Source organism: Rhagoletis zephyria, unplaced genomic scaffold (genome assembly GCF_001687245.7).
Source record: "Rhagoletis zephyria isolate East Lansing unplaced genomic scaffold, Rhagoletis_zephyria_1.1 Rzeph_scaffold_01673, whole genome shotgun sequence".
NCBI lineage: Eukaryota > Metazoa > Arthropoda > Insecta > Diptera > Tephritidae > Rhagoletis > Rhagoletis zephyria.
In genome coordinates this window covers 58,224-112,745 of record NW_016158757.1, presented here as the reverse complement: position 1 = coordinate 112,745, position 54,522 = coordinate 58,224, and the positions used below count along the sequence as shown (strand labels likewise).

At 36.8% G+C, this 54,522-nt stretch overlaps 5 protein-coding genes and 1 long non-coding RNA gene across 11 annotated transcripts; 3 read left to right on the top strand and 3 right to left on the bottom strand.

Moving 5' to 3' along the window:
- Window positions 1-4,637: 4,637 nt before the first annotated feature.
- On the bottom strand, window positions 4,638-6,458 carry LOC108364799 (uncharacterized). 2 transcript variants are annotated; one of them, XR_001847821.1, is made up of 2 exons: window positions 6,004-6,458; window positions 4,638-5,918 (listed from the first exon to the last, which is right to left on the bottom strand). It is a non-coding gene; the product is annotated as an uncharacterized LOC108364799 (long non-coding RNA). The 2 variants fall into 2 exon arrangements; XR_001847822.1 differs by having other exon boundaries at window positions 4,638-5,599.
- Window positions 6,459-21,293: 14,835 nt separating this feature from the next.
- On the top strand, window positions 21,294-22,360 carry mRpL50 (mitochondrial ribosomal protein L50). The gene is made up of 4 exons (XM_017618644.1): window positions 21,294-21,422; window positions 21,648-21,742; window positions 21,798-22,000; window positions 22,056-22,360. The coding sequence occupies exons 1-4, from the start codon at window positions 21,381-21,383 to the stop codon at window positions 22,289-22,291; spliced, it is 576 nt and encodes a 191-aa protein (XP_017474133.1). The 5' UTR covers window positions 21,294-21,380; the 3' UTR covers window positions 22,292-22,360.
- Neos (nuclear receptor coactivator protein neosin) lies at window positions 22,289-23,644 on the bottom strand. The gene is made up of 2 exons (XM_017618643.1): window positions 23,151-23,644; window positions 22,289-23,087 (listed from the first exon to the last, which is right to left on the bottom strand). Exons 1-2 carry the CDS (start codon window positions 23,585-23,587, stop codon window positions 22,355-22,357), a joined length of 1,170 nt encoding a protein of 389 aa, XP_017474132.1. The 5' UTR covers window positions 23,588-23,644; the 3' UTR covers window positions 22,289-22,354.
- Window positions 23,645-31,847: 8,203 nt separating this feature from the next.
- LOC108364793 (uncharacterized) lies at window positions 31,848-34,978 on the top strand. The gene is made up of 2 exons (XM_017618640.1): window positions 31,848-32,258; window positions 33,084-34,978. Exons 1-2 carry the CDS (start codon window positions 31,945-31,947, stop codon window positions 33,814-33,816), a joined length of 1,047 nt encoding a protein of 348 aa, XP_017474129.1. The 5' UTR covers window positions 31,848-31,944; the 3' UTR covers window positions 33,817-34,978.
- Window positions 34,979-38,420: 3,442 nt separating this feature from the next.
- Cdc27 (cell division cycle protein 27) lies at window positions 38,421-42,485 on the bottom strand. 3 transcript variants are annotated; one of them, XM_017618637.1, is made up of 6 exons: window positions 42,316-42,485; window positions 41,863-42,066; window positions 41,710-41,798; window positions 41,564-41,639; window positions 40,315-41,502; window positions 38,421-40,254 (listed from the first exon to the last, which is right to left on the bottom strand). In XM_017618637.1, exons 3-6 carry the CDS (start codon window positions 41,731-41,733, stop codon window positions 38,774-38,776), a joined length of 2,769 nt encoding a protein of 922 aa, XP_017474126.1. In that variant the 5' UTR covers window positions 41,734-41,798; window positions 41,863-42,066; window positions 42,316-42,485; the 3' UTR covers window positions 38,421-38,773. The 3 variants fall into 3 exon arrangements, with proteins under 3 accessions (XP_017474126.1, XP_017474127.1, XP_017474128.1); XM_017618638.1 differs by having other exon boundaries at window positions 41,863-42,022; XM_017618639.1 differs by having other exon boundaries at window positions 41,863-42,022; window positions 42,403-42,478.
- Window positions 42,486-46,498: 4,013 nt separating this feature from the next.
- On the top strand, window positions 46,499-51,808 carry Polr1B (RNA polymerase I subunit Rpl135). 3 transcript variants are annotated; one of them, XM_017618634.1, is made up of 6 exons: window positions 46,499-46,671; window positions 46,725-47,766; window positions 47,997-48,454; window positions 49,879-50,336; window positions 50,406-50,813; window positions 50,867-51,808. In XM_017618634.1, the coding sequence occupies exons 1-6, from the start codon at window positions 46,603-46,605 to the stop codon at window positions 51,798-51,800; spliced, it is 3,369 nt and encodes a 1,122-aa protein (XP_017474123.1). In that variant the 5' UTR covers window positions 46,499-46,602; the 3' UTR covers window positions 51,801-51,808. The 3 variants fall into 3 exon arrangements, with proteins under 3 accessions (XP_017474123.1, XP_017474125.1, XP_017474124.1); XM_017618636.1 differs by having other exon boundaries at window positions 46,565-46,671; window positions 46,741-47,766; XM_017618635.1 differs by having other exon boundaries at window positions 46,570-46,671; window positions 46,732-47,766.
- Window positions 51,809-54,522: the final 2,714 nt, after the last annotated feature.

Here is a 54,522-nt window from a genome sequence, read left to right as displayed (position 1 = left end):
AAATATCCCTCAAATAGGGAAATTACCCACAATCTGGCATCACTGAAATGGAGTGCGAATTACGAATGAGAGAGCGAATTACGTAATTGGGGTGCCGTGGGAAAGCCGTATAATTTTTACGAAGAACCTACGTTTTGCAACAATTTTGCAGCGAAGAAAAACAAAACCAAAACACAGACATATAACTGTCGTATCAAATGGGTGGGCTTTAGTAGTCAGCCGCACCTTGTGTTTTAAGAAAACCACCTGGAATTAACAAATGAAACTTGGTCAGGATGATAAGGGTGGAATCCTCTAAAACATGTATACCTAAAAAATATAAACAATATCATTGTTTAAAAGTTATTTGTTGTTAAAATTTCTCAAGTCGTTCCACTTGATTTCCTTAACAAAAAGTGCATTTGTCACATACTTTCATATATATTAATGCACATAACACTGTACTTAATACTTTACACACTTTTATTTTATTTTATCTTGTATATAAATCAAGTTCAACTTTTATTGACTTCTAAATTACATTAGGGGTATTCTCCGAGTCTTGCAAGGTCCTTGCATGGTGCATAGATTGCACGGATTGCACGGTAAAAACCGGTTTTCGTATGGGACAGCTTTGCAAACCGTGCAATCCGTGCACCGTGCAATCCGTGCACCGTGCAAGGGCTTTGCAAGACTCAGAGAATACCCCTATTGAATTGCACCCATAACACATCGTTGCAAACTGACACATAACATGTGTTGCCATATTATACAAAACAGTACATACAAAGAAGGCAATGCTTAATACGTACATTTCTCTGATTGGAAAAATTTATATTGGGATCGATAGGGGTCTTAGTCCTGATCATAACCATAATAGACATCACTGGTGCGGCAGCCCTAGGTTTACCACACAGAAAGGGAATTCTAGTTACCTTATCATTTTCCAGGACTACATCACTGGGGCGATAGACCCAGTTAGTGCACACCAAAAGGAGAATTCTTTTTGGTAAGGGTTATAATTCTAAAGCTGATGCCAGATAAAATTTTGTAGTTTTGCGTGACATTTATAACTTTGCCAGCAAAGCGCCAGACGCAAAAGGTATGCCAAAATGAACGGCAAGAAAACAATTTTGTACTGCTTTTTTACTCGTCAAAATTGCTGTAGATTTTATATATTTTGCTTTAAAATTATTAGCAATGTAAATAAGTTTTATGTTTCTGCATGAAAACTCTAATTTGGGGAAACAAAAAAAATATTAAACCGGCTGATTGTCAAAGCGCGCAAAAAGATGGGAGTTAACCATCTTTTCGCTTCGCGCTGCAGCTTCAACGATTTATGTGGCATGCTTTGTGCATTTTCACACAATTCATCTTATCTGTCAAAGCGAATCTGTCACGTAAAGCGAAGCAAAAGTTTTGTGGCATCAGCTTAAAGCGCGGCCGAAGACCGCCTACCCAGAAAGTAAGAATGTTCGATATTTAAGAAAGTATCGATATCATGAACCGATTTAATTCAGTGCATGTAAAATCGATATGGTGATATATCGGGCTGAACAATATCGATATCGGAAAAATCGGTGTTGAGAATCCTACTCCCAATTGAATAGAATATTAGACCTGGTTATGAACTCAACAAATTGTGTTATTTCCATCTTGTATATTTACTGAGGATTAAAACGGCATGCTGGTCGACTCAAGCGGTTTGTCAAATCTAACAGCTAAATAAATCACACAAGCTGTTGATTAAATCTACTTTAGTATTTTCCCACACTTTTTTGTAGATCAAAAATAAATTTCAACTTAAATATCGATATTGCGGGTAAAGTATCGATGTCTTCATTATATCGTCATTGAAATAACGCTTCAAAAAATCGATTATCGTGCCATGAAATATCGATATTCAGCAAAATCGATAGGATATCGAGCATTCCTAGCAGAAGGGAGAATTCTACTAAGTGAAAATTCCGAATTAAAAATCCGCTTTTATTATTCAAAATTCCAGTCTGGCAGCACCAAGTTTAATGTTATTTTGCTAACTTATTCATCGTTTATACCAAAACTTTAACAACAAATTATATAAGAACCATAGGGTTTCTAGAAAAAAAGGGGGGTATTTTTGAAATCAGGGGGTCCTATTCTACCCCCCTCATCCCCCCCTTTTTCTAGAAATTGCCGTCCGTCTACTAAAATTTTCCCAATCAAATTAAGAATGCGCCCGTGGGAATGGGGTAATTCGCGATCGTAATTGGGGGAGCGAACAAAGTAATTCTGGATGTCGTGGGAAAATGGTATAAGGCTGTTAATTTCTTGAATTTGGCATCGATATTTGGAATATCGAGCCTTTCTATCGCGATATTAATGGGTACCCGATACTTGTACGGCGATATTTCAAATGAGTACTATATCGATACTTTCGGTTGGATATCGCCTTATTCGCAACGGAAATTTAACGAGTGAGGCCGTATGAAAAAAAATGGAAGAAAATCAAATCAAAACGATTACAGATCACGCAATCCGCCATCGTTGTATTTGTAATCGAATTTCATAAAAAAGTTTTCGTAGCGTTTTTTGTTTTTCCCTTTTGTTTACATCGTCTTCTATGGCTTCGGAATGCAATATCAGCAATTTTCATTTTAATTTTGATTTATTATAAATTTATGATATGAAATGAAGTGCTTTGTGATTGGAACAAGTTTGTGCGTTTGTTTGGTCTGGCAAAAGGCCCAAATTTTCGTGAAAAGTGGGTGCACGTTTGTGGCCAGAACGTTGGCATTGAAAAATCGACCCGTGGTAATGATGAGTTGCGTTTGTAAAATCCATCATGAAAACCATATTTTAAGAACTTTTTTTGCTAATTGTCATCAAGTTTCACTTCGTATATTTTACAATAAATACCAATTTAATCGCACTCAATCACCGCGCCTTTTTCGTTTTCTTTGCTTGTTTTCATNAATGTTATTTTGCTAACTTATTCATCGTTTATACCAAAACTTTAACAACAAATTATATAAGAACCATAGGGTTTCTAGAAAAAAAGGGGGGTATTTTTGAAATCAGGGGGTCCTATTCTACCCCCCTCATCCCCCCCTTTTTCTAGAAATTGCCGTCCGTCTACTAAAATTTTCCCAATCAAATTAAGAATGCGCCCGTGGGAATGGGGTAATTCGCGATCGTAATTGGGGGAGCGAACAAAGTAATTCTGGATGTCGTGGGAAAATGGTATAAGGCTGTTAATTTCTTGAATTTGGCATCGATATTTGGAATATCGAGCCTTTCTATCGCGATATTAATGGGTACCCGATACTTGTACGGCGATATTTCAAATGAGTACTATATCGATACTTTCGGTTGGATATCGCCTTATTCGCAACGGAAATTTAACGAGTGAGGCCGTATGAAAAAAAATGGAAGAAAATCAAATCAAAACGATTACAGATCACGCAATCCGCCATCGTTGTATTTGTAATCGAATTTCATAAAAAAGTTTTCGTAGCGTTTTTTGTTTTTCCCTTTTGTTTACATCGTCTTCTATGGCTTCGGAATGCAATATCAGCAATTTTCATTTTAATTTTGATTTATTATAAATTTATGATATGAAATGAAGTGCTTTGTGATTGGAACAAGTTTGTGCGTTTGTTTGGTCTGGCAAAAGGCCCAAATTTTCGTGAAAAGTGGGTGCACGTTTGTGGCCAGAACGTTGGCATTGAAAAATCGACCCGTGGTAATGATGAGTTGCGTTTGTAAAATCCATCATGAAAACCATATTTTAAGAACTTTTTTTGCTAATTGTCATCAAGTTTCACTTCGTATATTTTACAATAAATACCAATTTAATCGCACTCAATCACCGCGCCTTTTTCGTTTTCTTTGCTTGTTTTCATTCTTAGGCACACGTCAAAAACGCTCAGAAATTTACTTTTTTCATTCTTTTCCGATTGCGTGATCTTGTTAGTTCGTTCATGATGCTTGTGTAGTGTATGGCGATATGGGAAAAGCAGGTTTGCAGTACATATGTTTGGCAAGCCGCTTGTGTGGTATTTCGCTTTTTAGTAACAGATCGATATGTTCAGTGGACCTATTAATTTAATCTATAGTCAAACACAAAGTACTACTTACCAGGGCAAAGAAATTTGTGTGGCAATCCTCCAAACTAGCGCCGTTAGTCTGATGATTTTGATGCGTCATAGTTCATATATTTTTTTTGCACAACAGCTCCTCATTTTCACAATAACGATTTTAAATAAACAAGTTGCGTCTCAAGCAATATTTTGCAATTGGTCACTACAACGCACCAGTCACGACGAGGAAGGCTAAGCTTCGCGATTTTATTTTTTAATTGTTTTTTTCTGCGGCTACGTCATTGACCGCTTCTGTTATTGTTAAATATAACGCGATATTATGTCGTACATACATATATACCTTTCGGTTTTGCTTTAATCTGTTGCCGTGAATGGCATGAAAAGCGAAGGTTCAAAAAACAATATACACATAGCTGACGCACAAGTAAAACTGAGGAAATCCCCTGATACTGCCGATTATGTTTTTATCACTACAGCCTTTTCTCTTTACGCTTATACGTATGTATTTTCACTAGCCAAATTATGTGCATACATACATATGTTCCTATATAAAAATAGGTGGTTATTTACTCATTGTTTCCCATTATTATCTGTTTTTCGTTAAACATCTTTGGTTTTTTATTCATTTATTTCACTTCTGCTCATTCATCTTTATTCACAATTGCATTATACTGAGTAGCATTCCGATTCGAATTAACATTCGAATTCAAGTAAATCAATTTCGAAATTACCTACCAACCTCAGTTTAACCAACACCAGTGCATTTAGTGCATTGACAGCACTAACAATTCTGACTGCGATCGACTACTGCGGCTACGATTTCTCACCAACACATACATATGTACATACATACGGCAAACACCGACAATGAAATTTTTGCTCTTCGCAGTTTTTGCACGAGTTTTGCCACTGCCGAAGACGACTCATGCAGCAACACCACCGACACCGATAAACACCACTACGGAGCGGAATACTGACTGCACGCGTGCGAACGAGCTAACAGCCCGCAAGCGAGAAGACCGAACGGTGCGAGTACCGCTGGCGTTGCGATAGATAGAAAGAACAGCGGCGAGCACTAGTATGAACACAATTTTATAAGTATATAATTGTTTCTGTTTTCCTTTTCGCTGCTGGTGAAGGGTAGCACTAACACCACTGCTTTCGACACGGCAGTCACTGCTAATACCGATACCCCTCAGATTTGTGTTGCTTTGTTGCGTCGCAACATATTGAGAGGAGAGCGAATCGCGATGAAAGTCGATGGTCGATGGCTGAATGACTGGTTGCTTTGCTTGTGGTTCACCGTTTTCTGCTGGCTTTTCGTTAATCGTTGGTATTGATATAGACAAAGTATAAAATAATACATAGGTAGGTTGGTATGTACCACGGGTTGTATGTGGTTTACTAAATTTTCCACTGCTTGCTCATATTTTTTACGTATACGTTTTTCATCAATTACATTGCACTCAATTCGATGAATTTTATTTAAATTTAAATTTTTCTTTTTGAATTTTTTGATATATTTCCTCTAATAAGACCTAGTAAATAAACAGCATTGATTAAAATACATATTTTCATGACACTCTTCATTCACATAATACTTTCACTAAATTACAAAAATATTTGCAATTCTTTATATTGTTAATGCATCTAATGAACAGATGTGCACTTTTGTTTCCCCCCTTTTGTAGTAATGAATAAGTGCGTATACACATGTTCATACATACAAGGCTTGTGAATAGGAACGTGGAATCTATACATATGTACACACAAACATACATATTTCTCCAGAGTTGCTGAAGACTTGAAACTTTTTCGTATAACGAAATCGTATACTATAATACGGAAGTACCTAAACTGATATTTAGCAAACGAAAAATCAAAATAATGTTATTATAATTTGAAATATGTACATATGTAAATAATGTAACTATTTTTTTACCAATATTTTAAAAATCTGTTAGCGCACGCACTAAAATTATATGATAGATGTACATATATGTGTGTATTATTATATACATATTTCAAAAAATTTTCACTAGCTCACAGAAATTATTTAACCGAAATTTCTTTCTCACTAAAATGATTATAGACCACTGCGACAACGAACCAGAAAAAATGTTAACCAACGAATGAACGACATACAAGTGCGGCAAAGCCGTCGTCTACACACAATGGAAATTTTGCATTTTTTGCTTTTGCTTCTATTTCTACATCGGAATGGAAATGAACCGAATCGAAGATGAGAGAGACAACAACAAAAATTACAGGGTTGCAATTTTTCTCATTAAACTAAATATCAATTTTGGTTATTTTTTATGATATTCCACCTACAACAGTACTGAATTAGCTAAAACCGACTAATTTTTTTATGTTGCCTCGAAAAATACATAGTTGTCTGTCGTACCTGATACTTATCGAAGAATATTGGATTCTTTGAAATATGTATAGGTGCATTCGTAAGAAAAAAATGAAAAATTGCAATTGTCTGTACGAAGCAACGATGGAGAGAAGTTGACTCTGCTATGACTGTTGTCTCTTTTATGCGCAAGTAATACAAAAAAACGCCATACAGCGGCCGACCTCCACTAATTTTGAGAGCCGACTGGGAGCCTACATTCTAGTATCCCATCGAACGGTAGTAGAGATTATTTGACAGAAGAATAGCCTCAATAAGAACACGTAAATGAAGTCTAATAGCCGAGTTATGCATACTTAACTTTGCATGAGAGTTGTCACATAAGAATCTATTACCCAACGCATAGCACTTAACATGTAAAGTTCTGTTGGGTTTTGATTTTTACGTAAAAATGGTATATCAGCGCAAGTATGCACAGCTGGGCTCTTATATGTAGCTATAATATATTTTTAAGATGGGGCGTTCTTCAACCAAATTCTGAAATAGGGCGTTGTTGAAAAGTTTTCTGAGATAGGGCATTTTCGAACTGGCTGCCGAGATAAGTCGATCTTCCACTCAGCCATCGATATGTATGTGGGCAAATCTAAAAAACAGGTAACCTTTGGGTTATTTAGCTTTATTTTCATTGTTGTAAACAATATCAAGCTGGTTGCTTTTGGATATAATTCATATACGTACACTTGAAGCCTCAAAAAAATATTTAATTAATTTGTTGCACAACTTTTGGGTTAAAGATGTTTTAATTCAAAAAAACATTAAAAACAAGTGAATTTTTTATGTAATTTTTAAGAGGTGGTAAATTAATTATGTCATAACTTTTGAAGCGCACCATATACTGGTTTGAAATTTTATGTGCAATTAGTTACTTACGTGTACACTTCATATCATCGTTTAAACTAAAAAACTGTGTATCGTCATTTTGCAAAACCGCGTAACTGACATTTTCTACCAAAAATTGGATTTGCACACACAAGCTCTTGGCTCATCCCTTATCCATTCGTCCTGAAATATACTGGCCAGATATGTGATTGCTTCATAAAAAATAGAACCATTTTGAAATATGAGTGTTTTTACACTCTAGAAAATAATTTATACAACCTCACATACGCGGTTTTGCATTTTGTTGATACGCGGTTTTGTACTTTATACGACGATATGAAGTTGGTAACTAAAGTGTGCTTTTAAAAACAACGAAATGGCAAGTAACGAAAAGTGTGTAACTCTTTAAATGGGCTACAAAACTGCATACCAAAAATTTTTCGAAAAATTCTGAATAAAAAGTTTGAAAATTTGGTGAAAATTTTTAGAATTTTTATAATTTTTGTTCAAAGTTTAAAAAGAGGATTTATTCATATTATTGTATAATAACTTACAACAAGAATATTACGACTTAAAATAAACTGAAAAATATAGCCAAAATTCCTAAAAGTACGACGAGTCATATATTTCTGCCGCCATTGTATGTTAAAGTTAACCTATTTCGATAATTTTAAGGAATAATTAAGGCAACCGTTATGCGCAAAATTTTAGTAAAATAACTTCAAAACTGGGGAATTATTTATAAAATAGTTACAGTTTAATCAAATTATCAGGTACCAGTATCTCGAAAACCGGATCCGGGGGATGCCATTGAATTTAGAACGTCCCAATTGAGTTCAACTTTCAAAATCTTTGTTCAGAATTTACAACTTGCACAGCGTAACTTGTAAATAAATTAGTGACCAAAAATTACAAAAGTGGGTGTTAAAATAATGTGTAGACCCTTGACTACAAGTGTGTGGAATATTTATGGATCGGCCACCGCTTTGGACGGAATAGCCCGAAATAGTTGGGAGCGCTACTAACCCCCACCCTTGCACTTTATTATATTGCATACGAAAACCTTATACAAATCCTGAATAAAATTTTTGAAAAATTAATAATAATTTAGTTTTTTTTTACCTTGGGCAAGCCTTGAAAATTTTATTTATGTTATTTCTCTTATAGATCAAACTATTTTGAATAGACATTTTTAAAAATAAATATATAACCATACGATGTCAACTTCATTTTGCGTGCACCAATGTGAGTACTCAATTTTAAATTTACACCAGAACCTGGGGGGCTACTCTGTAATGGGATGCGAAAACAAATGATTCGCATTCGCGCAAACACATCGTAAGTAATATACATGGGTGATTGCCTATCGCATCGCATTTTTCTGTCGTATCGCATTACAGAGTTGCCCCGTTTTACGCGCTTTTTACATCTCCCAAAAAATTTTGTACCTACCCGACGTCAGCGTTTTTAGAAATTTCATTACATTTTTGTAATTAAATAAATATTTCAAACACTTGATCCGGGACCGTCTTGCTATTCCATTGTGACTGGTAGGACATTTTACTCCATAATAGGAACAATCGTGATTTATAACTATGTCCTCGGAACTTATACAAGAGTGATAGATATTTTTTACCATAGATAGATAAGTAATGTGTCAATTCCTTAAAAAAAAAAACCAAGCATTTTCTAGCTTCTTTGTAAGGTAAAATTGCACTTTACGTGAATATATTGCGAATACATTTAATACAAACAAAACGTTTTATTTACTAAAGTAAAACAGCAGTTTGAAATTCACATTGAAATCCCATTAAGACTGGTTTTCACTATGTCATATTTTGACGCCAAAATGTGGCGACATATTTTGACACAGCTTTATCTCCTTTATCTATACCTTTACCGATGATATTATGGGACAAAAACTGACAGATAGCCGATTTAGCAGCGCAATAACACGACTAAAGAACTATCCGGATCAAAATTAATCGATAAACCGCTTTTTAATCCAATTTGACAACGTGTTTTCACTTATTTGAAGACAAGGGCCACTGAATTTGACATAGTGAAAACCAGCCTTAAGAGATCAACAATACAATTCGATCAGAGAGTTAACATTTTCTCGAGTCGAGAACTATGTCCCATTTTTGTTGAGATCGCTATGATTCTCGATAGTTTTTCGATTCGTTCTCTAACGCTTGAAGATTAGAGAATGTGGCTATGGAATTTTGCTGAAATTAATGGGTTTATCCGCCAAAATCGTTTGATAAAGTGATAAACTTTGGTTAAATGGATTACCATACAAGTTTGACAGTTCATTTATCAAAATGATAAATTTATCACTTAATCAAGTTTATCAAGAATCTATTACTTTTGATGAAGACCCCTAATGTCTTTCAACAGATTAAGGAAACGCAGTCAATTAGCGAGATGTCACTACTGAAATAGACATATTTAAGGCATTTTAAAATGTGTGTATGTCCTTTTCCTCTCTTACATGCAATTATTAGGTACGTTTTAATCTTGAATATGCATAACCATAATAGGGTTTTTTATTACATTAGTTCGTATCTGGTATGTATGTATGGTATAGACGCAAATTAGCAACAAGACGGGTCTAGCCGAAACGTTGGCGTATGTAAAGGCGTGAACGTAGTTGAAGCGTCTTTCGCGGGGGTGGCCTAGATAGCAGTATTGACTGAGCCAAAATTAAATTGACGACAGAGACAGCTACAGCAGCGGTAGCAGTTGCAGCAACTAGTGCAATAGAAGACAACTACCAGCACTAAAATGGCAAGAATTTATTCTCCTTTTGTCAAGCTTCTCTCAAGGTTTACTGTCGCTCCTACTACTTCGACACTTTCTTCTCTTTTATCTGAAGACTGCTTTTATATTGTATGTTTTACTTCGCCCAGTGTATGTTTTCTAGATTTATTTTACCCTCGGATCAGTGCTCTCACCTGTACCTACCTACATACATACATATGTATACTTAAACACGCTAAAAATTTCTCTTATTATTCCAGGATGGCTAGTATTAATGCAAAGCAAAGCATATTGAATCATCCAAAGTGCTATTTAACTTAACATACTATGTGAATACTATCGTACAAAAATGTTAATAGAGAACTTATAGCCATTTTCATGCAGATTAGCTCGGTATCTAGTTGTATACACTTTCGCACAATTCACTTAGGTATTTCTTCCGTTTTCTTCATGCCTCCTTTTTTAATACTTTGCTTCCGACACACATAAAGAGTAATCCACACTTCACGCATCTACTTATCCATACACACAATCTCTTCGCATACATATGTATGAGAAGTGTGCACACACATGCATATGGTACACTTTTGCTCCACTTTCCATTCGCACTCTTTCTTTTTTTAATACCAATCAATATTTTCAAGTTTTCGACCATTTATCCGTTTAATTTATCAAATTACTAAAAATAGTAATTATGTTTTTAATATTTTTTTCGCATTTAGCCTTCGACGAGATGATTAATATTCTGTGTTTTTTTACTTAATTTCCAAGAAATACACGAATACCGAGTACTATTAACCAAAATCAATTCGAAATGCTGACGGTAACGACGACTTGACATTTGCGACTGAGGCATCGAAAATGGCGATTATAAGAGAAAAGCTAATTACTGCTAAATCGTAGTGATGTATTTTTTAGTACGATTTTTGCAAATCGGCAACATGTGGGAATTTTCCATTTATGTATGAAACATATAAATTTTCAATTTAAAACTTTTCACATTATTTCATATTTTTTCTTGACAGCAATACAAAGCAGCGTATTTTGAAGAAAATTGGATATTTGTCGCGAAAAACCTTAATATTGATTTAAAACATAATTTTCCATTTTTCAAAGAGCCCGGAAAGAAAGAAAAATTTATATTGGGCCGTAGTTAAAATATATTCAGTAATTTTGAGAACACCTTTACGAATCCGTGCGAACACGGTTTATGAACCGCCATTGACAAAAATATCATCCCCGACCACCTAGGCCCCCCATAGTACCCTAGGGAGCCCTTAGAAAAATTGCCCAAAATCACAAATTTTATTTGCGTCTTTCCGCTTGAAAAAGGTTGATTATTCATTTGCACAAGACATTTTTTATACCTTTGACAACAGAAGATGTGCCTGCCCCTCATTTCTGGCAACACAGAAAGGAGAGTTCTACGTAGTAAGGGTTATAATTAATGTGACCAAGCATTTCATAGCACAAAGAACAGGTTATGTTAAGTTAACGCCGCGAGCCGATTACGAGATTTCGAATGCAGCAAATTTCGATCCCTGAGAGCTCAGTGTTTGTTCAGAAATGTGAGCCAAAATGCTTCCATCTTCGCCTCGCGAAGGTTGGACAATATAAAAGAAAGTGTGGAGATGATTCCACTTCATCTTCCTCTTGACAGCTGATAAAAAAGGATCAGTTGAAATTCCTAGTCTCACCGCATGAATAGCAATCGCATAATTGCCTGTCATAACCCCCATCACTAGCCCATGAGAGGTAACGTGTTTTAAAGTGACCTATAAAAAATTTACAGCAGCAGATAAACGTCTTCTTTTCCTTTTTTACGTCACAACAGGACCCGGTTTTCCTTAGCCCAATAGCAGTTCGTACTACGACAATTCTGTCTGCAATATCCGCAGGCGCCAGTGTATGTGTGGTTCCTAATGCTCCGCTAAATCCTATTTTACAGGTGAAGCCTTTTCTAGTGAGTTACCAGACAAGGGCTCCTTGAAACAATATAGGCTTAAATCTGGTTTCCTAGAGCTAATGAATTAATTTGGGCGAGAGACCTCAGCTTTTACCGATAACTCCCCTACGGCGGTACAAGGCAACCGACACCTTTCTTAACCTTTCCTCAATGCTTCCACGACAGCCGCCGTGATTCAGGTAACCTTGAGCCAGATCAAAAAGGGTGTCTAGGAATCGTCCCTTAACCAAAAGTCCCACATCATCTACATAGGCGATCACCGGTCAGCCCGCTTTTTCCAGTTTCTCTAGAAGGTCGAAGACAGTAACACCACCTTGTGGAGTGCTCCTAATGACTCTGCACTGATTGCAGGCGCTGCCCCACTCCGCCAAGAGAATTACCCTTTTCTAGCAATTGGCACATGGGGAAATGTTTCTTTTGTGCAACGATTTTGGGGCGGAGGGGAAAGGGACGTGCCCCCCCCCCCCCCCNCCCCCAAACCAACCTTAAACGAAATAGGATGGACGACGCTTTATGAAAAGTCCCATGGACGACACTTTATGCCGCCCAGTGATGTCTATTATGGTTACTGGGAGTTTATAAAAATGTCTTGTATATAAAAATGTCTTGTACAAATGAATATTTAACATTTTTCAAGCGAAATAACGCAAATGAAAATTGTGATTTTTGGCCATTTTTCTAAGGGGGTCCTAGGGAACCATACGGGGCCGAGGTGGTCGGGGCGACATTTTTGTCAATGGCGGAGTGTTGGAGGTGCCACGGGGAAATGTTTAGTAGCTGACCCATCGTTTTTGGGTGGGGACGGAGGGGTTTTTTATAAAAACAAAATGTTCTTTTTAACAAATGTATTTTTGCGTAGAATTCCTTTCTGCGTAGGCGGCCTTCGGCCGCACTTGGGGATTATACCCCTCACAAAGTAGAATTCTCTTTCTGTTTTGCGAAGAAAAGGAGCTGAACACCTTTTGCAGAGAAAACCTTTTATTCACCTCATACTTGTCAAAAATTTACTCGCAGCAAACTTTGTTACCGATTCACACACGCTCTCTTTTGCATATTTTGGAGTTTGACAGCTGAACTCCATTGCATATGCAACCAAAGTCAGACGCGTGATTTCAAAGGTATTTTTTTATGAATTGTGATTAATTGGTTAATATTAAAGACGTAAATAAAGTTATAACTAATCGAGTAAGGTATAAAGTGAAGAGGAATACAAAAATATATTGGTAAGTGGCTGCTTTAAGGAGAATCGGAGTGATAAATGTATGCTAATTTCCGAATTTTATAAAAAAGGGCATATTTCAACCCCAATTTGTAAATAAATGAGTGACCAAAAATTACAAAAGTGGGTGTTAAAATAATGTGTAGACCCTTGACTACAAGTGTGTGGAATTGTTTTAGGATCGGGCCACCCCTTTGGACGGAATAGTCCGAAATAGTTGGGGGCGCTCGACCCGAGCCATGTCCACAACCCCTTCGCCCACCGCCCCTGTAATGAACGACCGTATTGGAAAGTTTACCCAAACCAACGAATTTTTCCCATTTTTAAGAGGCTCACCTGACGAGCCCGGTAGTCCGAGGAAAAAGAAAAGCATACCACTGAATTCCTTGGTCTTTGCTCCTTCAAGCTGTAAAGGTGGGCGGTTTCACGCCCCCTTAATTTTTTTGTACCAGCCCCTAACAAACAGATACTTTTCGGAACCCAACCCTTTAATTATTATAATAAAGTTTGAACTGGTGTCTACAAGTGTGTGTCAAAGTTTTTTGATTCAAATTACGCGTTTAGGCACAGTAACCCAAAATCGTTGTACAAATATGCAAACAGTACACGGCACATGTTCTTAGTACATGAATCAAATTTTCTATCGAAAAATTTGGAACAAGTGCAGAATACGGCCCGTTAAGGTAGAACAAAACAAAAAAGTGGGCGAGGTAAGCCCTTTCTGCCTGATTTTACTGGTATAAAAATTTTTTTGTGCAAACTTATATTTTGGGTGATATGGAGGGGTGAAGGGAGAATTTTCGAAAATTTAAATGGCTATATTTCAAAAAATTCCTGACCGAATTTAAAAAAATTTTTTTCGTTGGAAAGGAAATCAGCAGTAGAATTCTCCTTTCTGTGTTGCCAAAGGGGGGAGCTGAACACCTTTTGCAGAGAACACCGTTCTGCGTAGGCGGCCTTCGGCCGCACTTAGGGATTATAACCCTCAGCCAGTAGAATTCTCCTTTCTATATTACCAAAGAAAACGGCGGAAGTATTTTTGCGCAGAACTTCTTTCTGTCGCAGTCGTCCCGCTCACGATCATAACAGTAGCTACACACGACGAGCATATCCGCGCACATGCTCGTCGTTTGTAGGGCGGTTTGCGAGCATGCTCGCCAAAAATCAAAAAAAAATTATTTTCAGCGAGCATGCTCGTCGTTTGTAGCGTGGTTTGCGAGCATCGCATTGGAAACAAAAACAACAACCTCATTTTGGATGCATTTCTTTATTCATTCTGAACGTTTGGAATAAACTTTTTTGTTTACTTATTCTTTAGAACGTTCCTGGTGATATGTTAACGTATATTTCAATCGCATTCTGTTTGTTCTGGCTGTGAAATGGGATTATCCGGAATGAATAAAGAAACGCAGCCTTTGTGTTGATGCTTGCAGTGTGCACATCGCGGATAAATGCATCCAAGCCATGTGCGTTAATTGAATTTTTGATAAATGAGGCTAAATTACTATATGTATATGTATGTACATACATATAAGTAAAGTATAAATAAATTTAAGTAACACATACATAAAAAACCCTAAGTCATAAGTATTTCAATTGCATCATCCGCGTCTTTCCTTTCCATGTTTACGATTTGAGTAGGTACAAAATCACTTATGAGCCGCTCGCCGTTTGTAGCAAACGACAGCCAGCATGTTGGTGCACATGTGCGCGGATATGCTCGTCGTGTGTAGCTACTATAAGCATCAGTATGGTCATTTCTCCCTTCGTGATCACCAGTAAAACAAAATTACTCACGTTTCCTAAGAAGTGCTAAGAATTCTTACTTTCTTACTTAAGTAACTTAAACCCTTAAAAAAAAAAAACTCACGGTATTTAAATTTCTATTTAAGGTTATATGTTAAATGAAAGGTATTTTTATGCTCTATTTACCTATTATAGATTGGTGTATTATTATTAAAACATAATTTTTAGTAAAACTGTTTTCCTAGAAAAATATAATATTTTTCTTTTAAATGAGTTTTCTTAAAATTTATGCACATAAATTATACAAATGTGTATATTAGAAAAAAGGGATTTTGTTTACCTTTCTAACGATACAAATTTTTTTTAATTCAGTCGGAAACTTTTCGAAACAGTGATTTTAAATTTTCGAAATTTTCCTCTTCGCCCCTCCATAGCCCGGAAAATATAAGTTTGCACCAAAAGAATTGTATACCATTAAAATGAGGAATAAAAGGCGGATCACGCCCTCTTTTTCGTTTTGTTCTAGCTTAACGGGCCGTATTCTGCACTTATGCCAAAAATTTTATATTAAGAAAATTGGCTCTTCTGGCATTTTATTTCAACCTCCAATTAGGCTTTTACTTTTTCAGAAACGTCATCGACGCCAGGCTGGTGCAATCTTGTATATGTATACTTATCTATGGCATATATTAATTTTTTATAACAAGGCTTCATCTAAAATGAACGTAGCTCGAAATTTCTATGTACATACATACTTAAATAGACAACTAATACAAGATTTATTTATGTAGTAACTCATTAAGGGTATTGCTATTTGTCCTATGGTACACTGTAAATACAACTCTGGCGGTGCTGGAAGCAGAGCGACACATCACACAAATAATTGATTTTCTCTCACTTTAGCTAATATACTAGTTATTGTACTCTTTTTAACATTCACACTTCAAATACCGTCTGAGTTTGTTTTCACCACACGCATTTCTCTTTCTCTCAAAATCCTCTAGTAGAAAAACTATTCCGTTAGAAAATAATTTTCATTATATCCGTCAACTAGCACAAACTGTTTTCACTGATGTATTTTATATGCAACTTATTAATCAACACAATATTGTATTGAGACCATTTAAAACTTGTTTTCTTCACATTGGAATTTGTAAAGCTATCGCATCGGCCTTTTTGTGGCTGTCAAGTTCAACAGTGTTGGATATAGAGATGACAGTTGGTACATTGACTGGAATATGGTGTTCTAAAAACTATCGACACGATAAATCAATTTACTCAGGGTTTACACCGGACAATTCTGGCATGACAATAGCAATACATCCACTCTTTTTCACCAATCCATGCATACTTCAATTGTCTCAATCATGATTGACATGAAGACAGTGCACTGTCTTGATTATTTTCAAGCCAGTAATGGCCGCTTTGTGTGACAACATCAAGGCGCACGCCTCAAATCGGAGGAGAAGCTCGGCCAAACACTAACATATGTGTAAGCGCCAATCTATTATTATTATTAATGGCAAATTTCAAATGAATATTTGGTAATTATCAGGGACCGTTACGGTTATAACTTTTGGCATAAGTGCAGAATATGGCCCGTTAAGCTAGAACAAAACGAAAAAGTTGGCGTGATCCGCCTTTCTCTCCTCATTTTGGGTGGGCTTTAGATTGGTAACCCCCGAACACAGCATTAAGGAAATTATGGGAGGTAGAGTGGGGTCTGATAGTTCCTTGTATGAAGTTTCAAAGCGCGCAACCTAATAGTTTTTAAGGAATTTGTTATTAAAGTTTGTAATTTTAACCAACTTGTATGGCACTATTTTACAATATATAATGCACTTTCTACTAAATTTACACGTTATTTACACTCAATATATGTGCAGTTAGAGTGTGCACGTTCAAACAAATAAATACTTTCAGTATATTACACCTTTTTTTATCAAAATTTGATTGTTGTTTAATTATTATGAGAGTACATTCAGATATTTGCAAATGACGGCAAAACTGTGTTGCCACATCTAAAAAATCCAAGGGTGGTCAGTAACAGCAAAATAAAATACGATTAAAAGGAAAATACGACAAGGTTCTTTTGCTCAGCTTTAAATAAATAGTAGGGGAATTGGGGTCACATTCCCCTCTTTTCCGGCAACACAGAAAGAAGAGTTCTACGCAGGGTTCGTATTTGCACACACATGCGCAGCACATCCTAACATTTTACGCTCACACACGTGAGCTGTGCATATAAAAAATTAAAAACTTGCTCACATCACATGTGTGTGCTGTTTGGTAAAAAGCACGGGCACATGTGTGTACTTTATTTTTATTAATATAAAGCACACGCACATGTGTGTGCTTTGCGTAGAGAAACTTATACACTTCGATTTCTATCNTTTGTACAAAAATCGGCTCACACACATGTGCATGTGCTTAATAACAAACAGCACACACTTTTCTGTGAGCAGGATTTGTTTTCCACTTATGCACACACATGTGTATGAGCAGTGAGTACAAGTTGAATGTGTTTCTGGCGTGTGTGTGAGCAGAGCATGTGTGTGCAAATACGAACCCTGGTTCTACGTAGTGAGGGTTATATTTCCTAAGTGCGGCCGAAGGCCGCCTAGGCAGAAAGGTGTTCTATACAAAAGGTGTTCGGCCCCTTTTCGATGGCAACACAGAAAAGAGAATTCTACTACCTGAGGGTTATAATCCTTAAGTGCGGCCGAAGGCCGCCTACGCATAAAGGTGTTCTCTGCAAAAGGTGTTCAGCCCCCCTTCTTTAGCAACACAGAAAGGAAAATTCTACTGCCTGAAGGTTATAACCCCTAAGTGCGGCCGAAGGCCGCCTACGCAGAAAGGTGTTCTCTGCAAAGGGTGTTCAGCCCCCTTCTTTGGTAAAAAATGTTTTTTTTTCTAATATATATTTTTTTCTATTAAATGATTTTTCTCAAAATTTATCCACATAAAGTATATTAATATGTATATTGGAAAACAGGAAGCCACATCACTGTCACGGAAAATATCAGTCCAATCTATGTATAATAAATCATTGTTTAAAGAAGAAAAATCACAGGCTTTATAATTGAACTTCGCTCTTAGATCATCTGGTAGAGTAGCAAATTTTTAGAATTCCAACTCAAGGTTGAGAGGGACGTGATGTATTACTGCTGGAGAGATTGGATCAATAGATTCCGATACAGTGAAGTTTACATTGGTAGTAATAAACACTAAATCCAAGAGCCTATTAAGTTTATTAAAAACACTATTGATTTGAAGTAAGCCTATACTAAGCAAACTATCAATGACGAGGATCTCAGCTGAAGAGTTCACATTTGATGGCTTTAAGTCAACTGAATCAGGCTTTGAGGACCAATTTAGACGACATAAGATAAGATCGCCACAAACGTAATTATGGTTATCTCCAATTGTGTCCAAGACCAGCGAGACAATATTACCAGTATGTGCGAAGTAAAGACTATCAGGGCTGTTTGGCGGAACGTATGAGGCACAAATGTATAGAAGTACAGAGGAGCCATGCACACACACACAAAGCTGATCAAGATTAGAGTCAGTATTAGCGAGCGTTACCAACGACGCTCTAAGCCCGCGTTGAACACCTATAAGCACACCACCACCTCTAGAACATCCCGTTTTAGCAGAGTCTCGGTCTTTACGAAAAATTTCGAATATATTTGGATCGAATACCTCACTGTCAAAAAAGTTGTCATTCAGCCATGATTCGACTAAAACATAAATATCATAATCTAAGTGAGTGGTTAACATGCGCACCACCGAACATTTTGTACAAAGGCCAGAAACATTTTGGTAATATATTTTTAGACGTTTTTCGCCGATTCTGCAATACTGCTTTCTGCATAGGACTTAAGTACCTCCTTCCACATTCACCGGCTGTTGAAAAAACTTGAAAGGACGAACTTTTACTTCCGGCTGGCCAAAGATCCGAATTAAGCAAGGTGTCGTATACGAGTGAGTATCGTTTGTTAATATAACATTCTCATCTACACTGGCAGGTGGAGGAAAAATAATGATTTACCGAGCTAAGTAGGAACTCCACATCGGCTGACGGGACAACAACACATCCCAAATGAAAAAAGTCATTGCACTTGGCACATTGCACTTTTGCTTTAGCACTTCTTTCGGCTCTTTGACCACAAACGCAAGGCATATTAATTTAATAATTAGTTTTTGTTTTAGTTTTATTTTTATTTAATTTTTTTTTTTTTAACAATTCAGCTTAAAGAAGAAAGTCACTGTCTTGATCGCCTTAAGCGTGCATTAGCGATGGCCCTTTAATAGGCCAAAACAAGCCGTAAACCTTCACAAAGTAGAGTCCTCTTTCTGAAGTAGAAGTATTTTTGAGCAGAACTTCCCAACAATAAAAGTGACTATCTTATAATTATGATGTATATTTAAATCATACAATCAATATTATTATGAAAAATTACATTATCTGCGCACATAATACTCATAATAGCTATTAAACTCATAATAAAATAGCACTTATTATATTCGCCTTTATAATATTCTTAAGCTTTGAACATCTGGCAACACATTTCGAAACGTATTCTAGCAACACGTTACTCATACATGCGGCCATCTTCGTTTCGGTCATTGTCCATACATACTATTTCGGTTGTCTAATAGAAAATAAACAAATTATTTATAAACGTGTTCCTCATCGATAAATAATGAAATTAATAAAATATAAAATAGATAAACGTTCAAAGAGCTTAATTTAGTTGAAATGTGTGTTTTCTGCACATTGCATTTGTTTGAATTGTTTTGTTAACGTACATTTTGTTAGGTGATATTTTCAACTTTAACAAGTTACTCGTAAACTATGAGTTTACTCGCCGTCTGGTTTTCAGTTTTGTGATGTGTACGACCCCCTCTACACCCCCCATAAAGTCATTTGGTTCAAAGCGGGGTGCACTCTCATGAAGTCCACCCTTTTTATACCCGCGCGCACTTGTGCACAAGGGTATTATAACTTTGTTCACATAACGATTGTTTGTAACAGGCAAAACGAATCGAGATAGATATAGGCAAATGTATACATAAATGATCAGAATGAAAAGAGAAATCGATTAAGCGATGACTGTCTGTCCGTCTGTGCACACGATAACTTGAGTGAAAATTCAGATATCTTAACGAAACTTGGTGCGTGCACTTCTTTCTGGCGTAGGACAGATGGTATTGAAAATTGGAAAAATCGGACAATAACCACGCTTACCGCCCATATAACGGTCATTTTTAAAGAATATGAAGACGAAGCATGAAGAAAAATATGCAAGCAATTCTGTAACACATGTTTGTGCTAACCAATTTATTATTTTTGTAGTGTTTAACCACCGACAAAATGCACATAAAGAAAGAAGCAAAACAGAACTAGCAAACTTCAAAAATTACGAACGTCACACACTTTTTTCTCAATTGCTATTACAAATGGCTGTTTCTCAAACGGTCAGATCTGTTCTAATTGGCTCATAGCCATGGTCCGTAGCCCGTCGTTTTCAATGTGTTCCAAGCTTTATACATCGAGTGGAAAAATTTCGATGCATCGAAGCAAAAAATCGATGTGTTTCCGAATTCTCTACTGCGATATTGATGTTTTGAATATTAGGGTTGGGATACTATCGATAGTACCGCCGCTCGATAGTTTTCGAAACGATAGTTGAAAACATCGATAGTAGCGATAGTACTATCGTCGTGAGGGGTATTGAATTAAAATGCTTAATTGCTTGAAAATAAAATTTTATAAATTACTTTGTAAATTAAAGAGATTATATAAATTTGTTAAAATTTGGGTGCATCAAAAAAAAACTTCTTATAATAATAAAATAAATCGCATATCAAAATCCGGACAAAGGAAATTAACATTTTACCATATTTTAAGAAAACGAATAAAGTACTGGTCAAAATAATAGCACCACAACATTTTCAGCAGTTGTGATTATTTGTTTAGTGTTTACAAATTTTTTATAAAAGTTGTACAAAACATAAAAAACTAGAAAATCATTAAAATTTCAAGCTTAATTCGAATTTCTATAAAAATTTTGTGGAAGCTGTTTTATAGCTTATTAAATTTTACTATAACTCAGTGTAAGCTTATACTTGCTAAAATTCTAATAACAATTTTTTTTTTTTTGCCTACTGTACTGTGAATTTTCTTGGATAAAAAATTAATGTAATGTTAACAGATGTAAAAAGGTTTCGCTGAAACCGACATCGGTAGTTTTCAAAACTATCGATAGCAGCGACAGTTTTCAACTATGGATACTATCGATATTACTATCGATAATACCCCAGCTCTATTGAATATCGTATCGATTCGCGCATGCCTTACATTAGAATAAAAGTGCGAAAATGAGTTTACGTAAAAGTTTACAGCTTACTTTAAGGGAATCTGTAAGTCTTGGATAGAATATACTATAACAATATTAAGCCTGGTTCAGGTACTTCATGATTTTACAGGAAGCTATCCCCTTACGACACATTACATATGGTTTATTAATGGCGAAAACAGCATTTCGTGTAAAATCCTGTAAAACTCGCAAGTCCTGAAGTACCAGGAACACGCTTATTTTTAAACTCTATTAAATGTTCACATTTATGCAATTTTAAAATTGGCAGGGAGCCAAAACTTACGCCAATGTTGCTTCAAGAAAGTCGTATCCGCAGGCACAGCGCAATGTGGTTGATATGGGAAAGTCTTTAGCTTCCAAAGGGTAACTATGTTTTTGAAATCGATATTTCTTCAATAAGCTAAACAATTGATTGTAGATTTTTAAGATCGCATAAGCCGTATACACCGGTTACCAACGTTGCTGAAAAAGTAAGTGAAATATGTGCAAACCTGAAAATATCTACAGCGAATGAATACAGACTAGAAAACTTGGAAGAAAAGTATGCGTTTTTGGATGCCTGTTTTAAGAGCTTCCAATATTGTGTCCCAAACTCTCGAATACACGAATTGCAAAGCATAGGTGAGATAAGCTTATGAGTTGCCGATGTCAGTACATAGTTACAAGTTTCTTTCAGGCGATGTACTCCAATTTTATAACACACCTGTAAACACTACAGTTCCCTATGATTCTCTTAAAGCAACTGATCTTCCCGAGAATTTACACATACAGCATGAATATGTTCGTTTTCATCCCGACTCTGATGTAAAGTTCAATGGCCAAACTGCATTCCCAAAAAATTCAACCCTTGTAACGGGCTTAAAATATCGCGGCAAATATAAAGGGCATGAAGCAAAACGATCTTGGCCATAAAATATAGATTACTTAAATGTATTTACGTAGTTTGCAGCTGTTATATTAATAAAACGATTATAGCTAAAACTTCATATAGTTTTCTACGGTGCCGACAAGATTAGAATCCATTAAAGATTCCAGTGCTTTTTGAACCCGAACGTCTTTTAGGAGTTCCATTACGCGGTAGTCTGATTTAACGGCTTCCAAAGATGGGTACAATAGCTTGTAATGCGTTTCTGCCACAGACGGTTTGTTCATAATATCAAGGATCCTCTTCTGTAACTCGATTTCAGGATCGGGAACTTTAGTGGCTATATCAGCGGCATCCCCTAGCTCTATTTTTACTTGTAGGTCACGACGCTCTTGAAGGTATTTTATTATTTTATCATATTGAAGAACTGTAAGTGGCATGTTGTCAGCAAGCAAATTAATTAGTATTTGGATCGCATTAGGGTGCCGATCTTTCAACGATGGAACACCAATGGGCGCAACAGGCACAGCTTTATTTAAAGCTGGAACAAATGCTGCTTTCTTGGACGCATCAGTAGCCATCTTTTGACGAAAATCTTTTGCTATTAACTGTATTGCATCTTCCATCGGCATATTTCGGTGCTCTGCAGGCTGGCCATACAATATGTTAACTGTTATGCTGTTGTGCTCTTCGTGTTGGGGTGTAACCAATATGGCATATAAACACCCCCTAGTGGAAATATTAATGAGTACTTTACCGAGAGGCACATCCTCATTTGGAAACAACACGTCCACTCTTAAGTTTATATCTTTAAGCCGTTGTTCAATGTACTCGGCATATTTCCTGTAATTAATACAAGATCAAATTTTTTTTATTTTATTTTCTTCAAATCAAAAATTTACTTACGTATTGCGTCGGTCAATCACAATAATTTCGCAATCATTGTAATCTGGATTCAGGTTTGAAGGGGTATTAGCGGTCACATTATCTCCTCCACTGTAGTGACCAGCGTTCATATTTGAAGTTCCAGCAGTATCAGTAGCCTGTCGCTTAGGAGTATGCTTAGACGCAGCGTTTCTAACAGTTATTATATTTCCCTTGAAAATTGATCTGGATAGTGATGATGCGACTTTGTTAGCCACTTCTTCCGACTCGAATTGAACGAAGCCAAAATTTTTTTGAACCAAAGATCCCAACACCTTTCCGTACGGATGACAAATACTTTCCAATTCTTCACGTGTACATGTCGGCAGGTTTCCCACAAAAATTCGATTCTTTGCCAAGTTCGGATCGCGAATTATCTGAAAATGTGGATTATTTTGTTTATCGTCGCTTTCTCCCATGTTTAAAATACTGTATGCTAGTTTGCCCGTGTATCAAAGATTTATTGAAATATTAATGTAAAATACTTATCGATTTTTCAAATTATCGATATCCCAATATAAGGCCAGGGAACACATCAAGATAACCAACAGCTCAGCAATGGGAAAACTAAAAATGCAGACGGATAGTGCTTTGTACGCTGATTTTAACTATATAAATATTAGTGGTATTCATCTAAACCGATAACTTTATCAAGCAGATAATCTTATAAGTTTATGCACTCTGTTACATGAACGACCCACACTCTCTTTTCGTTTACACATGCGACAATAGTCGTGTTTTCTTTGGTTATAAAGCGCAGTGTCACTAACTTTATACTACTAGCACGGGGATAAAGAAATTATAGAAACTACCTCACTAAATTGGAAAAAATTATATTTACGAGATATCTATTTAAATAAATGTACATATAACATAAAGGCTATTTATTTGAAGCAAGTTATAAGAAACAATGGCAGAATGTCTGTTTGTGTATGAATTCATTTGTCACGGCTACCAAACTTTGCGAATTATCAGTGAAACAAAACAAACAGACGGGATAATAATTGAACCAGATCTCTATCAGGATCATATCGTTGTTGAATTTGCGTGCAAAATTTGTATGCGGATCCCGATTATTGCCTAAGAAAACATAGCTAGAGTTGCGACAGAGTTGCATTGTCTTCAGTTTATCAAGTTTATTCAGTGAAATCGCTGGATAAATTTATCAGAAATGTGTAAACGAGTTTCCATACAAATTTTGACAGTTCATTTATAAGGTTTACACAATTATAAGTTTATACGGTTTACAATGCATTTATAAGGTTTGATGAATACCCTTATTATTTGCCGCAATCAAAAAGTAAAGAAGATATAAAAGGTTAAAGAAAATTTTTGCGATATTTTAAAATATTAATATTTTCTAAACTACGTAAGCGATTAAAAAAGTAATAATACCAAAATAAAGACAATTAATCTATCTTTAAGTTAATATATATAATGTGTTTGCTTGCTTATCTATTTAAGCCAAAAATATAAAAAAAAAAAAAATAAAATGTTATTAGTTTTTCATAAAATAACTATTTTTAGAAAAAAGTGCATAATCAATGCTAAAGACATATATTATTTAGAAAGTGTAAGTTCTTACCTTTAATTCGGTATACATATTTTATTATGATCTACTTTTGAGGTTTAAGAATTCAGTGATAAAAGAAATTAAAAGCATTTACAAGCAAGTTACAAGTGTGGGTGATATAGTTTCTTTTGCCCAGAACGTCTTTCTGCGTAGGCGGCCTTCGCCGCGCTTAGGGATCATAACCCTTACAAAGTAGAATTCTCCTTTCTGTATTGCCGAAAAAGCGGAGCTGAACACCTTTCTGTGTAGGCGGCCTTCGGCCGCACTTAGGGATTATAACCCTTACCAAATAGAATTCTCCTTTTGGTGTGCACCAACAGGGGCTACCGCCCCAGTGATGTAGCCTTGGGAAAGGATGAGGTAACTAAAATTCCTTTTCGGTGTGGTAAACCTGGGGCTACCGCCGCAGTGATGTCTATTATGGTTACTAGGTGTTTTATAAAAATGTCTTGTATATAAAAATGTCTTGTGCAAATGAATATTTAACATTTTTCAAGCAAAAAACCGTAAATGAAAATTGTGAATTTTGGCCATTTTCCTAGGAAACCATAGGGGACCTAAGTTGTCGGGGGTTGCATTTTTGTCAATGGCGGTTCATTCCCTCTCCAAAAAGGTGGGTTAGAGGTGCCACGTCCACTTACCTTTCGGCCACCGCCCCTTTAACGAACGGCCATAATGGAAAGCCAACCCGTTGAATTAACTACAATATGCATTTGCACATACATGCATTTATATTTTTTATTATCACTGAATTCTGAAAGCTCAAAAGCAAATCATGATATAATATGTATATAAAATTAAAGGTAAAAACTTGCACTTTCTAAATAATATAAATGTTTTTAGTATTGATTATAGACTTTTTCTAAAAAAAGGTTATTTTATGTAAAAATTATGAAATTTTTTTGTTTTATAATATTTTTGGCAGAAATGTATAAAAAAGCATACACGTTTTATATATCAGCTTGAAGATAAATTAATTGTCTTTATTTTGATTTATTTTATTTAGAAAATATTAATATTTTAAAATATCAAAATTTGTTTGTTTTACCTTTTATATCTACTTTACTTTTTAATTGCGGCAAATAATATTTATATAGTTAAAATCAGCGTAAAAAGTACTAGCAATCTGCATTTTTAGTATTTCTATGAGCCGTACCTAAATTAGCGCGTTGAGCGTTTCGCTTGTATTTTTATCTCTCTCTGACGCATTAAATTTATATGCGCTAGAAGAAGAGAGGCCGACAGGCCCAACGCTTGACGCGCTTATTTAGGTATGGCTCTATAGCTGAACGGTTGGTTATCTTGATGTATGCCCTAATTTTTTTTATCTTAAAGCTTAAACAGACGGCAGCGTTGATCCGAATCGGGAAATGTTTAGTTATTTGCAGGTCGTTTTTGGGGTGGGGGGAGGAGGCGGACAGCGAAAGGGGACATCCCCCACTTTACGAAAAGCCACACTCCCCTTCGGGGCCTCCCACAGACTCCTAGGAAACCGTTTGAAAATGTGTGAAAAACACCATTTACCGAGGGAAATTGAGCAGTTTGAAGTGGAATATAACCCAATTAGCAATGTGTGGGGTTTTTAAATAAAAGTTATCCCAAGGTGGTTATCAGGCGAAAGAAGGGGGGCTGAACACCTTTATGCTTAGGCGGCCTTCGGCAGCACTTAGGGATTATAACCCTCAGACAGTAGAATTCTCCTTTTTTGTTTTGCGAAGAAAAGGAGCTGAACACCTTTTGCAGAGAACACCTTTGTATATTTTTAATGCTTACTGGGTTATATCCTATTTTCTTTTGTCTCTCATTCTTTTGCATATTTTGGAGTTTGAGAGCTGAACTCCGCCCTTTCATTTTATGATAGCATGATTTAGAAGGTGTTTTTATTTAATAAATTGTGATTAATTGTTTAATATTAAAGTCATAAAGAAAGTTATAACACATCGAGTAAAGTGTAAAGTGAAGGAGAATATAAAAATATATTGGTGAAGTGGCTGATTTAAGGAGAATAGGAGTGATAAACGTACGCTAATTTCCGAATTTTACAAAAAAGGCATATTTCTAACCCAATTTGTAAATAAATTAGTGACCACAAATTACAAAAGTGGGTGTTAAAATAATGTGTAGACCCTTGGCTACAAGTGTGTGAAAGTTCTTTTGGATCGGGTCACCCCTTTGGATGCAATACCTCGAAATAGATCGGCAACGTACTATACCGTACCCTCCGAATCAACGGTCGTACGACCGCACTAAGCGACGCGACACTGCAGCGGCACTACGCTACACGGCGCGACACTTTTTGGTATATCGCACTGAAACTGCAGCGTCGCGACACTTCGCTGCAAATTTGTTTTATTTATTTGCGTCAAAACCTTCAAACGTGATGGATGCCAGTGACGCTGATGTAATGTTAGTGCTTTTTATTTTTATTTTCCCTGACGAATTCTCCTCAAATGCTATTTTTATTTAAATACAATTTTCTTATTGAATGAAATGCATGTGAATATTCACGCACAATTCGAAATCAATTTCTTTAAGTTAAAATTATAGTACGAAATGTTATGTCGCTCCGCTGGGTATACCGCACTATGCGGCACCATGCGACGCGACATTTTTGCCTAGTTGGTCAACTTTGCCGCGCCGCGTCCCGTCGCGTAGCTCCGCTGCAGCGTATATGCTCCATAAGAATCCATGCAAAGAATATTTTGCCGCGCTGTGTAGTGTCGTGTCGCGTCGCCTAGTGCGGTCGTACCTTTATTCGGAATTATCTCGGGAATTAACTGCAGTTGATCCGCATTAAATTATATTAAAAAAATTAAAATTTATCTGAAAAAATAAAAATAGCCCAATCCGGGTAACCATATAATTTTGTCGCGAGATGGAGATATATTCAAATATTGTTATGGTACACATGGTATGACACAAAAGGGGTTCACTGTGGCTAGTCATGTCAGCTGGGCTGGGGTTTTGCCTTCACCGCTGTTCCCTGCGCCATAGCAGAGGTAAGTCATGCCTTGTCAAACATCCCAACACACACAACAATTCAAATTTTAAATTTAAAATAGACCGAAAAAGAACACAAAACTCAACTACGAAAATCAATAAGGAAAAGCAATGACCAAAAAAACAAAAATATCGCCGAATATGAGGCACCACCGCTGGTATTGTGGGGCCTGGTTCTGGCCCACCCTCATCCGTGGCTGCTGGCGCACCCTAGTATCGGCAGCCCTGTTATAAAGTCCGTGATGTGCTTTCCTAAATCAAAAGGTTAGTCAGCATTCCCATTTTAATTAAAAATTTAATAATAATAATAGATTGGCGCTTACACATATGTTAGTGTTTGGCCGAGCTTCCCCACCGACTTGTGGTGTGCGCCTTGATGTTGTCACACAAAACGGGGGGACCTACAGTTTAACGCCGACTCCGAACGGCGGTTGTATTTTTATGAGAAGCTGTTTTTCATGGCATAAATACACTCGGAGGTTTGCCATTGCTTGCCGAGGGACGACCGCTGTTAAGAAAAACCCTTTTTCTATATTTTTTGCGATGTTGCTTTGACCAGGGCTTGAACCCGGGTGCTGATGAGTGAAAGCGCGCACTGCTTACCACTACACCACAGCGGCCAAAATTTATTGACCCTTAATTTCTTACATCTACTTCTTAATACTAGCTGTATATCCTAATGCTAACATTCCTTAGTCTAAGATAAGCATAAACAATTGTAAGAAAGTATTTTGATCGGAAAGATCCGTAAGATAGGCGGTTATTTGATCGCAAAATCTCTGGATTTTTGGGCCAGTTGCCATTATAGTGCAGTCATCAGCGTAGCTTACCAAGTTTACTCCTGCTGGCAGCGGAGTGAGTTTTGTCATGTAGAGATTAAACAGTGTCGGGGAGAGTACGCCGCCTTGAGGGACCACATGTTTAATTCTTCGCGGCTTGCACTTGGACAGGTCCACTGCGACTAGGACCGTCCTATCACAGGGTCGACGTTGCTTCAGACCCTCGCTAATCTGTGTGGTAATGGTGTTGTCGTGCTGTGCATTTTTCGAAATCCACGTTGGTGTTCGGCTTACACGGTTTTTGCCACTGGGTATAGGAGTGAGATGGGTCTGTACGAGTCTCCTGCGTCCGCCTTCTTCCCTGGCTTAAAGAGGGGAATGATCCTTTTCATTTTCCACATCTCGGGGATGATCAGGGTGGACAGTGACAAGTTGAAAGCGGCGGTCATGTACTCGACTCCCGCAGGTCCCAGCCTTTTCAGAATCTGCATGGAGATTCCGTCTGGGCCTAACGCCTTGGATGACTTGGCGTGGTTGACAGCTGCCTGCGTCTCTTCGATGGTAAAGCACGGTGGTGTGTCTGGGGTGCGGAGTTTGTGTGCTTTACGCAGCACGCTGCGGCGGGTTTTTCTCGCTATGGGTGTGTAATGAATTGTCGTCTAAAGAAGTGCGCGCACGACCGCGGATCCGACGTGGTGGTGGTGCCGAAGGTGAGAGCGACATCGTCCTTACGCTTCGTCGGATTGGAAAGAGACTTGACTGCGGACCACAGTTTACTGGCTCCGCTTGTGAGATTGCAGGTTTCTATATGCTCATTCCATGTGTTCCGCTTGTATTCGTTGACCAGGTTTCTAATTTCCCTCTTGAGATCTCTTATACGGGGATCCCCTTGATTAGCCTGGCGGATTCTATTACGCTCGTCTGCGAGTCCCGCCTCTTCAATTGGAAAGCCCGGGCGGATTTTGGCGATCCGGCCGGCTAGTATGAAGCGAGCGGCTGTTGCGTTGATGATCCTGCGGATATTGCGCTCTGTTACGCGCGCGCATGATGGTAGTGGAAGAGCATTAAATTTGCGATTTGAATTCCGTGAAACCGTCACAGTTTGCCTTCCTTGTGTACATGAAAATACGGTTCTCGGATGTTATAAAATCTCTCGGCTGGTCAATCGCGACTACTATGGGCCGGTGGTCTGATGTGAGCGTGAGCACTGGTTGCCATCCAATGCAATTTATCAGACCCCCGCTGGCTATTGTTATATCTGGCGAGCTATATCAGTCACCCGCGACCCTGGTGGAGGCATCATCATTCACAATGCAGAACTTGGAGTCGTCAATTTGCTCAGCGGGCATTGCCCAGATTGGAGTGCCAGAGTTCGTGGTGCGCATTGAAGTCACCTAACATCCGGTTCACACCCTCTAATAGCGCACTTATGTTATGGCCTGTTTTTGCTTACGCGTAAAAGCACATTTAGCGCATTTAGCTCTAAATGCTACTCTACATTTATCCATACAAAATTTGTCAACTAAATGCAACTCCATTTTTGCATTAAGATTCTAAATGCAAAAAGCAACCCTGTGATATTCCAACATCTCCACGATTCGAACATAGTTTAATGAGAAAAAGTGGCAACATTGCTTTTTCGCGTATACAGTGGCTAGCTGCGTTTTAGTGATCGCCGATCGAGATTTCATTTATTATTTTATATTATTTGGATAAACAAAAGTTACGCAAAGTCAACATCGATGTGATGCTGATAGAAATCTGGATCAATTTTTGATCAACTCTGTTTGTTTTGTTTCCTAATTAAGTGAGGAAATTTTAATTGACAGCAGCGACAAATGAATACATACACAAACAAATTTTTGGTTATGGTTAAAACAATTCAAGTTTTTGTATTGAATTTTTGGTTTAAAATTTACTTTTTCCTTTTCAGTAAGGTTTTTGCACACATGTACATTTTGTTATTGTCGTACCGATACCACCTTATTGAATACGCCTTGATTCTGCCTATTTCTCGTTGTTCGCTTCGCGTTGCCGCAGTATTCGCCATAGTACATTTGCTAAATGCGATAGCATGAACGCTCTTCTAAAACACATGTTCGAAAGTGCTAAATGTTGCATTTTAAATGCAGCAAAATCGCTGCATTAAGCTTGATATACAGTCATGAACCAAAAAGACAAGATCACGACAGCAGAAGAGTGGCCCGTTATAATCGCACTTATGAAAAAAGTAGGGCGATTTTGACATAAGCCGTTTGTTTACATTTGTTCGTTGTTTACAATTTGGTGGTGGCTTTTTACTGCAATTTTCTTAATTTTCGCTTGTGACAACGTGTGCACACATAAGGTAAAGAATAATTTAACACAACGACATGATTTATAGGAGAATTTGCATAATAAAAATGATTATTCATGCGTTCAACAATTACGCGTTTTTTTTGTTCTCTTCGTTGTTTACTTCTTACAACAAAGATGGCGTCGAGATTTCAACAGCTAGAAAATAACTTTTTTCTTTCTTTCCTTAAGGCGTGATCTTGTGTCTTTCGTTCATGACATACAGTTCAATGCGAGCGTGAGCGTGAACGTTCGCAAAGGCAAAAAATTCCATTTGTATTCTTATGGACGCTCACACACATCTGCCAAAACTTGTCGTTCACATGCGAATGCTTTGCATGCGCACAAGTTGAGTGTGACCTCGAAAAAAGGCATATTATGCATTTTAAATTAGTTTTTATTACATAATTCTGAAAGATATTTTAATTCTCTATCCTTTCATGTCTCAATTTTAGCAAAAATTTTAGTAATAATGAAGATATTGGTCAAAATAAAAAGCTCACGCTCACGCTCGCATTGAACTGTATATCAGGCTTAAAGGCCAAAATACAATAGCGGAGTGGCAGTGGCAGTGACAGTTTTTAAAATCAGCTGTTACTGCTAATATTGGCAGTCACTGCTGTAGCAAACACAATACGACGTTGTCAGTGACTGCTTTTTTTTGACATTCCCTTTTGTTTGTTTACATTTTTCTTGTTGCCTTTTAGGCTTCAGTGACATCAACAGATGTTGGCTGCGTTTCATTTATGTTAAATTCAGCATGCGAAGTTTGCTGCGATGAAGGCAGTGACAGTGAATTTAGAATTTGGGCTAAACTGAGGAGCAGTACTGCTAGCTGCCACTGCTGTATTGTGAGTCGCTTCATTGGACACCACACTTTCTAAAAAAACAGCTGATTTCGAAAAAACTGTCGCTGCCACTTCCACTGCGTTATTGTATTTTGGGCTTAATAAGGCAGAATATCTTTTTTATGTATGATGCGTGAGAGCCCCGTGTAAGAACAATATTTTCCTCATTGTTATAACGGAAGTGAATTTTTCCCGTAATATTTTAACTTCCTGTGAAAAAAAAAACAAAATTCTGCAAAAATATGCGCCGCTCGCAACGTCTTATGAAGAAAAAAGAAATTACTGACAAACCTACTGACCTTGTGTATGGTAGCACTCCCGGTTATGATAAAGCTAATATGGATATTAAAATACAAAGAGATAATGAAGATAACGGAAGTGTCACGAATGAGACAAAATTTAACCGATTACCTACACCAGTGGGTAAGGTTTACAGCTCAGAGTTATCTAACGATATTACAAGTCATAAGTTTGTGAGTACAGGGATTGTAGGGGCGATTCCAATAAACACACAGAAAAATAATCCTATATCTAAACAGAGGAACCAAAAACGAGGGTGAGAATAAATGATACTAATGCTTTGTATTTTGACATTTTGGAATGCACCCATACATATGTATCTACAAATATATCAAACTGCAATTAGGTGCGTTCGTTTAAAATCTCCAACAGAAACCAACCAACTGCCAAATTCCGGCGAAATGTCATCTGTTCGCTCACAAGAGAGAAATATCCAAAATAGTACGCGAACAGAAAATTTGCAGAAACTTGCAAGTTAGACGAACAGCTGATATAATTTTTGTTTACATTCAAAAGTGTAAAATTTAAAACATACGAAAAGCCATCGCAAAGTGTTATACTGACACAGTTTATTGATTAAACAAATAACTACTTATTTCTTACAAGTTTAATTAGTCGCATTTTGTAATTTTTAACTTCCAAACCATCAAATTCAATTTTGTGATTTGCGTAAATGCCAACCAGCTGTTTTTGATCAGCTGTTTTCCTGTTGGCAAATTGCTGTTGGCAAAAATTTTTCCAACAGAAACCAGCAGCTTCCCCTCAAAATGAAATGTCACTTTGCTCTCTCAATTTCCCCTACTTTGCAAGTTTTTTGCGTACGCGAACGCAAAAACTTGTAAGTTTTGGTTAAACATGAACAATTAACAGCTACGCGAACGAACCTATTATCAGGTAGGTTCAATCACTTCCGGGTCAACTTCGACCTCTTCGAATTTGAATTCAAAGCGAATTAGATTGAAATTGACTCGTAAGTGAATTGCAGAACCTGCTTGTAAATGTATGTTTTAGTTGGTATTCTTTAATTATAACTTATTTATTAAACAAATGTTTTATTTTATACTTTTTAATAACTATTTAGTCATCGATCAGCAGCGGCGGTTGCATCAACTGCTAGTAAAGGAAGAAAAAAGCGCATAACACAGAAAAAAACCCCTGGACAAAGAAAAAGTTCATTGGCTGCTGCCACGGAGAACAATGAAATAAAAGCTCCCACCATATCTATCGACAGTTATTTGAACCCATTAAGAGACCCATTAATTCGAACTGAAGTAACAGCTAGGCCGATGGAAAGTAAATCTTTATATTCTTGCAATAAAGGAATTCCTACAATGAGCATCCAATCAAACACATATTCTCTATTACCTCCAATTTATCCCACTCATTTCACTAATCAAAACTTTGATGACAAATTAAATAATCCAACATCACAATGGAAACCTGCTTCCGTTTATAATAAGAACGTATTACCAGAAACCAATTTTCCTACACCAGAATTAACACAAACTCTCGATTTTGATTCATCAACTTCTACACTTTCCCTACCGGAGTCGTTACGAGAAGTATTTGGCTGCGATGATATACGAGATATTTTAAAATTGGATAAAGTTATATTTCGTATGCAAGTTTTACACTTACAAACTTTAGCATATGTGTTAAATATTCAATATGATTACTTAATTAATTTGGTGGAGAAGATAATGAAACTGGATACTGAAACATTGAAAAAAGTAGCTTTTGCGTTTCAGCCTGAAGCTGTATCAACGAAGTGTCCAACTATAAATATCGAAGAAAAATTCATATTATTAGACTAAAAATAATAACTGAAAAGCTTCCAAAATTAAAGAAATAAACACACTTCTGTATATAATATGGCAATCGTACGTTATTCTCAAAAATTTGAACACATATACGCGGCTGAAGTGAAACTTCGTCATATTATCCGTTCAAGTCACCATATTTTATATGCGTATTTTTCTGAACAATAATGAATAACTATCTTAAACTTAATCATGCCTATTACGGTATCCGATGGATGCCATCCGCATGGATCTGAAATATATATACGTAAGTAATTAAAATGCATCTAAACTATAAAAAATACTAAAAATTAAATCCAAATACCAAAGCCAACCCAGTATACGATCATTTCTATGATGAATTTTTTATTAGTACAAAATCTCACAAAAGGATATTTGTGCAACATGGTGTATGGGCAACGCATTTTTTTATTACTGTTAAAAGCGTTACTTCATGAACAAAAGTGTTGAAAATGCTAAAAAGTTGTAAGACACTTAAAATTTTTATCAATATTCCGTTGCCCGTTTTGCACAAAAAGGAGAAAAGTGCTTCAATATTCCTGGTAATGTCATTTTACACTACAATCTTGAAAAATGGGACTAACCAGCATTTTAAAATCGTGGGGAAACATCCACCTAAGCACTGTTCAAGGCAACAACCACCTCTTCACATGACTACTCAACCCAACTCAACTAAGACTTCCTATCCCCTACCTTTAATTAAACTTGACGACAACGATTGAAGGATTATTCCATTCTAGGCAGGTTTAAATAGCCCCTACAACATTATTAACGGCCGCTTTAGCGGTGTGTTTAGAGGTGCCAGCAAATTCTAAAATTAGAGAAAGTCTAGAAGATCGGCCAAACGCTTATTGAAAGTGTAGGCGCCAAATATTATATTTTTTATTTAAGTAATGCAAATAATCTTTTATTGTTTGGTACATTTGCTATTTATTCCTCAAAGAACTTACCTTGACTTTCATTTGCAGCTGATCGTGATCACCAGCTGGCATAAATGGCAATAGGTTCGTCGAAAATCTAGCATGAATTATCCAACACTCAAAATCCGAAATATCAGAGAGTAAGAAAAAATTGTCTCAAATTCTATCTCATAATGAGAAACTTGCAAATTTCTACACGAACGCAAATTTGCAGGAATTTGCTAGTTTCCCTGCCAGCTGGTTGCATTTCAAACATAATAAATTTTTTTAATTTTTAATTCAAATGTTTAGATTTTTTTTTAATTCTCTCAGATAGACAAAAACAGGATATACATGTAATTTCTTGTTGTTCCGACTTTCTTTAATATACATTTCAATTTCTTTATCGTACTAGCTGTCGGGTTTCTTAAATCGTCTCTGGTTGCATTTGCATCCGATTGCGAATACAATTTTTTTGAGCCGAGTTAAGTTCAAATCATTGATTTTAACTAAATTAATTATATCAACAAGTATTTACTTCCCTTCTTCATAAAAAATGTTTATAAATTTTTAAATTTAACGAACTTATTTATTCAAATTATCGTAGACGAAAATTCAACCATGTGCCACAATCATATGTTTTTCGTGACTGCAATTTCTTGCTGGCTAAAATTTTTCCAGAAAGAATTTACAACTTCTCTCAGGAGAACTTTCACTGTGCCCTCTCAGTTTTTGAGTGATGGATAATTTTTTGGTCTGCACGAACGCAATTTGGGTAAAAATTATGATAATTCGTACGAATTCGTAAAAATTTTTTGCTCGACGAACAAACCTAATGATTACCGACTGCTGATAACAATAAAATACGACTTATTTATTAACATGTAAGTTGATTTATGTAATATTTCTTTGCTTTGATATCTCTAAGATAAAAGCCCCACCAGCGGCAACGGCTCAGAATGGTATCTTTCACCACGAAAAACAAAATATATTTTAAATGATAGATAGTAAATTAGCCATATTTACAAATTCTTTAAAAGGATCAAAACATGTTTCATACCTATACTAATATTGCATAATATTATGTATGTTGCGATAATTAAATTCAATAAATTGTAGGGGACTGAAGAATTTTTAGTTTTTAATAATCAGCCTCATTGCGTAAGTCGTAAATTAGGCTGAATTGTACGACTCGACAACATTAGCATTGTCTACTGTCGTGCTGAAATAAGTAAACGACGAAAATTGTCGAAAACTATGCAGTGCTGCCAAGTTCTTCCGTTTTAATACACTAGTCGAGTGGAAATTTTAGGCAATGACGCTAAATTTTCGATACGATTCGACTCTCGAAAAACGACTTGCATTCGGCACGACTCCCGCAATGAGGCTGAATATTAAAGATACAATCGTTGATTCCGGTTGTCAATAAAACTTTCTCGTTTAAATTTTCAAATAGTCGATTGGTCTTGACCACTTTACAATACATTTTTTAAAATTAAACGTTTGTAGCTAAAGAACTTAACGCGAAAAAAGCAGCCCATATCCTACCAATTTGAAAGAAAAATAAAAAAAAAGTATTTCAACTAAAAAATCTGCCGGTTATATACATTCAGCGTCAAAATATGAATACACTGACGTTTTGACGATTTTATTTATTTATATTTTCCATACCAAATAGCTCATCTAACAGCAAAAACTAGCAGAATATTTTTTTCCCACGTTCCCACGACAGTCGGGTCTACGTAACCGGAACGACCCAGATTTATATCTGGCCAAGGACGGTCACTCCAGCAACACTCCCCACCCCACCCTTTGGGGAACTTGTATGCTGCTACAACAACAGAATATTGTTTTTTTTTTTTTTAATTTCATATACAGCCCAATTCTTAATACTCCCGGGGAGTTTGTCCTCCGGGAATTTATTTCTTCCGAGAAAGAAATCCTCCAATAAGTAACTCCCAGGGAGTAGCATTTTCCCAAAAGAAAATTCAAGAAGTATAAAAAACCTTTATCAAAATTTTCTATTTTTTAATTCGATTTCGGTTGTATGCAATTTTGTAACCCATTCAAATTTAGTATTATATGTACGGTGAGCATAAATATGAATCGAAAATGCAGGACAATTTTTCATAGAATAAAAATAACAAAAACGTATATAGTATATGTTTCTTAATTCCATTTTAAACTTTAAACATAAGTCAAACTTTCTTCATTGGTATTAATCTTTTCTTAAATGAATATTTATAAAATTATAATAAAACATATTATAATTACATTAGCTTACACGAAAAGTGAACCTCTGCAAAGATAATTTTATAGGCAAACTTTGGGTCGTTTAACTCGAAAACAAAACCCATTTTTCAAAGATACGTTTTCTGGATTTTTTCAATGAACGGCTTTGTTGGTATTTTCGCTGTTATTCGTAAAAAATCGACGTAAAGGTATTTGTGCCCTTTACAAAAATATATAATTTGTGCAGAATGCGTTACATAGTGTCTACATTTCTCATCCGATTTTCATTATCTTTTAAAGCTTGTTCACATTATCGTAATAGATGGCTCATTTGTAATTTATGAGTAATTTCACCTTGTAAAATCTGTTAATAAATTTAATAGAAATCAGACAATTCATCATAAATCAATAAGCAAATGAAGAAAAAACAAGTAATTTTAGCCAAAAAACCGACTTCAATTCTCATATAAAAAAATATATATATTTCATGATCCAATGATCTGATCTAAACCTCTGAAACACTACCTTTCCGATGCAAAAAGAATTATCGAAATCAGTTGACGTGGTCCAAAGTTATGCGATACCATACACGTGCTATAGAAATTATGAAAGAAAATGTGAACTTACTTGATTTATGTGAAGTGATTTGATCGTAACAAAGGAATTTATGCTGTAATGTGAATATAGGTTTTAGGCCTAAAATTGACTGTATTGACACATCTTCTATACATCGAATTTTAAAAATAATGAAAAAAGAATCAAGTAAAACTGTGTAGTTGATTGAAAATCTTACTTGTTTCGACTTTGTCGCTTGTAGCTTTAATAATTTTCATTGAAATCGGCACAAGTTATATATTTTTGTAAGGGGCACATCAATACCTTTCGAACTTACGTTGATTGGGAGATTTTTTTATGAGTTATTGAAGAAAAGCTCCGATAAGTACCAAATATCATCCATCCATTGTTCGCGGCCGCGCAAAATTTAGACGCACTGACTGGTTGAAGTTTCAAAATCAGGATCCTCCAGGATCCAGGACCTTCATGTAGTTATCAATCAGTTATCGACACTGCTTTTATTTTTATAAGTATAGTGCTTCCGCCGTTAATTTTGAAGTATCGAATAAAATGCGGGACAAATGCAGGACACTGGGAAAAAATCAGTACATTTTAAGTTTTTATGTTTTGAAAAACTACGCAGGACAGACCTTTGAATAACAGTACGGTCCTGCAAAAAAACAGGACGGATGGTCACCATAATTATATGGTGCAAATTTAAAGTCTCCAAGAATTACCATTGATTTTAGAGATCTTTTTTGTCAAGGGCATTGCGCATTTTCTTCCCTATATCACTATATGTTTTTTATTGAATTTTTTTATATTTCTTCCCCGAGTTCTATATGAAATTAATTAAGCTGCTGAATGAACTACATTTTTATAAAAAATAAGAAAATTTTGGTATGGAAAATATATATAATTAAAATCGTCAAAACGTCAGGGTATTCATATTTTTGAAGCTGACTGTATATATAAATAATTAATTTCAACGTATCTTGCTGGGTGCTCAAGTGCAAGTTGAAATTTAATTGTTGTTTCATATCATTTTTCAGTAGGGATGCCATTCAGAATTAAATTTTTTATTTTATTTCCGTCTATCTTTTGGATTTGTTTGCTGTCGATTAGTAACCGAAGAAGTGAACTCACTAATAATGCCAAGTACACACTCCGCAGCATTAACGAATTATTTGGTTTCACCTTTGCTTTGAATATATTACTTTCGAACTAATACATACACGTGGAAAAACATTCCCGCAGCTTGTAATTTAGTAAGCATCACTATCATAATTAATGTCTTGCTGTGCTTGCGTTGAGTCGTCCGAATGCTCCGATATCGGTTCTTGATCTGCGTCCACGCTCTGCTCATTTCTAGCGGGACTAAACATTGGGACCACTGCTGAGTCAAATGCATCTCTTAGCTGGTTGTTAGCACCCTTTGGATCGAGGTCGGTTGCCCAGCTGAAGTGCATAAGTGCTGAATCAACATTACCCAGAGTTTTATGGATCTTTCCAATTAAATAAAATACTACTGACTCCTTTGGCACCACTTCTTTTAGTTCTTCTAGTTCCCGCAGAGCTTCTTGATGCTTTCCCAGTGAAAAATAAATAGAACCACGGTGAAAACGCGCCAACGGATTTTTGGGATCCAACATTGCGGCGGTGTTCAATGTCTGTAGTGCTTGTTCCTTTTTCTGCATAAAATATTGCATTGCTCCAATATGTACCAATATAACCGAATTTTGAGGATTGATCTTTAACGCCCTGATGTAATACAATTCAGCTAATTCGTACTTTTCTTGCTTCGAATATATGGTGCCCATGCCAAACCACGCATTATAGTGTCGCGGGTCTCGCGCTACTGCGGCGTGGAAATAATCTGCTGCCTTATCCAACTCTTCCGTAAGAACGAGCTCATGACCAAGCAGAGTGTAGCTGTAAACGAAATCAGGGTCCACCTGAACGGCACGTTTGAAGAACTTAATAGCCGTCTCGTGCTCCTTGTGCAAAGAGAAGCAATTTCCGGCGACACACCAAGTAACGGGAGAAGTCTTATCCTGGTTTATTAAATCTTGTGCTAGAGCTGATAAGTCCACCTCCTTTTGCAAGTGCCAAAGCGACGAGGAATATATTTCCATGTATTGTAAACGATGCGGTTCCGTTTCGTGTATATCTTTGAATACAGAAACAGCAGATTCATATTCTCGCAGTTCATAATAAGCTAATCCAATAAGTGACTGAATCCAGCTAGAGCACAGATGGTGCTTTGGTATTTTAGTTTCTAGATGTTTAATGGCTGCTTTACATTGGTAAAGTGTTAGCAATTTTAAGCCTTCACCCAATTCTCGTAGCAATGCCATTAATCCATCGGCTGACTGTTTCTTTAGTGCCAGTACATGATGTGCCATAGTTTGTGCGTTATTTAAACTGTTATTTAATAACACTTTGGGGTCTTCTATAGAACGATTATGACCAGTCGCAGACGTTATTGTCTCGACCTTCTCCTTCTCCTTGCGTGCATTTTTCTCGTTCAACTTGTCTGCATTTATGTTAATACTCTTATCTTCGATGAGTTCATTGTTCAAACCAATTTTTGGCATGCGTGTTTTTGTTTTTCGGGGCGGAGACCGTGGCAGTGCAAACTTATTGCTCGTAATATTTGGAGACTTATTATTTTCTTTAACAGAGTATGCGCTATTACTAAACAATCGGGAGCTGCGCCTTACAGCAGCATTGGGTATCAATGAGCCTAAAATTTTAATATCGAAATGGTTAATGATTCAAACTAAAAAATTTACATATAACGTACCTGATGAAACCCCGCCTTGATTAATGGGCATACGTGGAGTAACATTTCCCGTTTGTGTAAAAACAGCTGGCTTGTTTGCAGCAGGGCCACTTTCCCTTCGGCTTATAATACTCTTCATCTTTTTCCCCATTATTTTTGGCTCCTGATTAGCTTCCATTAAAGTTTGTGGAGAAGGTGTATTCAGGACACTTATGTTAGCTTGTGTATGACCAGTACCAACAAAGGATGATTCACCACCGGAAGGACTGTGTATAGGTAATATACCAAAGCTCGGCGTTGCAGGAGAAATGGCTGAGAGATATTTGAATTGTCTGTGAAAGGGCGTACCGGCTCCGGTATCAAAATTTTGCGCTGTATTCAAGCCAGTTTGTTCAATATTATTGCCAGTAGTATAACTAACTGGTGTATCTTCAAGCATCATTAAGCCAGAGTTTTGTAGATTGTTACCGCTTACCAAACCGATGGTGTTGGCACCTCGTAACATGGACATGGAATTATTCAAGTTGTTGTTATTGTTAGGGGTAATAAGACTTTGAAGTGTTATGATGTTTGGCTGTGGTTGCGATTGCAAATGTTGTTCGACTGGTGTTGATAATATGTAATTTGAACTGTTATTCATACTATTTACTAAGATATCCGAATTCGGGATATTGCTGCCAAAGCTATTTAAATATTGGCTGCAGCTATCATTTAATGATATATTTTGCCCAGTATTTCCGCAAAAAACAAGCGTGTTTGATTTTGCACTGCCTTGACATGTGTTAAAGACATCAGTATTGGTGATATGAAATGTTGATGCAGGATCAACATATTCACCCATATGACAAAGATCTGCAAAGGTGTGCCACATAAAAGGGTTTAGTTTGATGGCTCGGCGAAGGGCTTCTGCTGCTATTTTACTCCTTTCTGTTTTCACACAAATTTTGGCAATTAACTGCAGAACGAAGCATGCTATTCCTTCAAATTCTTTCGCAATGTCATCCAGATTTTTTATATCGCTGAACCCACCATTTACCAATACACACTCAGATTCTACATATTTTTTTAAATGATAAGCACATTTTGCTTGCAAAAATCTGCAATATGGCGAACGACGCGATTTTTCTTTAAGCAGCCAATAAGCTTGATGTATTAGGTTTGATCTATAGTAACTTGTGGCGAGCAGGAAAATAGTTTCATCCGTTTCCACTGCAAAATAAAAAGTAGTATAATAAAAAAGTATTATGTTGGATGCTATGTATGTATGTACCTTCACAACACAGGCGTTCGGACAAGAAAACAGCATCTTTGAAGTCATAAAAATTCAAGCAATGCCAAATGGCGGCCTACAATTTAAAGAAGTTACATAAAATATGCATAGGTATGAAAAACTTAACATGTGATCGTGTGAATTACCTGAACAGGCTCCTGTATAATCATTGCGTATAATTGTCTGGCCCGTAATAATATACTAATTACATCAACTTTACCTTAAACAACTGTGCCTGCAAAATTCAATTTGTATAAATCAATTGCTCAAAATAAACTGTTCAAAGAATCCTTACGTACCTCAGTGCATGCAATTTGTTCTGTAGACAAATGTAATTATTCCAATATTAATCTCGATTGCTGCAAAACAACATTGATTTTTGAACGTTTTTATTGAACCCCACAATTTTTTAAGGTGTTAATGATCTTGTTGCCAACAGAGTTCTTGTCGCAAAATGACCTGAAATGTTTATCGCTTGTCTCACAAAAATAGTACATATTGAACTAAAGAGCTAATCATTAAATTATCGAGGTTTGTATACACTTTCGATCAAATGAATAAAGTAATTAAAAAGCGAATCGCGTTTTCTATCTTAACAAGGTCTCCCTTTAATATTGGGCAAGAAAAAATAAAATTTTCAACTCTGCTTCGGGACGCCTGCGACAGACGGTTTTGATGGTGCTTAAGCATGAGTCAATAGCATTTTCAATGACTGCACACTTTACAAGTTTTATATTTTTAACTCCAATTACTTTACTGATTGTATGCAGTTACACGTTTTACAATTTTTATAAGTTATTGGCCTCTAATTTCATTTTATACAGATTGTAAAACTTAACTTTTTCCACAAATCATACACAGCCCTATCACATAACTTAGAGATGCCACTTTTTAACAACAAACATTTCGTCTACGGGTGGGTTTCATTCTTAAATTCTTCCAAACTATTGTGGCGAATACTGCGGCAACGCAAAGCGAACGACGAGAAATAGGCAGAATGTTCGACAAAGAGAAACGTCAAGTTGGATGAACACTGCGAACAGCGAGAAAAAGAGAATGAGCGATCAACGGGTTGGCTTTCCTTTATGGCCGTTCGTTAAAGGGGCGCTGGGCGAAAGGTAAGTGGGCGAAGCACCTCTAACCCAACTTTTTTTGAGAAGGAATGAACCGCCATTGACAAAAATGCAACCCCCGACCACCTAGCTCCCCTATGGTTCCCTAGGGACCCCTCAGAAAAATTGCCAAAAATCACGATTTTTATTTGCGTTTATTCGCTTGAAAAATGTTAAATATTCATTTGCACAATACATTTTTATATAAACATTTTTATAAAACAGCCAGTAATCAAAATAGACATCACTGGGGCGGCAGGCCCAGGTTTACCACACAGAAAGGGAAGGCTTAACGCATATTTGCAATCTCTGACTGTTTTGGATTTTGTTACCGGTGACGCAAGAGCCAGAAGTGCCGCTGGCTATCTGAAAAATTTTATGCTTTTCGTGTACCTACGCAGTTCCTCTCTAGTGCTTTACAAGCCCTATCGATGCCCAGTACTTTCGCTTGGAAGATGCTAGCAAAGTCAGGTAGTCGAAACGAGAGAGAGACATTCAGCGTTTCAGATAACACCCCCGCACCCACACCGCAGTCCATTTTGGATTCGTCAGTATATATTTCAGTGGAATTCTCCTCGGCTATCCTGCTATCTTCGTTAGTTATAAGAAGAGATTTTCTTAAATATAATACCTTTACGGCACTCACATATTGACAAGGTTTTACTATTTATTTTATTATTCTTTAATTTTAATTATCTGTTTATAAAATATAATGTATTCTTTAAGAAAAACTGTATAAACCCAAGATTAAATCTTTGCAAAACATCCAAAAACCAACATACTTTCGTAAAATTGTCGAGCTTTATTAATATTCTTTAGTTTTTAGCCCATTCAATTTTAGTATCATAAAGTGCAAGTTTAAAGTAGCTGGGACTTACCGTTGAACTTGGCAATTTTTTTTGTCGACGATGTCAGCCATTTTCGTCCATACGAAGTGTGTTCGACGATTTTTTTATATGGAGAAACTTAGCAACACCTTCATCAAAGAAATCTTAAAAAACTTAGTTATATTGAAATTTAATGGGCTAACCCGCACACTCAAAATAAATCTAGGAAATCGAATTAAAAAGCTCGAAATTTTTACAAAAGTGTGTTGGTTTTTTTAATGTTGCATAAAGTTTGAACCTTGGATTTGTACGGATTTTCTTAAATTATAAACCGTATTTTTACCAAAAATAATTAAAATTGAATAATATTAAGATAAATGGTCAAATCTTCTCGTAAAATTTTGATAAGCACTTGAAATGCTATTAAAATATCAAATTTTAGTACTGAATCCAAAGAAAATGTTTCTTTTATCCATTAATAATAACTTAAATATGCTTTTTGTTAAGATGTATACCTGAAAATGTGTGCATACATATTTGCGTTAAATGCAGTACATGTGCACGTGGAATCAATTTGTAAAAGTGTAAAATACGTAAACGTATGTACATAAACAATAAAACTTTCTCACTGCCATCCCTAAATTGGCGCGTCAAGCGCCAAACAACTGTCAAAAATTCTCATGCCCATACAATTTGTATGAAGCATCCCACAATAACGCGGCGCTAACGCCGAGCAAATGGAATTTTCATTTTTGACAGGGCGTTACGTGTTGAAGTTGGGTGCGGAAGACGGAAAGAAAGAGAAAGGACAAAAAAGTGAAAGAGGAAACGAGAATAAAAACGAGAGGATCTGAGAAAATGTCAAAAATTACGACGCGTTGATTTGGGGATAGCGCGCGCTGACACTCGTCGACAATGGATAACGCAACGCTTAGCGCTCCAATTTAGGGACGGCACTCATGAATACCATAAAATCATTGGTCTTGAAGGGAATGTACTAAGAAAATATATGAGCGAATTAAAAAGTGTATACAATTTATAGTCGAAAAGTACATTTTTTGTATAGATTTCGTACTGAAGGCACAATTTCATTTCCCAACACTGATACAGAATGTAAACAAACACAGGGTTGCAAGGAAAAAAAGTTGAACGAGCTCAAAGATGGCTGGCGACCAACTTTGTTGAAAGCGATAAGTGGAAAGGCCATTCGGACGAGGCGATTTTTGCTTTCAACTAAAAGTTGCCTGAAAAATCGCCGCGTGCGAAAGCCCTATTAGATGGCCAGGTTGATCATAAGGTGTAGGTGGATGACAGATTTAGTAGTGTGTTAAACATATTTTTAATTTGTTTGTTAATTTGGGATTTTGTTGAATTAAGCACGTATTCGTGTCTTGAGTGATTTTAGTGTGATTTTTTGTATGTGTGCTTAGTCCAGGGTTGCATTAACGATTAAATCAAGATTTTATATTGTGATGAGAGAAAAGTTTGGCGGTATAAGATTCCATTTGAACACGTTCCGCGTACGCAAGGGTGATAGGTTTACAAAAAGTCTACCATTTAAATTTTAACACACCAGAACTTTATACGAAATTACTACATCTATATACATGGATGTTTATATATGTATATATCAATTGTTCCTTGTTATTTCCTAGCCATTAAGTTTTTGTACCTAAAACACTTATACAAAAATACTATATCTGTGTAGGTACATTGCTCTGTATGCTTAATATTTAAAACAAAAGTTGAACAACCGAAAGTTGTGTACAAAATTTGCTGTAAATTAACTGATAACATTGGGACATGTGTCTCTTGTATTTCTTTGAAATGGTTTGTTATCGTACATTTTGTTAGGTGAGATTTTCAACTTTAACAACAAATTACTTGTAAACTATGAGTTTCCCCGCCGTCCGGTTTTCAGTTTTGTGATGTGTGCGACCCCATCTGTAGCCCCCATAAAGTCAGTTTGTTCAAAGCGTGGTGCAGTCTCGCGAAGTCAACCCTCCCTTCCGATTTACAAGATGAAGCAGATACCACCGGCTTTTAAGGCCAAATCGCAGTGGCAGTGATAGTTTTTAAAATCAGCTGTTACTGCTAATATTGGCAGTCATTGCCGCAGCAAACACAAAACGGCGTTGTCAGTGACTGCTTTTTTTGACATTCCCTTTGGTTTACATTTGTGTTGTGGCCTTTTAGGCTTCAGTGACGTCAACAGAAGTTAGCTGCGTTTAATTTATGTCGAATTCAACATGCGAAGTTTGCTGCGATGAAGGCAGTGATAATGAATTTAGAACTTGGGCTAAACTGAGCAGTACTGCCACCTGCCACTGCTGTATCGTTAGTCGCTTCTTTGGACACCACACTTTCAAAAAAACAGCTGATTTCGAGAAACCGCCGCTGCCATATTGTCACTGCACTATTGTATTTTGGGCTTTATACCATGTTCTGATCGACATCGAAAACATGTTTTCGTTGGTAAAACTGGCTTTCGCCCTAAAACTTGTGTTTTCGTCCATGTAAAAGCTGTCAAACGAAAACTTGTTTTCGCTGGAAAACCACTTGAAAACTCACGTTCCACTCATTCCATTCGGTGTCTGCACTAGTTTTTTTTTCGATTATTTATCGAAGTGGAAGACTTATTTTATAAATTTTAATACGTCATTTCGGATTTATTGTTAATTGGCTGGCCAAAATAAAGTAAGCATGGAAGTAAAAGGTTGTTAATGAAAAGAAATTGAAGGAAAAGTATTTTGGTTTTGTTTTTGTGTAGCAAAACTGTAAACAAAGGATGAAAGGAATGTCAACGAAAACACCAACAGTCGGTTTGAACAGCCTTCAGCCCACAATCCCAAAACTCGTTTTCAAGGTGTTTTCGTTGTCGGTCAGAAATGGTATTACTATTTCTGATTAATGTAAATGAGTGAAAACAATCGATAGAGCTTGCAAAACCATCGATGTTTTCGATAGTCAAAAGCCTTCGATACTATCGATAGTTTTCCAGTTCTATCGTATCGCTCCTTCCTAATTCCACTTCTACTCAAGGCTAAAATCTAGTAAAACGTGCGTTTCGATTATCCCTTTTTATTTTTTTAATTGAACAATGAAACTATATCCTACGTTGAGTAATAGCCGGCCTGAATTCAGAACATATCCGGAAAAACTTAACGAGGTAAGCTTTTTCTATGACTTCGATTTCATAATATTTACTTATTATCTTAATAGCATTTAGAAAATTTAGGAGCACCGCATTTAGATTCCTTCAATGAAATGCTTTCCGATGGCTTGGCCAATTGCACAAAGTACATGACGCCAGTTGGCTGTAGGACACCTGCAGGAGAACAAATTGAGCTTCGCGTCGAAAGTATCCAAATTGCACGACCTCAAGTTCCGATAATTGTAATAGATGTAAAGAATCGGTTGACGTACCCTGCGGAGTCACGACAACTACACACTTCCTACATGGGTATGTGCACGGTGCGAGTTAACTGGACGGTTAATGGATTGAAGAAGGCTCCGATTGATGTGGAACTAGGGGAAGTGCCTATTATGCTAAAGTCGAGCGCATGCAATCTTGGTTCACTAAAACCAGAGCAGATGGTCAAACACGGGGAGCACGATACTGAATGGGGAGGAATATTTGTTATCAAAGGAAACGAGAGAATTATACGGATGTTACTTATGAGCAGACGTAACTACCCGATTGCTGTCAAACGCTCCACATGGAAAGATCGTGGAGCTAACTTTAGTGAAATTGGCGTAATGGTGCGTACAGTACGCGAAGACGAAACTTCCTATAACAATGTATTACACTTCCTCAATAACGGAACTGCGAAGTTGATGTTCTCCCAAATGAAAATGATGTCTTATGTGCCTATATGTCTCGTACTACGATGTTTGGTTGATTATACCGATGAGCAAATATATCGAAATTTGGTTCGTGGATATGAAAAAGACCAGTATTATGTGTCATGTGTACAAACGATGTTAAGAGATGTACATGGTGAAGGGCTCCACACGCATAAAGATTGCAAGGAATATTTGGGCAAAATTTTTAGATCGAAATTTCCCGAAATACCCGATTGGAAAACCGACATGGATGTTACTGATTTTATCCTTAATGAAAGAATACTTATACACTTAAACACCCATAAAGATAAATTTGATATGCTAGTGTTTATGGCTCAAAAGTTGTTTCAGTGTGCACAAGGAAATTATAAAATTGAAAATGTAGATTCTGTAATGATGCAAGAAGTTCTACTTTCAGGTAAGAAATAGTTATAAATATGTTTGCACAATATTTTATTTCAGCTAGTTTGTTCAAAATAAGAACAACAATTTTCTTCTGCCCTGCACTTTTTCAGGGAGTATTAAATTTAATCACGTTTAAAATTATACAGAAATACATTTTTAGGAAACCTAATTCAACAGAAAGAACAAAAGTTAATTATCATTATTTGGTTAAAAATATTACTTAATTTCCATTACATATTGCAGGTCATTTGTATCAAAAGTTTTTAGTGGATCGCGTAGATTTATGGTTGCAGTATGCTAAGAAATATTTGCTCAGGCGTCTAGAAGCTCCAGATGTCCTAATAACCCCAACTTTACTTACGGCTTGCTTACGCAGTGCAGGTAGTGTCTCTCATGCAATGGAATCCTTTCTGGCTACGGGTAACGCACCTTCTCGATCTGGTTTGGGCCTTATGCAAAATACAGGTCTCGTAGTAATGGCTGAAAATATTAATCGCATTCGATATATGTCGCATTTTCGGGCAGTACATCGTGGTTCATACTTTACTACCATGCGTACGACAGAAGCACGCCAGTTGCTGCCCGATGCTTGGGGCTACATTTGTCCGGTCCATACGCCCGATGGTGCACCTTGTGGCCTCCTTAATCACTTAACAGTGTCATGTCGCATATCACGCATTCCAGACAAAGGACTTGTTAAGGTTTGTTAAAAGCAATATGAAAATAAGTAATTTTTAAGCAAAAAATACAACCGACTTCAATTCTCACATAACAACTTAACGAGTATCTTTTTAATTTCTTCATGATCCAATTATCATCATCATTATCATTATCATTATCATTATGTATTTATTACGGCCACGAGAGCCTAATTCAAGTATCATTAACAATTTGCTATCTTATAGCTAGGGTTTTACAATATTCATACAGTTTTTTCTTAAAAACTAAGATTTCATTACAGGTTTTTAAATCCATAGGGAGTTCATTGAAACATTTTAGACCTTTATAGAAAATGTTTTGTTTATCTATTTCCGTTCTAAACAATGGCAGTTTAAAATTTTGTTTATTCCTTGTATTTACATTGTGTGTTTGCTCTACTAACAATACATTTTTACTAAGGTATTCAGGTACATTACCATGCTTTATATTATAAATTAACTTCATGGAGTGAAAGAAAATTTTTTGCTTAACACTTAGCCAGTTTAAACTGTTCAGCATATCAGCCGTTCTGGCATCACTACGTTTTTTAAGTATAAATCGCATACACCGGTTTTGAAGCTTTTGAAGCTTATCAATTTCACTATCTGATATTATGAATAATATCGATGGACAATATACAAAATGTGGCTCAATAATAGATTTATATATAAGTATTTTATATTTTTTATGTAGATATTTGGATGTTCTCTGCATAATCCCAATTTTTTTAGCTACTTTCGCAACGGTGTATTTTATGTGTTCCTCAAATTTAAGTTTATTATCAATTATAATACCTAAATATTTGATACTATCTACTCTATGTATGCTTTCATTATTTATTTTCAATTCAACGTTGAGATCATTAAAGTTTCTTCTGGTTATAATCATATATTTTGTTTTGTTAATATTAAGTTTGAGTCTATTTCCGCACAGCCGGATCTAAAAAAAATCCGTTCCACCTTTCCTTTAAAAAATGAATTATAGAAGTCGGTTAACGTGGTCCAAAGATGTTCGGAACATACATAAAAAAAAATTACGACGAATTGATAAATTCCTCCTTTTTTTTGAAGTCGGGTAATAAATATTAGGCAGAAAAGTGGGGCAGGCCTTCATTATGCGTAGGGGGCCTTCGGCCGCGCTTAGGGATTATAATCCTTACTACTCAGAATTCTCCTTTCTGTGTTGCCGGAGAAGTGGGACAGAACTTCTTTCTGCGTAGGCGGCCTTCTGCCGCGCTTAGGAATTATAACCCTTACTACTCACAATTCTCCTTTCTATGTTGCCGGAGAAGTAAGACAGAACTTCTTTCGGCGTAATTTTTACCGTGGATCTACGGTAATTTTTACCGTGGATCCACAGTAAAAGTTACCGTGGCGCGTGTAAGTAGACACTCTAAATATTAACTAATATTCCCTTTTTCCAACAGAAAATACCCGAGTATTTGATTGAAATGGGAATGATACCATTAGAATCAGAGATTCACGATACAAATTCAAAATTATTTGTGGTCTTCTTGGAGGGAAAACTATTAGGTCACATACGTCAAGTGGATGCGGAAAAAATTGTAAACAGACTACGTACTTTGAAAATTGATGGATATTTGCCTGAAATGATGGAAATCGCATACATACCTTATAAAGCAAAAGGACAATTTCCAGGATTATTTCTCTTTGTGGGACCCGCACGTTTTATGCGACCAGTTCGAAATTTAGCTGTTGGAAAAATCGAGTATATTGGCTCACTGGAGCAAGTATATATGGATATTGCAATCGACTTAAAAGAGTTCTATCCTGGCTTTACCACTCATATGGAATTGTCTAAAACTGAATTTCTCAGCAATTTGGCGAATTTGATCCCAATGCCAGACTACAATCAATCTCCAAGGTAAGACAGTCAAGACTATTTTGCAGTTTAGTAGCTCTACATACATTATTAGCTAAAACAAATTTTCAGAAACATGTACCAATGTCAGATGGGTAAGCAAACTATGGGTACACCATGCCTTAACTGGCCAAAGCAAGCTGCCAATAAATTGTACCGTTTACAAACCCCAACAACACCGCTTTTTAGACCTGTACATCATGATAACGTCAGGCTTGATGACTTCGCTATGGGAACAAATGCTATAGTGGCAGTGATTTCATACACAGGTTATGATATGGAGGATGCCATGATTATCAACAAGTGTGCATATGAGCGTGGCTTTGCTTATGGTAGCATTTATAAATCAAAATTTATCGAATTAGATGGGGCTAGTTTTTTCGCCCGTAGTCCACATTTGCCCGACCTAAATAAGATCTTGGACAATGATGGTTTGCCTCACGCTGGCACAAAATTATGGCATGGTTGTCCTTTCTACTGGTATGACAAAATTTAAATATTTAGAGTTCGGTTGCATAACTATGTAATTTTAGCTACTTCGATGTGGATACTTCAACCTATAAAGTTGTAAAATTAGACGAAAAAGAAGACTGCGTTGTAGATAGTGTACGTTATTGCGGTAACTTTAAGGCAAACGCACGTCGAATGGTATGTGTGACTCTGCGCATACCTCGCCCGCCTACAATTGGCGACAAATTTGCATCTCGTGCCGGACAAAAAGGCATTTGTTCGCAGCGTTATCCGGCTGAAGACTTGCCTTTCAGCGAAACGGGGCTAATACCGGATATTGTTTTCAACCCACATGGTTTCCCCTCTCGAATGACAATCGCTATGATGATCGAAACCATGGCGGGCAAGAGCGCTGCCTTACACGGACTCGTACACGACGCAACGCCATTTCGCTTCTCAGAAAAACATACCGCAATCGATTATTTCGGTCGCCTACTAGAAGCCGGTGGATATAATTATTACGGCACAGAACGTCTTTATTCCGGTGTAGATGGACGTGAAATGTCAGCAGACATATTCTTTGGTGTAGTTCATTATCAACGACTTCGTCACATGGTGTTCGATAAGTGGCAAGTGAGATCCACAGGTCCAGTTGATGCTATAACGCAACAGCCCATAAAAGGTCGCAAGCGCGGTGGTGGTGTCCGTTTCGGAGAGATGGAGCGTGATGCTTTGATCTCACATGGTGCCGCCTTCCTTCTGCAAGATCGTCTCTTTCATAACTCTGATAAGACACACACACTGGTGTGCAGCAAGTGTGGCAGTATACTGGCGCCCCTGAAGAAGATCATTATGCGCTCAGAGACTGGCAAATTACAATCGATGCCAGACACTTGTCGGCTGTGTGGGGATGGCACCGCTGTGGGGTACATTGAAATACCATTCTCATTTAAATACTTAGTAAGTGAATTAAGTTCAGTAAACATAAATGCGAGATTAAAGTTAATGAATATTTAAAAAGTAAATCAAATACCTATTAATACCGGATAACAAGAGCTCGAGCTGGAAAGGTTTTTAAGAATACTCTTTTTTTGGGGGTTTTGCATTAGTAGCCGCTTCCTAAGATTTAGGACCGCATACTCCACTTGTTCCTCCCTGGATGTTATCTTCTGACTAGTGTAGGTGAACTTCAGTGCGTAATGTCGATTTTGACCAGATGTGACAGCTGGGACGTCTTGAAGTCTTGTTACAACGTTTGCAATGGGCGTGCCGAAGTTGGCTTGAAATGCTTGTAGTCAAAGTGGGGCTTTTATTAGCCTTGTATAAGGCGCCACGACGCGCAAACGAGCGGATTGAATAGGTTTGAGCGAGGGGGAGGCAGTAAAAAAAAACAGATAAATGAAACGAATGTACTAGTTACAACACCAGTACTATACATATGCCCTATCTCGCGTGGTGCGCAGACCTGAACATGCCCTAAAGTGGCACCAGCCAAGGCAGGTGTTGCACTTGACTGATGTCACGTAACGGAATATCCTGGTCTGACATACCGTGCAGATTGTAGGAGGAACCAGGAGTTGTTGCCCGGCGGGGTGTGGGTGGTGTTGCGGTTGTGTCTGTTGTGTGGTCTGTCGTGGTTGTGGTGTGGTCTATTGTGTTATTGTGTTGTGGTGCTGTGGTGTTTGTGTTGAGCTGCTCAGCTGGACTGGGGTTAGGCGTCAAGGCTGCTCTGTTTGAGCAGCAGGGGGCCACAAATGACGTGGTCCACTGCCGATGGGTCCGTAGTCCTGAGGTGACTCCACCCGTCGCAAGCATTGCACCTGACTGAGATGGAGTTGTGGTGTAGCCGTTTCTCGCATACACAGCAGGTGTAGGTTTCTGGCCCTTTCACTGAACAAACTTTACACTAGAGGCATAATCTGGCGTTTGAGGACAGAACTCTATCAGCCCAATTCTGAATATTCTCGAGGATTTCATTTCTCGCGGATTTTACTTTTCTCGACAATAAAATCCTATTCGAAACTGCCAGGGAGCAGCATTTTCCCCGAAAATTTGGGAGCAGGAAATTCGAACTTTCGAAGAGCTGTTTGACAGTTATTTGGACAGCTCAACTCCCGCCATTTAATTTGCGTGCTTTACACATAAAAGTGTGTTTCACATAAAAGAGTATTTCAGATTAAAGTCGTTAATTAATTAGTGTGCGGAAAGTTCAAATCTGTGATTTAAATTAAAGCTCAATCTTTTAACTACACGGGTAAGTTGAAAGATTTTAATTAAATCGCGCGCAAATAGAATAAGAGTACCCTCTGCTAAGTCCAGTTGCCACTGTGAATTTTGGAAGTCACATTATTAATAAACTAGAGCTCCGGAAATTTATATATTAGTGCTAAATTAAAACTTAGTCTTTTAACTACACATGTGAGTTGAAATATTTTGATTTCAATCGCGCGTTTTCACGTAATAAACCAAAATAACCTAGCTTCCATTAGGCTTATTAAGATTTCTACCTGTTTTTCACTTGTTATTTTGGACTTAAAATGAAAGGTTTAAAAGTTTTATTACACCAAATTTCCTTTAGATTGTAATTAACTTACATTTTTGTAGGAGTTCCATTTTAAAATACCGGTGAAAATTCTCCCAGAATAACGAAATCAATTCTCCTCCTTTTTGACATTCGTAATACGTACTTTTTTCCCCAAAATACATTTTCCTTTTTTCGAAGATCGTTTAGAATAGGAGAATAGGTAAAAGAGGAAAAAATCCTAAGGGAATTTGTATTCATGATAGGAGAAAATAGAAATGGGGAAAAATTCCTAGGGAGTTTCTATTCAGAATCCATGAATCAATAATACAAGGTGGTATCAGTTGTGACAGCTCAATTTGACAATGCCTTAGCTCATGATTCAATAACACAAGGTTAGATAATTATTGACAGCCACGGTTTGACACTCCCTTGCAAAAGGTTGCATTTACGAAGGGCAGAGAAGAGGGGAGAATGCAATCCCTTGTTGAGAAAATGGTAGTAGAAAAGTACGCAAAGTAGGCAATTAGTAGTGAAATTCCTTTTGTAAATTCTAATGTATTTGCAGGAAATCTGGCAGTTTAAACGAAATATTGAACGAAATATTAAACATCTACGTGAATTACGTAATTTATGTGCTATTTAGCTGTATAAAAAATGCAAAAGGACTCAAAAATAAAATAAAACTACTATTGGATTTATGTAAACATCCAATTTAAAAACAATTTATGTTTTCATCAGTTAAATGTGCTTCATATGCATATACAAATAAACATATTGCACAAAAGCTTATAGATAGTTAGATAGATAGTTGGTTGGGTATGGCACTGCGACCAGTAGGTCTATTGTGCCCCTAGCTCATCACAATACATCAACCAGCCCCAGAGTGTCTATAAATTTCATAATAGACCCCGGGGACAGTGAGTGTATGTGCTCCTCTCTTGGCCAGACATGCCCTATGCTCCTATACCTCCTGCGTGCAACGGCATCACACTCCATAAGAAGGTGTAGAGGGGTCTCTTTGGCTGCATCGCAAAAGCGACACAGGTCGCTGGACCAGATACCTAATTTATGCAGGTGCCCTCTGAGCCTACAGTGGCCCGTCAAAAAACCTGTAATAATCCTTAGTTTCTCTTTCGGGAGATCCATGAGAAGCCTGTATCTTGACAGATTGTAACCTCCTAATAAGCTTTTTGCCTGACGTTGGCCCATGGTGCC

Excerpts from the sequence above, each read along its gene's own strand:
- Neos (XM_017618643.1), bottom strand. The coding sequence starts at position 23,587 with ATGGGAGAAAGCGACGATAAACAAAATAATCCACATTTTCAGATAATT. Across the intron at positions 23,088-23,150 it reads GTGATTGACCGACGCAATAC|GAAATATGCCGAGTACATTG; the intron begins GTAAGTAAATTT and ends TATTAATTACAG.
- LOC108364793 (XM_017618640.1), top strand. The coding sequence starts at position 31,945 with ATGCGCCGCTCGCAACGTCTTATGAAGAAAAAAGAAATTACTGACAAA. Across the intron at positions 32,259-33,083 it reads CAGAGGAACCAAAAACGAGG|TCATCGATCAGCAGCGGCGG; the intron begins GTGAGAATAAAT and ends ATAACTATTTAG.
- Cdc27 (XM_017618637.1), bottom strand. The coding sequence starts at position 41,733 with ATGATTATACAGGAGCCTGTTCAG. Across the intron at positions 41,503-41,563 it reads CGAACGCCTGTGTTGTGAAG|TGGAAACGGATGAAACTATT; the intron begins GTACATACATAC and ends TTTATTTTGCAG. Across the intron at positions 40,255-40,314 it reads TCAAGGCGGGGTTTCATCAG|GCTCATTGATACCCAATGCT; the intron begins GTACGTTATATG and ends TTAAAATTTTAG.
- Polr1B (XM_017618634.1), top strand. The coding sequence starts at position 46,603 with ATGAAACTATATCCTACGTTGAGTAATAGCCGGCCTGAATTCAGAACA. Across the intron at positions 46,672-46,724 it reads ATCCGGAAAAACTTAACGAG|CATTTAGAAAATTTAGGAGC; the intron begins GTAAGCTTTTTC and ends TTATCTTAATAG. Across the intron at positions 50,337-50,405 it reads GACTACAATCAATCTCCAAG|AAACATGTACCAATGTCAGA; the intron begins GTAAGACAGTCA and ends ACAAATTTTCAG.
- mRpL50 (XM_017618644.1), top strand. The coding sequence starts at position 21,381 with ATGAGTTTACGTAAAAGTTTACAGCTTACTTTAAGGGAATCT. Across the intron at positions 21,423-21,647 it reads AGCTTACTTTAAGGGAATCT|GGAGCCAAAACTTACGCCAA; the intron begins GTAAGTCTTGGA and ends TAAAATTGGCAG. Across the intron at positions 21,743-21,797 it reads AAGTCTTTAGCTTCCAAAGG|ATTTTTAAGATCGCATAAGC; the intron begins GTAACTATGTTT and ends AATTGATTGTAG.